Raw genomic sequence first — 72,089 nt, forward strand, 5'->3', positions numbered from 1 at the left:
GTACATGCAAATCTTAGCTTATTAAATATGTGTCTATATTTAATATTGTAGATAGATAATATTACTTCAAGGGTTATTATTGTATATTTTTTCCTAAGTTTATTTATTTTAAGTATAGGATATAATTCTGTTCTCTGTCAAATCCATAGTTACTTATTCACCTTGACAGTCTCTGACAAAAAACCTTTTCAAAGATTTTGAAAGCCATTAAATACCTTTCTCTTTTTTATTAACCTTTATGAAAAACTTGACAGGTAGGAGAGCATACAAGGTGAACTTAAGTTTCTAAAACTGATGAGAAAAAAATGTAAAAGGGCAAATTCTGCAATTCACAAGTGCAAGCTTTATAAAACATTCCAAAAATCAAATGGCTAAAATGACATTTTATGGTAGACTATAGACCATTATTTTTTTTTAATCTTTGATACTTGGTGCTGGAAAACGAGTCATATATCTTGATTTTTGAATGAAAGAACAGGTTACTAAAGGAATACTTCCACTCCTTCCCTTTAATCGTTCACAATTACTGAAAATTAAAATGATTGCAAAGATAAATAAAAAGCACACTTTTCACAAAAAAATATTCGAAACAAATCTGTGTATAAACCTATTCAGAGACCTGAATATATCACACATGTTTAAAAATGTTAGACTGAAGAGAAATTCCAATATTTCAATGATTCTTTTTAACAAAACATAATGAAATATTTATTTATTTGTTTCATTTTTATGGCCACCCATTTCAGTCAATTAGTCTGGCAGCTTGCAATTCAAAAATATATTTTACAGTAAAAAGTATTAAAAACATTAAAAACCAATAAAACCAATAAAAACCCTAAAGACATAGGGTCAAGATACTTGGCCAGTTAGAATATAGCTAGGAAATCTGGCCCTTGATACATTCAGTGCCCCAAACATTGTAAAGTTTTATAAGGTGAAATAATATACAAGATATGATATTGGAATATTTCACGCTATGCTACCAACAAAATTTTGTTGAAAGTCTCGCCATTTTTAACTATGATGTTTACCTCAATTTACAATGTAGAAAGAAATTATTAAATATTCTATAATCCTATATATTCATTGTTCTATTGAACTCCTTACAATCTTATTAGGTATAATTTCCAGACTAAGGACCATGCATGAACAGTTAATCATGTTGTTTCTGATTTTAAAACTTCATCAAGCATTCTCATAAAATATATTGAAATACATTGTAATGGTAATTAGGATCAACATTCAATAATTAATTTTAATTTTAATCTCTTCAGCCAGCTTCAATGGGAAATTGTCCATCAGAAGATGGAATTATCTGTGGTCTTTATTTTTGTATGTAACTCCCCTCCCCCCCACAACTCAAAAAATCATATATTTACCAGCAGTGTGGTTATTTTTTTGGAATAGCCTTGGATTATCAGGCTAGGCAGACAGCAGATCAGCAGTAGTGGTTGAACTAATTTTTTTTTTACTTTGACCTCTAAAAATAAACAGGAACAATACTCAAAGTGATCTTAGGACTCCAATTTATAAGGGACAGGAATACTAAATGTAACTGTAATTCTTTCCAGATGTTTTTATACTGGTTAACCAGGATGCCTATTCATAGATTTCTATAAAGCAGATACTAAATTCCCAATTCTTAACCAAAACTGTGTATTTTTTTCCTAGTTTTCATTCTGTAAAACAATTTTAATTCAAGAAGGAAAAATTAAAGGGGATTCCCACATAAACCAACATGAGCTCTAAAAGCAAAGTTAGGTTACAAGTGTGTGTATCTGTGTGTCTGTGCATCTGTTGTGTGTGTGTGTGTGTGTGTGAGAGAGAGAGAGAGAGAGAGAGAGAGAGAGAGGGAGGGAAGGGGGAGGGAGGGAGGAAGGGATGGGGGAGAGAGATGGTATATAACTAGATAAATGCCTGTCAGAAACAATTTACTTTCAGTGGATCTCCTACAGACCAGAAGATTGCACTTGATGACCTGGAAGCCTTTCATAGTGCTATTATTAGGATGCACAATATTGCGGTTAATAATTCTCTCTTTTTTCTGAAAATTCCTTTGGCCTCTGTTTGAATTGTTATGACTGAGGGTCAATAGCTAGCAAGAGCAAAATGGAAAAATGATAAAAATACAGGGAAAAAATACAGAAATGCTATTGAACGATATTGTGATTTCCAAATTATCATCAGAGGTTTTATATACAGCGCCACAGTAAGGAGCACTACTTCAGCCAAAACAATGTCAACAGATTTAAATTAAGTGCGGGGGGGGGGGGGAATCTTTCATCCATATTCCCCAATTTAACGTAAGACAATAAAAAGGAGAGAAACTGGAAAAGAAACACTGAAATGAAGATATTGACGGGCAGGCTTTAATTCATTTTGCTGTTAGTTTAGCTCTCATGAGGAGGCTGAATGGCACATAGCTTAATCTAATACCAGACTATGATGCCTGTCAGAAATTTCTTTCTGAGATTACTGCCTCATTTTGTTTAGTCTTACTGCCAGTCTTCTATATCCATATAATCTCTGGACAATTATTTATTGACATACATATTAATTACATTGAGAAGCAGTTTGGCGTAGTGTTGAAGATATCAGTCTAGAAATTGAGAAGTTCTTCCTCAGGCACAAAGCCAGCTATGTGACCTTGGACTAGTCAACTTCTCTGAACCCTACGAAGGAGACAACAGCAAACCACTTCTGAAAAGCCTTGCCAAGAAAACTTGCAAAGATTTACCCAGGCAGTCCAAGAACTGGACATGAATGAATGAAGGAAAAAAATTACAGTAAGTTTTATTTATCATAAAATAGAAAACAGGTTCATACCACACAAATATTAAGTGATCATTCATCAACATTAATCTTCTACTAAACTGTCAGAGTAACTTAAACTGCATCTTGCTGCTCAATTTTACAGCAAATTAGTTCCAAATCTCCTTTGAAAACATGTCTTAATATTCGTTTACAAATAATTTTAATTGTAATGGCCACTAACGGTTATTGGCGTTCAGATGCCTCTCCTCTCACCCTCTGTCTGTCTGTCTGCCTGCCTGCCTGCCTGCCTGCCTGCCTGCCTGCCTATCTATCTATCTATCTATCTATCTATCTATCTATCTATCTATCTATCTATCTATCTATCTATCTATCATCTATCTATCATCTATCTAACTATCATCTATCTATCTATCACTGTCTAGTTGTATGTATATTCTGTTACCATTCATTGTTGCCTACCAAAATTCTAGTACATTTGGACAAGAAGAAAAAGAACCACTCACTTAATATCTTTGTTTATGAGTACAGAGGACTATGAAGAAATATGAAATCACATCTTCTCAGGTCCATACTCTATTCACTATATAATATGGGTTGAATCCAATGTTCTTAATATTCGAGGAATGTTGTGCCCTATTGAATTTAGTAGGTTTATTGTAATCGCACCATGATGCTTCTGTAATTAGAAAATATATATAGGGCAGTACAGCTTTAATAAAAAGTATACTAAACATAATTTACAATTTCAGAATTGAACTCCTAGATTAAAATTCATATCTTAGAGGAAAATTGTTAATGAAATAGAATTCATTCTATTTATATACCAGTTGGTGTATATTTAACTAGAGGTATATAGTTTGTAAAACTCTGACTAATATATAAACATTCTATTCTTGGGCATTTAATTGGATGTTTTCACAAGGGAAGCACTCACATATACCTCTTTGACATACTTGCACACCTTCATGTAATGGTTTTTCTTCTCAAAGTCTTCAATAACTATTTCATATACAAAACTGGAGAGTATTCTACTCTGGTACTTGTCACCTTAATTTTTTTTTTTAAAAAAGATACAATACTAATTTTAATTTGGACTTGGGGTAATTTCTCCCAATTATTGGCTGGTACAGAAAAGTACAGAGATAGCCTTGAGGAAGGAATACAGTAAGTAAACAGTTCATCTCTGAGATAGAGCAGGGTGTGAGAAAGATTACTATCTTGGTATTAGAAGAGGTAGGACACTACTGTGTCAAACGTCAACATTCTTTTATTATATGCTACAGCAATAAAGCTCCATTAACCTTTATGCTGTCTGTTTCCTGACCTGGCCTAGCTGAAAGGCCTGACAGTTCTGACTATTAGACTAGTAGTTTACTATTAGATGTAATGAAGTACTATTATGTTAGTAAACTGATGGGAATGTAAAAATCCTAGTTAATAGACAAAGCATTACAAATCCATCTATATGAAGAGATATCTGACTTATAAGACATACATGCTACAATTAATGGTATTATATGATTCTACAGTCTCTTTGAACTAAAATGCTAAAATTCAGTTACCCAGAAATGTGAATAAGTTTTTGCAATTTTATTTTCTATTATTTTTAAATAGCTCCAGGCAATAGCATGGGACCTCATGTGGAACACAGGAAACCAGTTGTCTCCACTTCACTATAAATCTACATCAAGATTTGGGGTTATGTCTTAGAAAATGATGCATAGTAACAAAAAATAATTATTATTTTGTCAAATAATTTGTAGTTATTGGATTCTTTCTCTGGACACTTCAGGTGCGCATCCTCCCACATACATCCCTGCGGCCAATCCGCTCTCACAGAGAGGGCCTTCTCCAAGTGCCGTCCACTAGGCAATGCCAGCGGGCGGCGCCGAGGAGTAGAGCCTTCTCTGTGATGGGCCCAACCCTCTGGAATGACCTCCCCCCCCGACATTAGAACCACCTTGGACTTCCGCTCCTTCCGTCAAAAATTGAAGACTCACCTGTTCCGACTAGCTGGCCTGGCATGATTATAAATGTTACATCTATGAACTCCTGGTAGTAAATTCTCATCTGGTTATTTTAAGGGTAATGTTTTAGTTTTAATTGTTTTTAGGGCTTTTAGCCTCATATTTATTCTTCTGTACAGGACTCTTAATTTTAACCTCCTCCACATACATACATATATTTATAGCTCTATTTATATTTGTATTTTATCTGTGATTTATTGTGGACTGTACACTGCCCCGAGTCCCTTTTTGGGAGAGGGGGCGGTTTAGAAATGTGAATAAATAAATAAATAAATAAATAAATAAATAAATAAATAAATAAATAAATAAATAAATAAATAAATAAATAAATAAATAAATAAATAAATAAATAAATAAATAAATAAATAAATAAATAAATAAATAAATAAATAAATAAATAAATAAATAAATAAATAAATAAATAAATAAATAAATAAATAAATAAATAAATAAATAAATAAATAAATAAATAAGGTCCCTTCTCTAAAAACTTGCCATATATATATATATATATATATATATATATATATATATATATATATATGTATGTATGTATGTATGCATGTATATGTATATGCGTATACACACACATACATACACACACACACACACATATATATATATATATATATACATGCAAAGCACACAACACAAATGCACAAAAAGAGAGGGAAATGTGGTCTCTCATCAAAATATTGTTATGTTCAACCTGGGCTAACATTAAACCAAGATAAAGTATTTTAGAGTGTCTGTTACATGAGGGAGGAAGAGAAGAAGGAAAAAGAAAGAAAGAAAGAAAGAAAGAAAGAAAGAAAGAAAGAAAGAAAGAAAGAAAGAAAGAAAGAAGTACTGAGGACTAATAATAATCTGTCCCATATTTCAGGATCAATGGGAAGCATAATCTCACACATATTATATGAAATTCCTATTCTCAAACAACATTGAACTATTGAATTCATTGTTTCAATGTAAATAGATTCATAGCTGTTCAAGGACATTTTGAAACTACTTGATAGGTGTTCCTTTAAACATAAGCATTTACTTTTATGTCTGTGGACAGGTGTGCTTTTATTTTTCTAAAGCAGTTGGTGGTGTCTGGATGACTAGGTGCTATTTATTTATAAAAATGTTGCTGAATGATGTGCAATTGTGACTAGCTATAGTGTCTGAGATATTTTAAAATGTTTCTGATTCTCATGGAGCAAGTCTTTAAAATAAATTCTACATGTCTCTTTACTTTATTACACCAGTTCATAGTTTAGAATCTTGAAGAACAAGTTCCAAAAGCATTTCTCTGGCTCCCTGTGGTCTACCGGGTGCGCTTCAAGGTGTTAGTTACCATCTTCAAAGCGCTCCATGGCACAGGACCTAGCTATTTGCGGGATCGCATTCTGCCCCATACATCCCTGCGACCAATTCGCTCTCACAGAGAGAGACTCCTCCGGGTGCCGTCCACCAGGCAGTGTCAGAGGGCGGCGCCCAGGAATAGGGCCTTCTCTGTGATGGGCCCAGCCCTTTGGAATGACCTCCCCCCAGATATCAGGACAACGACCGATCTCCGCTCCTTCCGCACGAAACTCAAGACCCACCTGTTCTAACTAGCCGGCCTGGCCTAACTAGACATTTCTAACCTCCCTGGCAATTTTAATTATTTTAATATTTTATACGTAAATTTTGGGGTTTTTAACTGTTTTAATTGTTTTAATTTATTGTTATTTATTTGAACTTGACTGTTAAATATTGGTGTTACCTCCTCCATGCCACACTTGTATTTTGATTTAATTGTACGTCGCCCCGAGTCCCTTTGCGGAGAGGGGGCGACTGATAAATCGAAATAAATAAATAAATAAATAAATAAATAAATAAATAAATAAATAAATAAATAAATAAATAAATAAATAATAAATAAATAAATAAATAAATAAATAAATAAATAAATAAATAAATAAATAATATGCATCAGCTAACCCTTGTTTTAATGAAAACTCTGAAAAGGAAAAAAAATAACAACTCCAACTGCTCAGAGAATGCTGTGATTAACTAATATAAAGTTAAAATAAATGAACAAATACTGTGTGTGCATGTGTGTGTGTTAAGAGCCATGCTGGAATGTGAGATCTTTCTTCTATTTTAACTAATTTTATTCTAATTAAATAGATTTTGTTCTATCTATGACTGCCACAAACAGAAGGTGCTTAAATAATTTATATTATATGTGCTTTAGTTATTTATTCATATTTATATATGACAAAACTGACATATGGATGATGTCTTTGTTCTAATAATTAAATTCACACATCTTGCAAATTGACTATGCTAAAAGGATAATGGAAAGTCTTATTTGTAGTCTTAGTATGCATTTCAAATTACTGTATGTATTGTCACAGTGCTATTTATCAAACACCTGAATCTAGTAGAAGAGATAATTTGAGTTTTGATTGATTATATTTATTTCTCCATTTCATATAAATCCAAAAAGCTGTGCAAGCTCCAGATCAATGTCTACATAAAGATTAGAAAGCTGAAGTTTATTCCAGACAAGATGAGAGTTGGACAGCAGATAAAAGAAACAGTATGTGATAATAAAATTTTCCTCAAGTTTACCATTTGGATGGTTTAGCCAACATCTACCAGTTTTGGTCCTTGTCACTATGTTTAACTATATGTCAACCATAGCTATTCCTGGAAATAATGGGCACTAGTGACTTCTCATTAAGACTATTAGTGTCTATTTTGTATAGTGCTATTATTCAAAATAATATTTGGAAGCATTATGTTGCGATCAGGGTGGGATTCAAAAAGTTTTACTCCTGGTTCTGTGGGGGTGGCTTGGTGGGCACAGTAGGAGAAGGTTACTGCAAAATCCCCATTCCCTCCCAATCAGCTGGGACTCAGGAGGCAGAGAATAGATGAGGGAGGGACCAGTCAGAAGTGGTATTTACTGGTTCTCCAAACTACTCAAAATTTCCACTACCGGTTCTCCAAAACTTGTCAGAACCTGCTGAATATCACCTCTGGTTGCAATCAAACAATTGATCAGTACATTAGTGCATCAATTCAATTTTCAATTTTAATTTCACATAAACTCTTTGTCTTCATATCCTGTTCAAATGCTTCCCAATACATATACCAGTAACTAAAATTTCTTAGTGCTCCTGATGTCTGTTACCAATCTATGTTTGGAATGTGGATATGTGAAGAAAAAAAAAGGTGGGAGAGTTTCATATTACATTCACATCCTTTCATATTTATGTGAAATAGTCTAAAAAACAAATAGGTAAAGTTTTCAGGAAAGATAGAATGGCAAGCTGAGGCATCCCAGAGGATTCCACATCTCCAGGTCAGAGCTAAAGTAGCTATTATCATTAAAAACAAAGAATGTTAGAAACAAACAAATTGCATAATATACCTTTTCTAAGGAGTGACATGCTTCTCAGCATTTTGCTGTTTGAGAAGATGTCTGGAATATTAAGGAACAATGGCCTATGATAAACTGATATATTTTAAAGCCCTCATTCTACATTCAATATATCCTGTCTGATGATAATAATTACATGCAATTCTCTTACTACTCTATAATATTTATTCTGACATTGAGATTGCCCAAGGTAAGCTATTCTTCCACCAAATAGGAGACTGTTTTTTCTTGTTGGGGAATTATTGCACTTCAGTGAATAATTCTTCCTGCTCCCCTCCTCTCTCTTAAATATAGCTTTCTTTAGGATTAAAATATATTTGCTTATGAATGTGTGATAAAAAATATTCTTGAATATATATTCCAGAAAATTTTAAGATGGGTGTGTTTCACAGGTTTTTTTCTTGAAAGAGAAGATCCATGTCCTATATTAAAAGGATGCTTCTAAGAATTTCATTAAAAATAAAATAAAAATATAGTACTCTTCAGCTCAACCCAGTGTTTGAAGATAGCATAATTTAATAAGTTATTTTACTTCTGGGTAGTACAGAGTTTAGTATATTCTAGTAATAGAAATGTATGACTAAGATGCATAAGGAATAAATAATGAAACCAAATAATACAATAGAAGTATTTACATTTGACATGTTTTCAAAAAGTGCTAAACATGCTTACATGCTTAACTGAACATCTCAAACCAAAATGATTACGGTATACAATACAGCCTTCTTCTGTTCAAAGATGGCTTTTTCCCCACTTGCAATGGATATTTTTAATCCTTTGTTAAAAGCAATAAGTACATCAAATCAAAATATGTGAAATAAGTAAAATAAATTGCTACATATAGCACAATATTTTGGGACTACTGAATAATGCATATATAATGCAATACTACTTTACAAAGTAGAATCCCTTTAGAAATTAGAAATGCCATTATATAAGTTTTAAGTACTACTATGAAAAGTATTAGTGATCCCATCAATCTCTAAGAAAAACAAGACAATAACTTTTTAAAGTAAATGAAAGGAACCTAAATGTGCTTTCACATTTAATGCACTAGGCATCTAAAAATAATAATCATATTAATTAAATTTGGGTGGAATTTGCTAATTTCTACTTAAATGACAGTTGATGATTTCATTAAAAATGATGCTTATATGTAAAAATAATGCTTACATTAAAGAGTGAAATTATGCCTATTTTGTCATCACCCACATATTTTTGTATATGTGTTTTAGCATTTAGACTGATGTGCCTGTATGTAAGTTAGTGCACATAAATAAATAAAATAGAACATGCATCCTCAGAGAAGGCCATTTATGTTGCTTTGTTAGTAGAGCATTTATACTGATAATTTATGAGTGAAAGTTTTACAATCTCCAGTGCATTCATAGAGAAACAGAAAGGGAGATAGAAAAAGACAAAAATGGATATTCAATCCACCCCTTCTCCACAAGTCTTCCAAATGCACAAAAGACTGGTAATAATTCTCCTTTTCTGGAACTCTAAGATCACAGATCCCTTAGCTCAAGATAAAGTTGCCGCAACACAGGTTTTCTCCAGGCTTCCATAGCTAAACCTTTGATATAAACTTCAAGACAAATGATTCCCAGAGTGACCCATTTTTACATTAAGCATAGTAGGCATGCATATCAGTCCACGAAAACTGTAAAAAAAAAAAGCTATCTCTTTGGGAGGAGTTTTTGAGCCTTTCAGTAGTTCTGTCCTGTAGTTCTGTAGTTCTTTCCTCTCTTTTCTTTGCTAAAAGATATGCCTTTGAGGGGATCACAGTACCAATTTTGTCCCTGCCCCACCTCATTTTTGCATCCCGTTCTTTCCTGCTCTTTAGTAAAGCAACTCTTGCAAAGCCTCTGTCAGTCTGGGAGCTTCCTGGCTTTGGGATGGGTGGGGGGGAGTCCACTGCTTTGAATCTGTCTCCGCCTCCTTTCCTTTCTAGCCTTACTACTGCCAGTGTTCAGGAATGTGGCGAATTGGCTTCTGGATAGAGAAGGAAAGAAGGGACAGAGGAAAACCTCCAAGTAGGTGTACTTTGCTGCTGCTTGCCTTTTCCCGATGCTCTTCATTGGCTGCCTGGTCTTGCCCCCTGGGATTACCCTCTCTCTTTAGATGCACAATACAAACCTCGGCGAGCTGGTTGCCAACAACAACCCCAAAATGCACGACATCCCAAGCGCCGGCGAATAGATCACCCTGGGAAAAGACGTCCTCGGTTCGAACAGCTTCTGTCGATTGTCAGGGAGCTCTCCAGGGTCCTGAAAACTCGGCAGCTTTTCCTGCTCCGTAGCGATCTCATTCCGAACTCTCTGATCCCTCAGGAGCTTCCCCCTCCCCTTATGACTTGGACACGTTCTTTTGGGAGGAGGTTGTAAATACCTCGCCATACCATGGCCCACATTAAATACCTGCGTGCTGCTGTCTCAGGATTCTATCTGTGGGCAGCTGCGGTGCTGCTCAGGTAAGTCTTGGTAAATATCAGTAGATATGTTTTGGCTGATGTAAATGGATAAGAAAAAAAGTGCGATGACAGAGCTGTAAAAAGGATTCTGTAATCTAATATTCTATAGACATTGTTTAGGATGTACATTCTGGACAATATTACTTTCTCTTAATCTCTTGTCCTAATATTTAATTCTGTTTTATAAATACTTTTTTTAATCTCAATTTATTATTTTTGTAACTAATTCAAAGCAGCAAACATACCCAATACTCCTTCCTCTTCCTATTTTTCCCACAACAACAGCTCTGGGGGATGAATTGGACTGAGAGAGAGTGACCCCAAAATCACCCAGCTGGCTTTCATACCTCAGGCAGGACTAGAACTCAGAGTTTCTTGGTTTCTAGCCTGGTACCTTAACCATTAGACCAAACTGTTGGCAGTTCAAATGCTTCTTGCCTCCCTTTGCCCATGGTTCAGATACACTTCTGTTTCCTGCTTTAAACTCTGTCCATCATCTTAAGCATCATTGCTTCATAGTGTGAGTGGGGGGGAGGGAAGGGTGTTTCTCAATCAGCATTTAAAGTCTGCTTTTCAGCATCCATGTCTCAATATTATATATCTTTTAGTTTAAGATTACATGATATATTGTTTTCATAAATATATGAGCATTCTGGTGTCTCTTAATCTGCCTTCATAGAACAAATAAATAAAACATTATATGTTACCTAGGACAATAATAACAAAATGCAGTTTAAGTTTCTTCATAAATATTTCCCCTAAATATCTTCCCCACACTGAGACATGATGAAATAGAATACAAAAGCTTTCTTTTTCTATTTGACTATATTATTAATACTATCAGATATATTTATATTTCTTGTAACTGACATCACAAATACTTCCAAACTAAGGTGTTTGGATTGAAGACGGTGTAATTTTATTCAAATGAAATGGGAAGACAAAACTGGATTTTTAAAAAAGGTTGCATTAAATTATTTACAGAGGTATTACTGACTAGTAAAGCTCAAACATTACATTGTAAATATTCAGTGATATATAAGGTATACAAATCATATAGTATAAGAAATCTTTCCCCCCCAAAAATCATATGCCATGCTAAATTCTAAATATTATTAATAATTTTACCAAAATGCACATGAATTACAAGTCTGTTCTGATGTTTTGTTTTCAAGAATTGAATACATCTTGCATAACATATATGCCTAAGTTACTGAAAGGACATATCAACCCTCTACAGTAAATAGTCTCAAAAAATATGAATACCAATGGCAAGCCCTTTAAATGTCACTCTTAACATTGAAAATTATTAGATTTCATTTTTGAGAGAAAAGCTAACACAAACAATGTAAATTATATAAATAAATTCTCTCTAAAAACAGTATTGAGAAGTGTTTATTTAAATACTTTCAGTCAAGAAGTTAAAATATAATGATATCAAAAAAATGTTTCTGACAGCAAAAAATAAATAAATCTATGGTTGGGTAGATGATTCTATCCTTGAGTTATACAAAAAAATAAAAGTATATCCTAATGAGCAAGAGTCCTTCTATAGACTATGGAATTATTTTTAATTTTACACATCTGTTGTTATCAAAACACTTTTACAACCAATTATCTTGTGTTTTATGTAAAAAAGAGAACGAAAGAATATATTATAGTCTTGCTTATATAGTTTGTTAGCAAGATAAAATCATCTTGTGGATTCTTACCAAACATTACTAAATGTTACTGAAGCCTTTATATCCAGAAGTGATCATTCTATAAATTCCTGTATATAAGCAACAATTATGTAGAACAAGTAAAACAAAACATAGAGAGTGGAAAGGAGGAAAAACGGTTCTAAAAAAGAATTAGGCCTTAGGGATGGAACTGCTCCCTTCCTCTAATATTTTGGGAAGATAATTGAAATAAAGGTAGTTTTTAATGTCTTGCATAAATTGCATGGTATTATTTTTATTTTAGATATTACATATTTTTAATCTTATTTATCCAAATAGAATATGTAATGTGTTCAGAGTAAGTTTCATTTGGAGTTGCCTACAGCCCTGTAAGTAAACAAATATAGTAAAACAAATATTTTTCATAGAAACCTCAATTCATACTAACAATAAAAACAGTAGTAAGTGGTAATACGCACAATAAAAGATAAAGTATTTGACAAACCATATTAACATCATCAAACTATGCAGAAGTGAATATCATTGTACTGTGTTACAATGTTTTTGTAAGATCACTATAGTGAAAAATCATTAAGACACATAAGAAATTCCAATAAGATGCATGCATGTTGCTTCTTTCTCAGAAAATGCTATGGGGAAGGCATGAAAAGGTGTGCATGTAACTATATTTTAGTGCACTCAGAGTTTCTAAAGAAATTCAGCCAATCTGATAGAACATTACTCCACAGTGATCCACAGTGATCCACAGTGATCCATGGGATTTGATAGAACACTCCTCCAGTGATCAGATTCAGCCAATCCCATAGAACATTCCTCCACTGTGAGCTACAGTGATCCATGTTTGGAGTTTTCTGAATTTTCTGATTCTGATAACTCCTCCATATGTTGTTGAATTGTACTTATACAATTCCTCATCACTAGTCATGCTGGTTGAAATTGTTGTAGTTTGAGTTGTACTTCCACAATTTCTGTAGGGTCACAGGTTCCCTATCTCTATTTTATGAAAGAGAGCTTTCTTATATTTATACCTACAATCCTAGTCCCTCTCCCCATGATGTATAGGCTGTTTTGGACTTCAGGAATTCAGATTTTTCCTGTATAGCTGCCTTTAATATTTGAATAGCAAACAATTATGCATAAATGCCTGGTTTTCTTTACCTGGTCTGTTTTACTACTGGGATAAAATAGACAATGTATCAAACTAATTCATTGGATGAGATCCTAAAGTATGTTAGTCACACATTAGTCATCTTTAACTTGATTTCATTAGAATCAAAGGGTGAGTAACATTGTTTAAATACAATCTGTACTATGTATCTTAATAAGTTTTAATTAGTGATTTTTAGAATGAACAGGTTGGTACATCACAGTAAAAATGCTGGTATTGCCAATATTATTCATATAAATATAGTGTCCCTAATTTTTCCTGCAATATTTGTATGACTATTATAGAATACAATAATGTTGTCACGTAACATGCAATGCTACTTTTTTGTCATGATTTGACAATGCCTTTCCTGTGTTTTGCAGTAAATGATCATCATTTATTCTTTGCTTAAAACTGTCAGGCTAAAGCATTTTTTTTTAAACCCAGAAGCAAGGGTCAAGAATAATTTACAAAAGTTCTTTATTCATTTTATGTTGATATCTTTTTGATATTTAGATTGCACTCTTTTCTCTGATGGGTGGCATCCTTAAAATTATAGGTGATAGTATATCTTGTTCCCTGATAGAATGGGGCTGGTCTGCATTCAATCCATACAGAAATGCTAAGACCTTGTTCAGACAGAGAAACCTTTACATTTATCTTTATACATTAGAGAAGACTTACAGTATTCATGTTCATAGAGAGAACTGGCTGAGTTAAACTTTCATGTCAAACATTTGATGTTTTCATTTTCTATGCCACCCTAAGAGTCTTATGCCATTAATAGTCATATAGTGCTTGTTCATTTGGAGTGTGCACAAAACCTTTCTTTCTATATGATTACTTGTATGGATAAATGGATCTTTTAAAAATTGACGTGCCTGTATTGCATAGATTATAGGCTGATTTTGGCCCGTTATTATACATCCTGACTGATACACCTATATAGGAATTGGCAGAGCTACATTACAAATGTGGAAAGCATGTCATAGCATGCTTTCTCAAACTATATCAACTGGGGTGCATGGCCTATTATTATTTCTTTAATGCATGTTCTGGGTTTTTATATTCCTTTATTTTTTCTTTTAGTTTGTATTACATTTTATCTATATAGTTGTAATATTCAATGATTATTTAGAAAGAAAGTGAACCATTGTTTTATTAAATCCTAAGGAGAGCCTAGAGGTATTGAAAGATAATAACAGAAGATGATGACATTTTGCTTTTTGGCGTGCTATCTTTCGTCTAGGTACATTGGTACTCAGATATAATATTGATTGTATGTTGTTGAGAGCCACTCGGAGTTGCTTAAGATGGGGAGGGGGGAGCCATAGAAATCTTTTAAATAAATAATATTGCTACTCCTTTTCCAGCAGATCAAGATGAAGCCTTTTGCCTCTGTCTGTCCCATTTAGCAAGGGAAACTAAATCCAAAATATTTTTTTCAGAGAAAACCTTTGTTACAATTTCTTTCTCCCAGCATCCTTGATTTTTTTCCCCCCCTGTGGGTCATTTTTGAATCACAAAGAAAATGAATGTCCTCTAGATCAATATTGGCAGCTTTAAAATGTATCAATTTTATTTTACTTCGTATATTCATTTATGTACTGTGCATCTCACTAACTAAAGCAACTTTGGACCTGCTGGCTGGGGAATTCTGGAAGTTAAGTAGTTTACACATCTTAAAATTGCCATGTTTGAGAAATACCGTTCTAGATAATAAATGCACCTTTAAAATATATTAATTGAGAGAGAAAAAGAATAATGATTTGAAAGGGATGCCTCCCCCTCCCTCCCCCATCTCTTTCTTTTTACATGTATACATTTTATACTTAAAGAATCTAGCTTGTTTAACTATTAGAGAGGGCAGCCACATTTTTATAGATAAAAAAGTTATTTTCTGCCAATAATCAACATTATTACTGAAATTAAGAATCTGTATAAAATGAAGAACATGGTCTTCCATAATATACTATAGTTGTGCATGTTTGTAATTATAGTCAATATATGTAAATAGCCTTTTTGGAAGTCTCTTAGGTTCCTTGAATAACCCTGTTCAAAATTTTCAGGGATATAAAACTTGTTTGATGCAATTTGTTTTCCACTTTCTATGTTTTTTCATTAGCTTGTGGGAGAGACTCAGGATAGCAGTCAGTGGGAAGCTCCAGTGAACATGGGAAAGCTTACCGACTTTGATGTACATTATGTTCCAAGCATCCGTCCCAAAGCCCCAAAATTTGGCATTAAATAATGATACTGTTAATGAGAATAGATGTTTCTTACTAATCGGGTATTAAGATTTGTAGACAGCCCTTTTTTATGCCCTGCCATTATTTGACCTACATTAATAGCCTACCTGAGAAAAATGATATTTTTTAGAGTAGATTTATCCTTTGGAACTCTTTCTGCCTAGGGACCCATCTAAGCTCCTTAATCTTGATCTTTGTTCATAGGCAAAAAAAAAATTGCATCATTTCATTTCATTTCACCATTCATTTCATCTAGCAAACCTCCCACTTGGTCTTGTATTAGATATGAGAAATGACCAATACAGGCAGCATGAAACACAATTTCCAGATTTAAAATATACACATACAATTTGTCTTTACTGATAATAGCTTTAGATTAAACTTTTCTAATGAAAAATAAGCGACATATTTCATAATAAACGATAGTGAGTCCCATTAAGTTATTTCTAGAAAACAAATTAAAATTGGCTTTCTATTTATACTTCAGACCCCATGCTGTGTTAAGCTCATTTTCTCACTGCCAGCACACATAACATGCCAATCAAATTGAAGTGAACAACAAATAGAAGGAAATCATATTGACGTTACTAACATTATTCTATACAAACTCTTAAATGCAAGCTAATCCAAAATCCAAAAAATTAGAGGCGGAGAACTCCCAGCTTCTCCTGTTACTAGAATTTTGGATGTTACTTATCCTTAATCACACACCCCCCACCCACACACACACACACAAATGAAGGAATGCATTTAAGCACACATATCACTACAGCACTTGTGCTTTCATAAAAACACATATAACTGTGACACAGTGGTTAGAATGCAGTACTGCAGGCTACTTCTGTTGACTGCTAGCTGTCAGCAATTTGGTAGTTTGAGTCTCACTGTTTCAAGGTTGATTCAGCCTTCCTTCCATCCTTCTGAGGACAGTAAAATGAGGACAGATTGTTGTGGACCATATGCTGACTCTATAAACCACTTAGAGAGGGCTGTAAAGTGCTATGAAGTGGTACGTAAGTCTAAGTGCTAGTGCTAGTGGTATAACACTGACAGTGACATAATCATGTAGAAGGTTGTATCTGCCCACCTTACAATACAGGCATTTATAGCAGTCAAGCATGTCATTAATATAATCAAATCTATATTGTGATGTCATAATGCAAGCTCTTTATGTCCTAGTCTGGGTACAACATGTTGATGTCTTATTGTTTGCCTCCCTCCCCATTAATGTTCATTCTTAAGTCAGCAGAAAAGTTTGATGATATAAATCACCCTTTCTCCAGAGTCAAGCTTTACTGTAACAGCAATGGAGCCAAGAAGTTATACTGTCCTTACTGTTGTCCTTACTATTTTTAATGTAACTTCTGGTTGTGCAGTGATCGGTGGATTCTATGGCATCATTTCTCCTACAACCCAGCATCACCTATCAGCAGGATCAAACATCCATTGCTCTCCAGAATTTGTAATGGAATGGGGCTGGAAGGATTCTGAACATTATGCGGGATGGGTTTGCCACATAATTATTAGTAATTTGAGATAAAAAATATATATTACTATATCTATCCTACAACCAAGTAACAAAGTCTTTCTTGGACTCCTTAGTTTTAAGGGCATTTAACTTTGAGGTTAAACAAACAAATTTATGGTAAGCTACTCAGGAAATCACAGAACAATTTGCACGGAGTTTCCTATCTCAAACTGTTGGAAAAATGGCTTGAAAAACCATGGTACTCTTAGATTGTTTCCCTGCACTATAGAGAAATGTCTGTATTCAATATTTTTTTAAAAAGTAGCATAATTTTTTAATTGTTTTGTTATTGATTATGAAAATAATTCCAAAATTTAGGTACATAAAGACAAAAACAAGGAAACCAAATAAAAAGAATAGTAGCAGCACCAAAAGCATGCAAAAGATGCTTTACTTTAAACTGAAAAAATGTTCCTGGATAAACAAAAATTATTTGATGGTGCTGGATGAATCTGTTATATTCAGTGTTACCATAATTGAGCACATTGCTTCATAACAAATTCTTTCCAGATATGCTCCCATCATGATAGGCATTCAAGTAAATCTTGATGGGGAACCACCCATCTTATCCTACTTATTATTATTAAAATAGAGGGGGAAAATTTAGTCTTTTACACTTCACTATTTGTGTTAAGTTCAAATCAATTCCATTTCATCATGCTTTGGGGGAGTTTTTCAAGCAGTTTATTATCCCAAATCTCTAGATTTCCTTTAAAAATAACTGATATACTTGATCCTTAATACTGTACTTTGAAGCTATTACATCTGTCCTAGGTAAAAGTAAAGGTTTCTCTGTCCAGTCATGTCCAACTCTACGGGGCAGTGCTCATCTCCGTTTCTTAGCCAGTCATTGTTGTCCGAACAGGCTTCTGTGGTCAGGTGGCCAGCATGACTATATGCCAAGGTACACAGAGTGCTGTTACCCTATCACTGAAATTGTACCTATTTATTCTCATTTGCCTACTTTCAAACTGCTAGGGGGACAGGAGGTAGGGCAAGGATGGAAGCTCATCCTGTCATGAGGTGCTTGGGTCTTGAACCCAGGCTGACAAGCTCAGCGTCTTTAGCCACTGAGATATCGCACCCCCATATTTGTCTTGGCTTGTGTTAATAATAAAGTCTATAATACGTGGATTCATTTATTTAGAAATGTTCTTATATTACTATGGCTTCTACAGGCAGTCCTCAAATTACAACAGTTCATTTAGTTACCGATCAAAGTTACAACATCACTGAAAAAAGTGATGTATTACTGTTTTTCACACTTACAATCATTACAGTATCCCCATGGTCATGTGATCAAAATTCAGGTGCTTGGCAATTGACTCATTTTTATGATGGTTGCAGTGTTCCTGGGTCACGTGATCCCCTTTTGAAACCTGACAAGCAAAGTCAACGGGGAATCCATAATCATTTAACAACTTTTAATTACTAATGTAACAAGTGCAGTGATTCACTTAGAACTGCGGCAAGAAAGGTCATAAAATGGGGCCAAATTCTTGTTAGCAACAGAAATTTTAAGTTGTAAGTCGAAGAGTACCTGCATATCACTGATCCTGTATTGGTATTATTTCCAGTAAAAATAACATTGTATAATGACAAAGTGCTTATAAGGACACATATCCATCCTAAAAATGGATATTTATCTTAAGCTTATAAAAAATAATAAAGCTTTCTTGCTATGCCTGACTGTATGTAGCTTTATTCATGTATGTAAAAGTATTGGTAGTCTGCTTCCTCCTGGATAAGGCTTTGAAACAGTTTTTTTTTTTACATAAAACAATTACATTCTCTATATAAATCCTGTATACTGCACATTGCTTATTCTAATTGCTCTTGGCCATTACAAAGTAATATATTGCTGGATTTACAGGCCTTTGCTTTGATTCAACAGGCTTCATTTTAAAGCTACCAGCTCTTGGCTGCAAAACTCTAGATAGTCATTAACTCTCAGTTTTAAAAACTCTAGAGAATCATTAACTCAGTTTTAAAAAAAGCCATAGAAAACAGAAGTCTGGAGTTTTGTAGTACAGATTTGAAGGTACATTTTTATTACATTTTTAAATCACACTAAAGATCCAAGGTAGTAGCAGAATTGTATTAAATTTGATATTTAGTTTTTATTAGCTGTTCGTGCTTTAATGAAGAATATTTAACTTTGTTGGAAGGACTAATTAAGCACAAATTGTTCCAAGGTATTTAGGGAATATGAATCTAACATATACTTTAATAATGGGAAAAAATAAGAAAATATGCATAGCAATGTCACAATCCATGGCCATTTGTATTTGCATTCCATTGTTTCATGCACATACCTAAATCATATGTTTGTATCATGTCACATTTTCAAACATTTATTATTGTCCATGTCCTTGGATGCCTATTATGTATAATGAACAACTGGTTGAACCAGAATTAAATATGGTTACTTTTGTTACAGTGCTTCCTAGATGTTTTCTTCTGAATGGAGTTTGGTTTATTTGATTTTCTTTCATTGGACTTAGGGACTTTTTTGTTGAATCCCATATGTTTATTTGCTTTGTGTTCTAACTTTGCTAAATATCTTTAAATATTTCAATAAAGCTAATAAAACTTGGCAGCCTTTCGTATTCTCACTTAAGCACAAATATATTAAGTAAAGTGTTTTCTTCCTTGTTCTCATGATATTATCTTCTATGAACTGGCACAGTGGCTAAAATGCAATATTTCAGGCAAAACTCTGACCGCAGCCCGGAGTTTGATCCTGACAGGGGTCAAGATTAATTCAGCTTTCTATCCTTCCGAGAACAGTAAAATGAGCATCTGGATTATTGGGCACAATAAGCAAATAATGCTTCTACATCATAACTGCCCAGAGAGTGCTGTAAAGTGTTATGGGATGGCATATAAGCCTAAATGCTATTGCTATTATTTCATCTCCACTCATAAGTGAGGGAACACCTACCACTCAGATAAATAATGGTATGGGCAAAATCGTGCTGTCTCTGGAATTGTTTTACAGGATCTTCTCCTTTGGAGAGTGGGAAATAATCATTTCTTCCAGATCACTATGCCAATTCCAGGATCATATCAACCTGAATATCAACTGACTAGCAGTAACAATAAGAAACCTTCACAATAGAACTCTCCCTTTGTATGTCAAATGTTGTTTGCAGTGCTTCTGGAGACAGATTTGTCCTCTGGGATAGCACAAAACCTTTTCTAAAGAGTCTAACTATTTCAATAAATAGGAAACGATATTGCTTGATCTAAAAAGGGAACCAATGTATTAACTGCTTTGCTTAAGAACTTGCAAAATGAATAAAGACATCCAAGAAATTAAAAATACCAAAAATAAGCAAATCATGAAAAAGACAGAGGGACATGAAATAAGATTGTTAATCTACAATCAGACTTTAAGAAGATATATATCTTCTTTATTGATTATTACAAGATTTCAAAATAACAGGATAACAGAGTATGGAAGGGACTTCAAAGTCTTCTAGTCACACTTAGTTTAGAAGAACACCTGACGGCCATGACCAGGGGGGCCTTTTACCAGGTTCACCTGGTACGTCAGTTGCGCCCCTTCCTGGATTGGAATGCTCTGTGCACAGTCACTCATGCCCTCGTCCTTTCTCGCCTGGACTACTGCTATGCTCTCTACATGGGGCTGCCCTTGAAAAGCACCGGAGGCTTCAGCTGGTCCAGAATGCAGCCGCGCGGGTTGTCGTGGTGGTACCTAGGTACTCCCATGTTACACCCCTTTTAGGCGGCCTGCACTGGTTGCCGGTTGTTTTCCGGGTGCGATTCAAGGTATTAATTATGACCTTTAAAGCACTCCATGGCTTAAGCCCAGAGTACCTGCGAGACCACCTACTGCCACCAGTAGCCTCCCACCGTCCAGTACGATCCCACAGAGTTGGCCTCTTCAGGGTGCCGTCGGTCTGGCAGTGTCGGCTGGTGACCACCAGGGGGAGAGCCTTCTCTGTGGGAGCACCTTCCCTCTGGAATGAGCTGCCCCCGGAGCTTCACATAATCCCCGACCTCCGGTCCTTCTGACGCACCCTAAAAAGTTGGCTTTTCCAGCAAGCCGGCCTGGCCTGTTAATTTTAATTTTAACTTATTTTAAATGTATTGTTTTTTTAAAATTCGGTTTGGTTTTTTTGGATATGGATTTAATCTTTTTTAACTTTTGGGATGTGTGTTTTTTAATGTTGTACGCCGCCCTGAGTCCTTTTGGAGAAGGGCGGCATATAAATCCAAATAAACCAAACCAAACCAAACCAAACCAAACACTTCCTGTTCAGGCAGGAAACCTTCTACCATTTCAGACAAAATGGTTATCCAACATCTTCTTAAAAACTTCCAGTGTTGGAGCATTCACAACTTCTGGAGGCAAGTTGTTCCACTGATTAATTGTTCTGTCAGGAAATGTCTCCTTAGTGCTAGGTTGCTTCTCTCCTTGATTAGTTTCCATCCATGGCTTCTTGTCCTGTGCTCAGGTGCTTCAGAGAATAGATTGACCCCCCTCTTCTTTGTGGCAACCCCCTGAGATATTGGAACATTGCTATCATGTCACCCTGAGTCCTTATTTTCACTAAACTAGATATATTCAGTTCCTGTAACCATTCTTCATATGTTTTAGCCTCCAGTACCCTAATCATCCTTGTTACTCTTCTTTGTACTCTTTCTAGAGTCACAACATCTTTTTTACATCGTGGCAATCAAAACTGGATGCAATATTCCAAATGTGGCTTTACCAAAGCATTATAAAGTGTTATTAACGTTTCGCATGATCTTGATTCTATCCCTCTGTTAATGCAGTCTTGAACTGTATTTACATTTTTGGCAGCTGCAGCACACTGCTGGCTCATATTTAAATGGACTCCAAGGTCCCTCTCACAGTTACTGCTATTGAGCAAGGTACCACATATACTGTACCAATACATTTTGCTTTTTCTTGTAGAACCTTACTTTTTCACCATTGAATTACATTTTGTTAGTGCCCAATGTTCAAGTTTGTCAAGATCCTTCTGTATCTTAAGCCTATCTCGTGGAATGTTGGCTATTCCTGCTAGCTTGGTGTCATATGAAAATTTGATGAGTTCCCCATCTATCCCCTTGTCCAAATCATTGATGAAGATGGTGAAGAGTATTGAGCCTAAAACAGAATCTTGGGAGACCTCACTGCATACTTCCTTGTAGATGCAGTTCTATTGAGGACTACACATTGAGTACGCTTGGTCATCCAGTTACAAATCCATCTGGTGATGAAGCTGTCTAATCCATATTTTTCTATCTTATGAAGTAGTAGGTTGTGGTATATTTTATCAGATGGCTTTACTGCATAGATTTCTGTTTGGATCATAGCAAAATGTGGAATTTATAACAATCATGGTCATGCCAGAACTTTTTTTAAAAAAAAACTCTTACAATGAAGCTAAGTGAACTTGAATTTGGAAAAACAGTGATTCAAAATAGAGAAGAAAGTGAACCAGGGATGTGCGGTCAGGGGAGGCAGGGGAGGCAGAGCCTCACTTCTCATCATGAAATAATAATATATAATAATAATATCCACGAGGGAGTTTCATATATATAAGAGGAAGAGGAGGGAGGAGGAGGAGCGGGGCGGTGCCAGCTGGGCAACCGGCAGAGGCAGGAGGGTTCTCGGAAGCGCCAATAACCTTCCTGCCTCCGCTGTACTTTGCGTGCTCCTCGCGACTGTAATTGACGTCCAGAAGTGGCAGGGGCTTGATGACGTCACCGCAGCTGCCATGCGCGGACGGATGGAGGTAGCCAGAGTGGCGCGAAGCAGTCCAGCGGACGAGCGACCAAGAATCAGGTTGCCTGATCCTCCATCGCTCGCTCGCTTGCTCTTTCGTCCGCCCGGACCCCTCGGCGCCACTCTGGTTACCTCCATCCGGCCGCGGCCAGCAGCAACATCGGCGACGTCATCAAAACGAAGTGGCTTGGAGGCGAAGTGCTTTTCAGTGCTTTTCTGTACGTCTGGCGTTTAGGTAGATAGCCGGATGTCCTAAACGCCAGACGCATAGAAAAGCACTGAAAAGCAGCTGCTGTTGGGGATCGCGGAGCGCGAGCTCTCACAGGGAGGGACTCCTCCTGGTGCCATCCACTAAGCAATGCCAACGGGCGGCGCCGAGGAGTAGAGCCTTCTCTGTGATGGGCCCAACCCTCTGGAATGACCTCCCCCCCGATATCAGAACCACCACCGACTTCCGCTCCTTCCGACAAAAACTGAAGACTCACCTGTTCCATTTAGCCAGCTTAGTCTTATCTTACCTCCTGGCAGATATTTTTAATTTGGGTATTTTTAGGGGTTATTTTTTAACATTGTTTTAATTGCTTTACTTTAGGTACAGTTTTTACAGCCTCCTCTTTTAAGTATTTAGTATTTAACTATGTTTGTATTTCTTTCCATGTATTTATGTGTTTTAAACTGACTGTACACCGCCCCGAGTCCCTTTTGGGAGAGGGGGCGGTATAAAAGTTTGAAATAAAGTAAAGTAAAGTAAAGAGCTGGTGGAGCGCGCTCAGGAAGGCAGGGAATGGGATCACGTGTGCTGGAGACTGAGGCAGCCTCAGCCTCCAGCACATGTGGTCCCATTCCCCGCCTTCCTGATGACGTCACCAGCCTCACCAGCCATAAACCTCACCGCACGTCACTGAAGTGAACTATATTGTATCTTGTCTCCATATGCTAAATTAGTTTTTTTTATAATTAACAAGTAGAAATGTGCTTATGTAATGTGATTAGAAGGTAGACAAGAAGTTTGAGGGAGGTTTGAGGAAGGTACATGAAGAGAAAAACAATAGAAAGGATCAAGTCTTCTGTGCACATTCAGCAAAAATGGTGGATACTGAGGATTCCAAAATCCTTTGTCAGAGGCATAGATATTGATAGTTTTTGTGATGCATATTACTGATAGTTTTTTGTCTGGTATTTTTAAAATAATATATCATAATACTTTCCCTTTTGACTTTCTTACATGGGTACTGCAAAATGAACAAGATAAGGCTATTAGATGTGAGCTGTTAAAAAAACCCCATTATATAGTAGCTAAAATGATAACTTTCCTGTTAAGGTTAAAAGTATATAGTGGTTAATTACAAAATGTTATCTGTAACCTTTTCTAGTTCTCAGCAGCTTTATGTAAGATACAAAGTATTACATAATCAATTTTATAAAATATTGTCTTCCCTCACCAGAAGATTCATCCTTGGTACATTCATCTTTCAATGAAGATTAACAGGATATTTTAAACAATGCTAGTATTAGTTATTAATAGGTAATATTTCTACTATTTACAGCAGTTTATTTTTTTTAAAAAAATAGTCATAGTTATTAGCCCATGGTTATCCATTTTACTGGATCCTAAAACTGTATTCCTAGACTTAAAGAAAACCTTTTATTATATATTATATTTATTTGCTCAATATAATTATATACTGCTTTGTTTGTATAGATTCTAATTGATGTACAATTAATTAATCCATATAAAATTAATCAAATAATAATTAAGAACAAGAAACACATGCCTTATAGTTAACAGAAAAATCATCATTTCTCATGTTAAAAACTGAGATTAAACTATTGATTTTTATAATAGCTCCCAACTTTTAAAAGTAATTTTACTCTTGATTGTACTTCCATTTTATTGTATTAAGAAATATTTATGTTTTATGGTTTCATAAAACCATATTAGCTGCCCAGAGTTGTCTTGAATCGAGATGGGCAGTAAATACATTTAATAACTAAATAAAATAAATAATGTAAATTTCTTAAACCACTTAGCAATAGCAATAGTATTTAGACTTATATACTGCTTCACAGTGATTTATAGCCCTCTCTAAGTGGTTTTACAGAGTTGTCATATTGCTTCCAACAATCTGCCCTTATTTTATCGACCTTGGAAGGATGGAAGGCTGAGTCAACCTTGAGCCTGGTGAGAATCGAACTGCAAAATTGCAGGCAGCTGGCAGGCAACAGAAGTAGCCTGCAGTACTCATTCTCACCACTGTGCTTGGTGGAAGGGGATCATGTGACTAGGTGGGCATGGTCAACTTTTTTTCACTTTTTAAAGCATTTTTTGCTGCCAGTTCAGGCAAATAGGCAGGAAAAAATGCTTTAAAAAGTGGGGGGGAAAGTTTCTGATGATCATGCAACTCAGCTATGAGCCGTGCGATTGTTGGAAGATTTTTCTCCACTTTTTAAAGCATTTTTTCCCCTGCCTATTTGCCCGAACCAGCAGAGAAAAAATGCTTTAAAAAGTGAATTATTTAAAATTTATTTAATAATAAAGAGAACAAATATACATCATAAACTAACCCAACCTGGTTCAACCTAAATGAACATACCAAAACTAGCCATTTGAAGGGATAGCAGAGTCAAGGTGACAATCTACACTTGAATTGCAGCTGAAAGCTCATTGGTAAACTTGTGTAGTTTGTGTAATAAACATTTTTTTCAGAAAACGATAGTGAGACTTGTTAAAAAAAATATTGAAATAAAATCTAGCAAATTGTATGGTGCTTTGGGGAGGGTTGGCTTTGACTTGTGATGCTGAACTGAAATGATGAAACCTCATATTACAAGGACATAATTTTAAGACCTGAAAAAAATTGTATGGTTACACTGATGAGAATTTTTCTTGCTTTTAGTTTGGTGGCAACCAAGGAAATTGACAGTGCGAGATCCCGTAGTATGCCAATGTCTCCTTCAGATTTTCTGGATAAATTAATGGGAAGAATGTCTGGCTATGATGCAAGAATCAGACCAAATTTCAAAGGTAATTTAATCTTCTAGGTTATTTATTTAATTCCAATATTTTCATTTATGCTAAAAGTTGTTTCCAAATTACTTTCCTAAACAACACATTTGCCTAAAACTGTAATTTAGATTATGGCAGGGGTGTCCAAACTTGGGAACTTTAAGACTTGTGGACTTCAACTCCCAGAATTCCCCAGCTGGCTGGGGAATTCTGGGAGTTGAAGTCCACAAGTCTTAAAGTTCCCAAGTTTGGACACCCCTGGATTATGGCCTTGATTCTATACATTTTAATAAAAAATATTTCTATCTATATTGTAATTTGGAAAGAATTGGCAAGGGAAATGTTGAATCGAAGACGAAGCATTTTTTAAAAAGAATAGAATAGATACTGGATGAATTACAATGTAAAAAGGATAATTATGGAAATTTCATGTCGTAATCAATATGTGATTACAGTGAAATTTAGGGTCCTTGCAGCTATTAAAATCCTATTATTATTATGATTAAATTAACATGTTTTTGTAATTCTAGATAACATTAGTATTAGCGTTATCTAGATATTAGTAGTAAAATTACTAATACTAGTAATATTATATGACTAGATAACACAGACAAAAATCTATGAATAGGGATTCAGTGAAAAGAAATGTATCATCCTGAAATTTAGAAAGTAATTTCATTATTCGTTTATTACTTTATGGCCCCAGGTAAATTTCTTTTTATGTTTCCTATGAATTTTTATTGATTGATTGATAATCTTCTTGTGTTTTTAGAATTTCATATTCATTTGATTGTGAATTTATATTGTATTTAGTATTATTATTATTATTTTATGCATACTGTGCTGGATTTTGTGTTAGTTTATTTTTAAAAAATTATCATTAAGCACAATGAGAATAAAAAAATGGATTCAACTCTATAATGGTATCTTGTTACATGTTTGACTGCATTGTATACTATCCATTTTTAGTCAAAGCTAAAAGTAAAATCCATAGTAGAAAGTAAAGACTGCATGGCACAATAAAAAATGAAAGATTCCTTAGCAACTTTTATTCTATAATTTTTCAGCAGCAAATAAATTTAACAAACAAGCAAACAAATAAATAAATATTCTAAGCTGATATCAATGAGGATGGTCAAATGTCCGAAAGCAAAATAGTTGGGACTAAGCGTTGGTTGCTAAAGAATGGAAAGAAATCATGGCATTTAAAATTAATTGTGATGGAGGGAAATTTGGTGATTTCACCAAAAAAGGGAATACATTCTTTAATAATCTAATTTTTAACAACTACATAGCAGGTAGTTCAATCATGCTCTCCTTTACATTGGGAAGTTAATGCATATACAGTATGTGAGTGCTTCAGTTGCTTCAGTTATTTAAAATATGTAAGAGATGACGTGAGTTTTTAAAATGTTTTTCTTTCCACATACTTGCTTTTATTTGGCTGTTTTTAATGGATAAAGAGAAGGGATGACGTGGCTCAGTGGCTAAGACACTGAGCTTGTCGATCAGAAAGATAGGTAGTTTGGTGATTCGAATCCCTAGTACTGCATAATAGAGTGAACTCCCGTTACTTGTCCCAGCTTCTGCCAATCTAGCAGTTCGAAAGCACATAAAAATGCAAGTAGAAAAATAGGGACCACCTATGGTCGAAAGGTAACTGCGTTCCATGCACGCTTGGTGTTTAGTCATGTTGGCCACATGACCACGGAGACGTCTTCGGACAGCGCTGGCTCTTCAGCTTTGAAACGGAGATGAGCACTGCCCCCTAGAGTCAGGAATGACTAACACATACATCACCTTTATTAATGGATAAATAAAATAAAAAGGAATGCATAATCCAACAATGCAATGTGAGAAATTGTGTGAAGGTACAGAAAAGTATTAAATGAAAGCTCCAAATCTATTGGAATCCCGAAAAGACTTTGATAGAATCAAAATCAAATATGAGAAAGTTGAAATAGTTAAAATAAACATAAGACTATGCATTAGTAGGATGGATGATCTGCTTCAGTGTGCTTTCATAAATATAAATCCTGAATTATAGGAATAATATAACTTTCCAAATACATTAGAAGAGAAATCTAGAAAAGCAATATTGAAATCTTCACACAGAAGAAAGCAAAAATTAGAAATACTACTAGAGTTACTATATCATTTTATTATTTGTGTACAATTCATATAACAAATACTGTATTTTTGGAATATAAGATGCAGCGGAGTATAAGATGAACCAGGGTTTTGAAGAGGCAATTTTTTTTAAAAAAAGTAGGTAGGTAAGTAGAGTGATAGAGAGGGAGAGAAAGAGAGAAAAATACAGTAGATACGTAGGGAGAGAGAGAGTAGGTAAGTAGGTAGGTAGATGAAGGGATAGAGAGAGAGAGAGAGAGAAATAGACAGACACAGAGAGATAGAGAAATATAATAGATAGGTAGGGAGAGAGAGTGTAGGGAGAGGGACAGAGAGAGAGAAATAGAAAGAGAGAGAGAGAGAAATACAGTAGATAGGTAGGGAGAGAGAGAGTAGGAAGGTAAATAGAGGGATAAAGAGAGAGAGAGAGAGAGAGAGGGAGGGAGTGAGGGAGGGAGGGAGGGAGGGGGAGCAGGTAGGTAGGTAGATGTTTCCAGGTGTATTTATGTGCTGGAGAAGGAAATCGCTGACAATCTGCAGCACCTAAGACTTTCTGCTGGCACAGCACTTGATAAATGTAATTCTCATCAATCAGTTAAAGAGCTTTTCAAAAGGGAAAAAAAGTTTTTGCACTCTGTAAGCCTTCCAAAAATGGCCCGTTTTTTTGCAAAAATGGGCCCATTTCCCTCCAAAACAGGCATGAATAGCCTGGGGGAGGGGGGCTTGCAGAGTGCTCCTAGGGGATGGGGGCAAAAACGAGCAAAAAATGACCCATTTTTCACGAAAACGGGCCCGTTTCTTGTCAAAAAATTGCATGCATAGCCTTATGGAGGTTTATAGAGTGCTGCTGGGGGTTGGGGGGGGGGAAATGGTCCATTTTTTGCTCATTTCTGCCCTCCCCAGTCCCCAGGAGCTCTCTGAAAGCCTCCATAAGGGTATGCATGGCCATTTTGGTGAAGGGGGGGGGGGTTCAGGAGGCACAAAATGCTGTATTCGATGTATAAGATGCACCCAGATTTTCAGCCTCTTTTTCTTTCCCAACTTTTAAATCTGGAGGAAACATATTATTTTCAGGCCTGGGAGAACCCCTGCCATTCAGTATCTTCATTTTATGTGTAGACCTGCATATATGCATTAAGAGTGTTCTTAAACTTAAAAATAAATAAAAAGTTTCTATTCCTCCCACCTTCCCTCCTCCCCTAAACCTTTGTGGTGGCTCCTGCTTCCACTGGTGCCCAGGCCAGTCTCAGATCTCCTGAATCCACTTTGAGATGGAGTCCCCCAGGGCACTATACTTTCAGAAAAGCAGGCTAGTAAGCTGGCAAGCTGGCAAAGAGGCCTGGCATGGAGGTCCTGGTAGCATCTCTCTAGTGCATTCTCAACCATCTGCTATTCCTCTGCCCTTGCTCCCTCCTCACTCATCGGCTCAGGCTTTACTCATATTCCTGCTTGCACAGAGTCCATACACTCCAGTGGATCAACCTAGGATTGGATGTTGGAGAATTTTTGTTCAGTCACTGTTTTCTTACATATATAAATCATGATCTCCCCGGAAATCCCTAGTGGCCTTTTGAAGAATCCTAGGGTTCCCAGAACCATGGTTGAGGAAGCCTGGTTTAACATATATAAAATACTGCCAACATGAGTTTAAATTTATTTCAACAATTCCTTATGATTAGATCTATACAGTAAATGCTTTTTCACAATGCCCTTAGAACAAAGGATTAGAACCGATTTACCAAACTGCTTCATTTGCAGACACAGTCTGCAAATCACGCAAATATTGTAGACACAAAATACCTAACAATGATATGTAGCCATGCAATGCTACACTGATCCTCAGACCATTGGAGATAAATTGGATTGGGTATAAACTTATATAATTACTTAAGATGAAAGATATTTCTAATATTGCATTATAATTTCACTACTTTTCATTCCTACACAACTATTACCAGAACTTAAACGTTAATGTTTATTTATCACTGCTTAGCTTATCAGCACAACTTCCAGTTCAATTTAATGTAAAGTTATTCTGAACAAAAGATTATTTTAAACAAATAATTTCCCCTCCTTTAAAAAGATTTCAGAAAAAAAGATATAAATAAGTCTGCTTAAGTCTTAGTAATTCATTTAGTGATTGGATTCTGAAACTTAGACTATATACAGTACAACCATCCTGATCTACTATATTATAGTGTAGAATGGGACAGATGTAAACCCATTAGTAGATTTTGCAACTTTAAAATATTTATGATATTGTGTGATATTTTCTAAATACATTCTCCCTCTCTCCCCTGGTGATAATTTATGGTATTCTAGAGGTACTTGGGTTCCAGTTAAGCAGAAAATAAAATAAACAAAATATTATGTATCCACAGTGCTATATATCCAAAAATTAAAAAATATGTAGGAATTATATACAACTAATTTAATTAGCTCAACTAATTTTATTTAAATTTAATCAAAATTAAAAAGGAAGTTGCTGCAAAATAAAACATCAGCTTGGAAATTTTATATTATTTTTTAAAATAAATTTACAATATGTCTCATGGCCCTTTAAAAAAAGAATGGGTACAGCATTATTTATTAGTTTATAACTGCTTATATCCACAAAAGAAGGGGGAAAATGTAGATAGATAGCAGGTGTCCTATGAGAATGAAGAACGTGATAGCAAGTAAAGCTATTGTTTTTTTTTCTATTGAATTAGTGTTTGAGCATTATAAATTGGGCAATTATTTCCTCAATAGGGTTTGATCATTCACATATAAAACATGGAAGTGATATTAAGATAGGCAACTAAAAACATATGATCATCTTCATTTCACTAAGATACATTGAACAATTTAGGAAGATATAGTTATGAAAACAAAATTTAACTTTTCTCTTTAATTTAATGATAAGAAGGCATGTTTCAAATTATTTTTAAAAATGTTAACACTATAGTAATTGCCCAGAAATGGAACAAATTTCCTTTCACTAATATATTCCTGTCATTTGTTGGAAATAATTGACATTTTATTTGTATACTGACCTATGATGTAATCAGGTTTTGAATTGGAGGAATAGCTTTGTGAAATAAAGTCACTTTTAGTCATTGGGGTATAGAACTGTACTGTCTATTGCAGGGGTGTCAAACTTGATTTCATTGAGGTCCGCATCAGGGTTGTGTTTGGGGGTCTGGGTGGGTGTGGCCAGGATGTGTGCAGCCAGTGCAACATCACTCATGTTGGGACGTATGCAGAGGTGGGTTCCATCCGGTATGGATCAGTACGGGCATACCCATAGTGGAAATTGGCCGTATCTTTCTGTACCATTGGCAATGGCAGTCTGGCCATGCCTCCATACCAGTACGGTCCCTGGCCTGTCCCTGCTCGTCCTCCCGCCCACTCTCTCGCCCTGATTTCTCCCCACCCCACCCCATTGCAAGCGGTTGTCAAAGAGAACAAAGCACGGGGGCTTCTTCCAACAGCCAAGGAAGGAAGAGGAGCGGAGGCTTTGGCTGTTGGAAGCAGTCCCCGCACTTCGTTCTCTTTGAGAGCTGCCTGGCTTGCAGTGGGGGGGGGGAGAAATCAGGGGGAGAGAACGAAGCACAGGGGCTTCTTCTAACAGCCAAGGAAGGAAGAGGAGCAGAAGCTTTGGCTGTTGGAAGCCTCCACTTCCTCAGCTGTTGGAAGAAACCCACACACTTTGTTCTCTTTTTCAGCTGTGATGTTCTCCTGATAATCTCTGCCAGCAAAGACGAAGCTCAGGAAGGCCTCATGCAGCCCTCCTGGGCTCCATTTTTACAGGTAGAGGCACTGCGGGCTGGTCCGTAACTGTTTCCAGGGTGGCCCTGCAGGCCAGATCTAAGTACCTTGTGGGCCCGATCCAGCCCCCAGGCCTTGAGTTTGACATCCCTGGTTATTGTATCCGTCAAAGCAAAATCAACTATCTTTCAAAAGCATTCAAATATTTGATTCAACTATCATGAATTCTTTATTGTTTAAAAACAATAGTTCTAGAAGCTTGGCCAATTACTAATGGATTTCAAGAATTACCAGCATCAATCCAATATAGACACATGATTACCATGCCAGTATAATAGTCAAACCATATCCTTAAAAATATCTTTCTTTTCCACTGAAATTTAGCCATTTCATAAATTTTGAAAATAGTACAAATTTCATTTTCATAAAGACACTAATTTCTTCATGCCTTAATGTTTTATAGGGCCTCCAGTAAATGTTACATGCAACATCTTCATTAATAGTTTTGGATCCATTGCAGAAACAACAATGGTAAGATGCTCTTACGGAAAATTTTACATATTAACATATTAAAGTTTATTTATTTAGCATACGGCATCATTGATATACAACTGAAACACCTTATACATACAGACACAAACATAAGTTTAAATGAAACATCAGCAAATATATATATTCAATATACAAGATAAAATATTAAATAAGGTAAAATTATAATAAAAATACCATAATGTAGCACTATAAGTCACAATAGGGTAAATGTTATAATTCGCTAGGAAGCTAACCATCTAACTGCAACATATTAGAGTAACAGTTGTACCCAAATGACTTTGAAATAAGTGACTTAATATGTGTAAGAATGAGAGATGGATCAACTAAAATATTATGCATTTATTATATAATAAGTACATTATTCTATGTAATTCCAATGATCCTTAATTAATATACATTTCTATACATTTTTTAGAAAAGAAAAAGAAATGCCAAATTCTCCTTTCATCAACCCATTTCACATTGCATAACATGTCAACTGATTGCTCATGCATACAGCTTATTTTCTGATTATTTTTGTTACCTTACCTTAGATCAGTGCTTCTCAATTATTTTCTGTCATGCCCCCCCTAGGAAGAAGAAAACATTTCGCGTCCCCCCGCACGACTGTAAATAGTATCATTTGTCTATAAAATTGTTATAAGTACACCTCTGCATAACACTGTATCCTTATTAACGTATAAGAGAATAAAAAAAGAAAGAAATGTGGATCAATTTACAACAAAGAATAGCTTTATTAACTGTAGCAGAAAAGATTTAAAGGAGCACAGGATTTAAAGGAATACAATATTAAAAAAAACTTTAACCTGCAAAACAAAAATATATAAAATAATTTGAGCTGAGCCCCCCTTTATGGAGCCTCGCGCCCCCCCTGGGGGGCCCGCCCCACTATTTGAGAAGCACTGCCTTAGATCATTTTCAGAAGCACATCACTTTGTATAATACTAAAACAAAATTAACCTTCTTCTGTAGCTGCCTTCCATTTATTCTTAAACTTGAAATTATTAATTTAACTTTATTCTCTTTACATATTAGTTCTTATTGTTATACTAACACTTTCTGTGTACATCATGTTGAATTGCTTATTTATGTATGTATGTAATACTTCCCACTAAGGTTTGAAATAAGTCAATGGTTTAAAATAAATAAGTGCAGCAGTTAAATTAGATTCCTCCTCTAGTCAAAATAATGAATTTCTGACTGTATTCCATGTCATATTGATCTTTTTCCTTTCTCTCTTTGGGGCTTCTTACTGTCCCTTTGCATTTCTTTTATTTATTCAAAATTACCATCTCTCCTGACCAGAATTTTCTTCTATGTTTATTTGTTGTTTGCTATCATATTCATATAATTGTTAAGTCTCTGTGTTCATTGATATCTCTGTTTTTCCTATCCTTATTTGTTTGTGTGGTTAATTATTTATTTTGTAGGATGTCTCTGGATAGCTTAACAAAATTAAATTAACAATTCCATGCACAACTTGTCTGAAGGAACAAAACCACACTTCCATATACTCCCTTGGCTTAAAGTGACTTATCCAAACATCTTAACCCAAGGCCTAGCAGAAGAACTAGTATTTTAAAAACTCTCGAAGTTGGACAAAATGAGACCATGTGAATCTGCAGAGTGATTTTGTTTCAAACAGCGGGTTTAGCAACATTGACTAAACAACATGACAATTCTTAATGAGTTTTGAAACAAGTTGACCCTATTGGAATGCACAGACAGTTAAATACTATGGGAAAACAAATAAGGCCTATGATATTTATGGTTTTATAGGCAATAACTAGCCCAGCTCCATTGTGTTTCTCCCCGGGGGGGGGGGAGATGGAATAAGGGAGAGAGAGGGAGGGAGGAAGGAAGGGAAAGAGAGAGGGACAGAGAAGAAGAGAGAGAGAGGGAGGGAGAGAGGGAAAGAGAGAAAGAGGGAAGGAAAGAGAGAGGGGAAAGAGAGAGGGAAGAAAAGAGAAATGATATTACAAAAGGTTTTATTTTTTATTGTTGCTAAATGTAATATTTCAAAAGCAGGAAAAAAATGAAGGAGCGTAAAAGTGCCTTTATCACATTTTTCTTAGAACAATTGGCTGACCTCTGCCTTATATATCATTATTTTAGGTAGAAAAAAACCTCAATATTCAGGTTAAATTGCTGTGTTGGCACTTTGAGATAAATAAGTGGGGTTTGGGTTGCAGTTTGGGCTGCAAAAGATTCTCGGTCTCTACAAGGTTCACCATATCAGTGAACTAGCACTTTGAATTTCATCTAAAAACTAATTGGTAAAGAATATCTTTATATATATGAGTTTTTTATGGGCATAACAAGGTCTGCTCCTCCCATAGTGACTTAATGATTTGTAGCTAAATCCATAAATAAAAGTGCACTTCTGGTTCTTAAGAGTACCATACATTAATTCAGTTTAATGATGAAGAAGAGCAAATCTAATCATATTAATTTGCTTCTGTCACATAAAGAAATGGAAAAAATATTTAAGTGGAATCATATTTGAACTGAACATCCATTGGATCTGTCATTTTATGCAAACCATATGGTGAAAGTTCCTGATTGATGAAGAGGAATAAGTACATCTCTTCTGATCAGACTGACTGTGTTTTTTCAGCTTTGAATAGAACTTGTCCTTGTATCCAGAGACCTCATCATTTCATCTCTCATTTTAATCAAGAATGAAAACTGCAATTTTGGATACATGCTGAACATATAAATCTCTAAGGCCCTGAATACAAGCAGTTATAATTTTTCATTATACCAAGTACACTTTTCATCCACTAGTATTAAATTGTAGTTCTGATTTCAGAGATTTCCAGTATCTAATGGTTTCCTTTTAAATTATGCATCTTTGCAGCTAAAATGATTTTTTTGGGGGGCCAAATTTAGTTAGGATCAAAGCAGCCATTTTATAATATGAGCTTCAATATTCTTTAACTTTTTCATAATAAGACAAAATAAATATTTAACTACCCTGAGTCACCTGGTTGAGTTGGGCAGCCTTAGAAATTGAATAAATACGGTAAATAAATAAAATTAAACTATGCATTATGTATTACATATATGTAATACTTTAATGCTCTTTTAGTTCGTAGGATATCATTCTATAGATGCATGCTTACTTTTGACTTCCTTATGAACACTTTCCATTAGAGATTCAAGTCAGACAATTTTGCTGGGAACTAGTTGTCAAAGAAAACATTATAGTAGTAAAACTGTCCCCTTTACATTATATAATCTTTCAAATTTTTATATAAATGTGTCAACAGTACATTGCATATATGGAAATATTTGTCATTTAACTTGCATTCCTCTTTATTTGATGCATTTGATTCTTTCTGTTTTTGTTATGTTTTTAACTCTAATTATGTTTTTTTAAAATGATGTATATGCATTTTAATAATCAATTAATAATTATTATTTTTAAAAATATGTTAAATCTTTTTTGTTTCTATTATACAAATTAAAAATAGAAGAGAAATGGTACATAGTTACAATGCATCAGAACAATTGATTTTAGGCCGAGTTTACACAAAAGAAGGCTCCATGACTATCTATCATTATGGCAAAATGACAATCTATATATTTTGATACAATCATCATCATGAACTTGTATCATATCTCACATAAATATGTAATTTGAAGCCTTATACATGATGATCTGTGAATGAACAACAATTAATTCCCTTTTTATGAGCTGAGCTGAGCAGAGCAGAGGAGCAGAGAAGGTTTGAAAAGTTGGATTCTCAGGCTATTTATCAAAATGGACTACTGCAGCAAAGTGATTATTCAGAAGCATGAATATACAGAATATACATGAGATTGTGAAATTATTCTGAAATCATAGTAACATACAATGGATACCGTATACATGATATATATGTATATGTGTTCAAATCCCAGTAAGGGTATGGCTAGTTGATGAGAGCTAAACAGCTTGAAATAGATCTATACTAGTCTCCCTTTATTTATTTATCAGCACAAATACAACACACACACACACACACACACACACATGTACGTACGTACGTATGTGTATGTGTATGTGTATGTATGTATGTATGTATGTATGTATGTATGTATGTATGTAGATTTTCACGGGTGTAGGTATGCTGGTTTTGTTGTATTCGGGTCTTTTCCCGTGTAAGATTGAGATTGTCTTTGCAATGTTTCGGCAAGATCTCACTTGCCATCTTCAAGCTTGGGCTTTTATATATATACACACACACATATATGTATGTATATATATATATACACACACACATATATGTATACATACATACATACATACACACACACACACATATATATATATACACACACAGAATAAGCAATATCAAATGTTTCCTTTTCTTAATTTTTTTTAAAAAAATCCAATTGCTTGTTTGTATCAGGAAAATCTGGCAGAACCTATTCATTTTTACATTAATTATTGACAATATGAAAACATAAAGCACCATATTTGATTATAACCTTGCTGAGATTGCATTAAATACTATTTGTAAACCCTAATTGAATTTCTTTGGAAACATATTAACTGAAAACTAATTTAAAACTCCATTTTAATGTAAAAATTCCATTTAGCATAAATTTCCCATTCACTCCAGTGGAAGAAACTATTTTCAATCTGCATTCTTTTGTCTAGACTAGAGTAAACTTTAGTGAACTGAAGTGACATATTTCCCCCCAAAAAGCTTAATGAGAGAAACGCTCAGAATACTATTACAAAGTTAAAGTTAAAGCTGCAAGAAGAACTTGTAAAGAACATTTTAAATACAGTAGGTTGATAAAGGAATGTCTTGCTTATACGGGAAAGAAATTTCTTTTGAAATAGTTATAACAGTCCATTCAGAACGGTAGAGTATTAAACTGACAGAAAATAACCCTTGTGGTTGTATTCCATTATTTTTAAAGCCCTATACTATATTTCTTATGTCAACTACATGTGTTTTAGCAATGAGTCTGGAGAATAGGTTCATGTCCTTAGATTATCCTAATTGCAACTAAAATAAGAGAGATTATGAAAAGCAGAACTCCATTATTATTATGATGTTCAATTTCTCCTGTTGGAGGGTGAACATCAGCAAAGTTTACAAAAGTAAATGTAATGTAAATGACCATTGTATGTATTGAATATTTTTCCTATTTTATTAGCCTCAAGATGAAAATGAAATTTTCCTTTGGAGTTCTACTAACCTTAACAATTTATATATATAGCATTATTTAAATGCCAGTTATTCTTATTTCTTTTATTATACATAAATCCTCAATTTTCAGATAAGTATAATATAAACATCTTAAATAAATAAAGCATAGAACTAAAGTCTGATGTATGATACCCTGTTTCCCTGAAAATAAGACCTCCCTGGATAATAAGCCCAATCGGGCTTTTGAGTGCATGCGCTAAAATAATCCTTCCCCAAAAAATAAGCCCTCATGGCAGCAGCCATGAGGTGACCATGCCCACAACCTCCTAGACCTCAAAAATAATAGGACCTCCCCAAAAATAAGGCCAAGTGCTTATTTCAGGGGTCAAAAGAAAATAAGACAGGGGAAACACGGTATGTATGAAGAATTCTCCAGATATAAAGTGTTTCCAATCTCATCTGCCACTTAGTTACTTTTGTTGGAACGTCAAAAGCACAAGCAGGCTACCACTAAGAATTCCCAGGGCTGTATCTCAACCTTTAAACATATTTTAAAACATTTCCTAGAAAAATACAGTGATAAACCTCTATTACGGTACTTGTTTGCAAGAACACAGTCTGAACACAGCCATGCAATTACTGGAAATTGCACTCAACTGTCCTTATTTTCAAACAAACATGCCTCACGCGGTAATGAATTTGTTAGGTTTTTAATCATAGTGGCCAGTTCTATCAAATTCAGTTTAGTAGTTATTTTTCTAAAAAAGTAAAAAGTTAGTTGTTGCTTTAAATTGAGATCAATATTCATTCACTCAATTCTGGACATTAGTAATAAAATTTGAAATCCAGGGGTTGTTGATAGCTATTCTTAGGAAGCTAACAAAACTGTTTTGAAAGAAAAATCAAAGCCAGAATGAAATTTGTGATAATTGTGAGACAAAAGCAGGAAGAGAAAATAAGAGAGCAGAATAGAAAAAGTTCCGTTAAGAGTCAACAGTGAAGCTTATTGTTTAATGCAAGGGAATCAATTTCTCTCTGAAAATGAAATAAAGCAAGCACTTTTTTTATCTTGTAACTTTTGTCAAATTAACATAATTATTATGAATTACCTTCAATCCTCTTATGCCAGCTTTTGGCATGTTCACTAGGAATTTATTGAAATAAAAATATTCTTCAGGGAAATTCAAGTGAGCACAGAGGCAATTTTACGATAGAACTGAATATAAAAAATGAGCTATTATTTTCTGTTCTGTAATGCTGAATGGTTTAAAGGTGCATACATAATCTTGAATAGGTCACTGAACATATATTCTATCTCAAAGAACAGCAGGCGAGGTCATATCTAAACTCTTAAATGTTCAGCTGTCAATGAACATCATCAGAGACTTTATTTCAGAAAGTGCCAACATTGCCAGAAGTATTTTAATTCTGCCTTCATGACTCACTAAGCAGTTTCTGTGGTTGGAGAGGTTGTCAGAAGTTATCAAGTGAATACTTTATTTAATATAAAGAAAAAAATGAGGGATGGAGTAGAAAGGAGTTTTTTAAAAATCTTATATATTTTTAAATAAAATATCTAAAATACAACTACTATATTAGCAATGACTTTAAAACATATTCTTCATTTTTTTCAAATAGTAAAACCATTGAAATAGAAATAGCTCCATATATTATCCGGAGTCAAATAAGTTGTTCTTATGCTTCACCATTATTATTTCATTCTTTGATAAAGTTATTAAATTAGTAGACCAGTGAAATGCTGTGGAGATAGTATACTTAGATTTCAGTAAGGCATTTGAGAAAGTAGCCACAACCTACTTCCTGGTAAGCTAGAAAAATGTGGAATAGACAACATTAACACCAGATGGATTTGTAGTTGGCTAATAAACCGTACTTAGCAAATAGTCCTTAATGCTCCTTAATGATGCTACATCCACATGGAAAGAAGTAAACAGTTGGGTAACACAAGGCTCCATCTTAGGCCCAGTAGTCTTCAAATGATTTAGATGTAGGAATAGAAGGGGAACTCATCAAATCTGCAGATGACATTAAACTGGCAGGAATAGCCAACAGCCTGGAAGACAAGCTCAGAATTCAAAAATCTTGACAAATTTGAAAAATGGACAACAAAATGCAATAAAATGAATTTTAATGTGGAGAAAAGCAATTTACATTTAGGCGAGAAAAATCAAAGGTATAAGTATAGATAAGGTGGGACTTGGATCAAAAACAGTAACTGTGAGTGGGACCTTGAAGTCCACTTCAATATGAGCCAGCAATATGCAGCAAAAAAGGTAATACAATCCTTCATTGTATAAAGAGAAGCATAGAATCAAGATCACATGAAGTATTAGTACCACTTTATAAAACCCTAGTAAGACCACACTTGGAATACTGTAACCAATTCTGATCACCATAATACAAAAAAGATGTTGAGACTTTGGAAAAAGTTCAGAAGAGCAACTAAGGTGATCAAGGCCTGGAGACTAAAACATATGAAGAACGGCTGCAGGACTTGGGTTTGGCTAGTCTAAAGAAAAGAAGAATTAGGGGCGACATGATAACAGTATTCCAGCATTTTAGGGGCTGCCACAAAGAAGAGGGGGTCAAATCAGAGGTGGGATCCTACCGGTTTAATAACTGGTTCACTGAGCGCTCATTCTTGGGTAATCGGTTGGTCTTGTGACTGGTTGAATCACAAAACTGATACAGTCACAAGACTGATTGAATCACGAGGCTGATGACTTCTTGTGACTTCTGACTGGTTGTTGTGAGGCGCAAAATTCAATTGGTGAGAGAGTTGTCAGTTCTGTCATCAGTTGGTGGTTTGGTCTGCTTCCTTATTGGTTCATATGCTTGTTTTAAGTCAATGTGTTTGTTGATGGGCCCATTGATAGAATGCCACACTTCAATAAACTCATGTTCCTGACGGGTTTTGGTGTGGCTAATGACTTTGCCTTTATTCCAGTCAAACTGATGTTATTTGTTGTTGATGTGACTGGTGATCAAAGACTTTGGTTCACGCCATTTAACAGCCAGCTGGTGTTCATGGATTCTGGTTTTAGCTGTTATATTGTCTGACCAACGTAGAACTAGTTACAATTGTTGCAGCTGATTCTGTATATTACGTTGGTGCTGTCGTCCTTCCGTGTCCTGTCTTTGGTTTTTGTAAGTGTTTCTGTCTGAGTGTGAACGTAGATTTGTGGGCTATTGTTATTCCTAGGGGTTGCAGTAGCCTAGCAACCACTTTTGAAGTGCCTTTGTTCCTATGCTGTGTTTTTCTGTGTGGCTTTATGGATTTGGATGTTATGCATCTCAGTATGAAATTCCTAGGATAGCCATTGCAGAGAAAACATTGAAGAAGTATTTCTCCTATTCTCTTAGGGATTTGGTGTGTTGCAGTGTGTTTTGGCTCTCTTGACGAGAGTCTGGACACAGCTTCTTTTGTCTGCTGTGTTGTGGTTTTTGAAAAAGTTGAGGATTTGATTCGTGTGAATGGATTCATGGTGTACCATTTTAACCAGTTCTAGGTTGGTCAGACAGGACAACAGTTAAAACCCAGAATCCATGAACACCAGCTGGCTGTCAAATGGCATGACCCAAAGTCCTTGATCATCAGTAACACTGACAACAAACAACATTGCTTTGAATGGACCAAAGGCAAAGTCATTGGTCACACCAAAAACCCATCGGGCACTTTATTGAAGCCTGGCATTCTACAAATCAACAAACAAATTGAGTTACTACCAGATACAAATCTATAAGGAAGCAGACCATCGTAACCACCTATTGATGACAGATCCGACCACCTCCTCATCAGTTGAATTTCACACCTCACAGCAACCAGTCAGAGATCACAAGACCAGAATCAGCCTTGTGACACAATCAGCCTTGTGATTCAATTTAATTTGTTTTCATTAATTGGAAAAGTTAATTAAATGCTGTACGTATTGTTCAATTAAAGGTAAGAGTAAAAAGAACTTTCTTTTTTTATTTTTTTCCCTTAGGATTATCGAGTGAATATTTTTCTCCGCCAGAACTGGAATGATCCACGCCTTGCTTATAGTGAATATCCAGATGACTCTTTAGATTTAGATCCATCCATGCTCGATTCAATCTGGAAACCTGATTTATTTTTTGCCAATGAAAAGGGTGCCAACTTTCACGAAGTAACAACTGACAATAAATTGCTTCGCATTTTTAAAAATGGAAATGTTCTTTATTCTATCAGGTAAATTGTTGAATACAAAAATATTGTGGTTGCAGCACAATGTCAAAGTAATCTAAGTCCCATTTAAACATAACGATAAAATGCTTTTATGGATTGTACATTTTTCACACTGATGTATATAAGTATATAAATCGATCTTCAAGATAGAAAATAGCTTGTGCAATTATGGAATAGAGATTCAAATGTAATAAGTTATATAAAAACAATACTGATTCCCCCAAATATTGGAAATTTTAATTTTGGAAGTAAAGAGGCAGAACTTTGCTAAGTATAAAATATATTAATTTTTAGTGTAAAATTAAGTCAGACATAGGATATCTTGTGATAACAAAAGTCATAACTTCTATACTCTTGTTCTTATAGAATGGTTCAGTTTTCTTTCACTGGTTTATCATGCTGTAAACAAGAAGCGCACATGGGCACTTCACCATTTCGTTTACATTGCCAGAATACTTATACAAAGTACAGCCACAATATTAGGATTTTTTAAGGGAAGGGAGTAAAAAAAGAAGGGGGGGGGATAAATAATTATAAATAAACATTACTAAAAGCCTTAGTAGGATTTTTAATCTCAAATTTCCCCCAATGCTTAACGAGTTCCTTCTTTCCATATGCCTACAAAGCCAATTTGCATGCTCCTGCTGTAAGCCATATAGATTTGTTTCTATCAAAAGCCTGTGCTATAACTACATCCAATATTTAAAAAATCTACCTTTTCCTTAAATGTTCCATAACTTCATTGCATATTTGAGTTTTAAATTAGAGTTTATTAGCATACAAGATATTGCAGAATACACCTGGTGTAGATTGCATTGATTTTGAATAAGGGTTTAATACTCCTGTGCATGTTCAAAGATATTTACTTTTTTCAAAATGTATCTGGATTAGGCTTTCTAATCATTTGTTCTTTATACTATATATCATCTATTCTCTGTCAAAATTCTTCCATTGATTCTCCTAGATTTTTAAGTCTAACTGAACACAGGATAATGGTACTTTTATTTGAAATGAAGGATTAATATTGCTTTTAGCAGAAATGATTCATACGGCTTTTATTTGAAAGACTGAATATGTTGTTTTAATAATAATTTCACAAATTATAATGTACCATATTGCACAAATTGCATGAAGAGAATTCTGTAAAAATACAAAATTTGGAGGTGTTTATTCATAAATAGATTTTTCTGATTTTATGAGGTTTGCTTCTAAGAAAGGTTGATAAAATTGCAGTTTTAAAATCAGTTCTAATAATTTGGAGTCTAATAAAAAGACAGCTTTATAGTATTTAATCATTTAAATTAATTGTAGTTTATTATTTTGTATTAATTATACACGTGCTGGATTTGCCAACTTTCCTCCTTGTTTTGAAGGATGTAAGGAAATGTATGTGAAGAAAATATTCTTTTTGCTTCATTTGCTTCATTCAAATATTCTTTTTGCTTCTTTCAGGCTGACTTTAATACTTTCCTGTCCAATGGATCTCAAAAATTTCCCAATGGATGTCCAGACCTGTATAATGCAACTGGAAAGCTGTAAGTATAAATTAATCTATTCATAGAAAAAAAGTCATGAGATACAGTATCTACTATTATTTGTGATAATGTGAACTTTCATGTGCAGGAAACTTCTTTTTCCATGTTCAAATTATGCTCCTACACCTGCCAGGATTCCAAGCCAGTGAAGTAAGAAATTTGGTAAGTTGAAGTCCCAGTACATTAAGTGGTCACTCAATTGAGTAATAATGTTTGGAAAAAGCAAACATTAAAGATTACATAATCTTGGCAGAGAAGATTGTTTCCTGATACAGAATGTCTCCATTAATCACGGGGAACTCATTAGTTAGGGCAAATTATTCATAAACCCTTATAAGACAAGTGTCTGCTATACCAGCAATTTTATGTTTGAGGGAGAGATGGTAAGTTTGTTGGGAAATCTGTATTTTCAGCCAAAAATTAGCCATCAAAATCCATACTCATACCAGAATGTTAAGCATTCTTGTTTCCAAATGAACTTTGGTTAATGGCTAGGCCTAGGGTAACAAATAGGGCTACAGCTTTCAAGAATTTGTTTGCTCTGACTCCAGCTTACACCTGCATCCTATTTAGAATTTGGACCAAAAAGTTTGTCTCAAAATGTTTTCATGCAATTGAGATTAGTTCTTTAATAAAGAAGAAACACCAATAGCAGTTCTGGAAGCTAGCTGTGCTACATAATCATGATGTGGGTCAGTGACGTGCGGTGAGGGTTATGGCTGGTGAGGCTGGTGACATCATCAGGAAGGCGGGGAATGGGACCACATGTGCAGGAGGCTGAGGCAGCCTCAGCCTCCAGCACACGTGGTCCCATTCCCCACCTTCCTGAGTGAACATTAAGGGGACCGCGGAGTGCACTGATCCGCGTAGCGTTGCTTCCTCCACCGGCGCCAGTCCCTTTCCCCCCACCCACTCTTTCAAGGTCTCCCACCAACCCAAAGCCTAATCCCCAGAGGCCTCCCTCGGGCCTTCTGCATCCCCCTAACTCCTCCTGTACGGCTTCTTCAGCGTCATCACATCAGCGAAGCCCTGCCTTGGCAGCCAGCAAAAGACCCGCCGGCTCCCGGGAATGGCCCCACATCAAACGAGAGACTCATCTACAGGGCAGGCCTTTCCCGAGCCGCCGACTCCGAGAAAAAAATCGGGGTGAGGGAGGGAGATGCACAAAATGGGGGCAGGAGCTTCCCAGGGGTGTGGGAGAGGAGGCAGAAGAAGAAGAGCCCGTCCAAGGCTTGCAGCCACCGGTGCCCACAAACGCGGGCCCGTGGCAGTGGGTTGCTTTGCGTTTGCTTCCTAAAGACCCGAGAGGCGGCTGGCCGGCTGTGTGGTTGTCAAACGGTTTCACCAATCGCTGCCCAGGAAAAGCGGCTCCACGGGGCCCGGCAGCAAGGCTTGAGCGGGGTGAAAGCGCAGCCCCTTTCGTTGCTTTCCCATTCAGGCGGCTGCGCTTTCACCCCGCTCAAGCCTTGCCGCCTGCAGCCACCGCCTGCCCTCGCTGCCCCTTTCGTTGCTTTCCCATTCAGGTGGCTGCGCTTCCCATTCCCATTTCCCATTTAGGTGGCTTCCCATGCAGGCAGCAAGGCTTGAGCGGGGTGAAAGCGCAGCCGCCTGAATGGGAAAGCAACGAAAGGGGCAGCGAGGGCGGGCGGTGGCTGCAGGCGGCAAGGCTTGAGCGGGGTGAAAGCGCAGCCCCTTTCGTTGCTTTCCCATTCAGGTGGCTGCGCTTTCACCCTGCTCAAGCCTTGCCGCCTGCAGCCACCACCCGCCCTCGCTGCCCCTTTCGTTGCTTTCCCATTCAGGCGGCTGCGCTTCCCATTCCCATTTCCCATTCAGGCGGCTTCCCATGCAGGTGGCAAGGCTTGAGCGGGGTGAAAGCGCAGCCACCTGAATGGGAAAGCAACGAAAGGGGCAGCGAGGGCAGGCGGTGGCTGCAGGCGGCAAGGTTTGAGCGGGGTGAAAGCGCAGCCCCTTTCGTTGCTTTCCCATTCAGGCGGCTGCGCTCTCACCCTGCTCAAGCCTTGCCGCATGCAGTCACCGCCCGCCCTCGCTGTCCCTTTCGTTGCTTTCCCATTCAGGCGGCTGCACTTCCCATTCCCATTTCCCATTCAGGCGGCTTCCCATGCAGGCGGCAAGGCTTGAGTGGGGTGAAAGCGCAGCTGCCTGAATGGGAAAGCAATGAAAGGGGCAGCGAGGGCGGGCGGTGGCTGCATAGAGGAGCTCCAAGGAGCTGTTTTTCCCAGGCGTTGGTTGGTGGTAGCTGGACCGGAGCCCAAGTCAACATGAAGGGGACCTTTTTCCCCCATTTTTTTTCTTTTTATAATGAGAGCGGTGATGCTCTGCCTCCCCTGCCTCCCCTGACTGCACGTCACTGATGTGGGTCAAGGTCATTTTAGAAAACCAGTCAAAACTATTTCACTCTTTGATGAAAACCACTAAACCCAAACCCTATTTCAGCTTTGATGAAAAAAAAATCCAGACCCTGCACTTCTGGAAAAATGGTAGGGGGAAAAAAATGGTGCCAGAGTGAGCATTCATGGGAATTACATCTAACTAATAGAAAAGTAACGCATTTCGTCATTTATTGTATACCTTCATTGTATATACATCAGTACAAAACCCATTTTTTTCACATATTCTTTCAGAGGAATAAGGAAATTAATTGTTTATATATATATATCTGAGGAAAACGTGTAGTTCAGCAGTGGTCTTCATACGAAGTATGAATTTAAGAGGGATCCAAATGGCAGCTGTTGTCATTTGATTATTTCTGAGTCAATGGAATGAATAACCTCTACAGCGGTGGGTCTCAACCTTCCTAATGCCACGACCCTTTAATACAGTTCCTCATGTTGTGGTGACCCCCAACCATAAAATTATTTTATGTTTTCCATATTTTTTCAAAAATATGTGTTTTCAAATGGTCTTATGTGACCTCTGTGAAAGGGTCGTTCGACACCCCCTCCCAAAGGGATCCCGACCCACAGGTTGAGAACCACAGCTTTACAGGGTTGTCTGGCACTACCTGTTTCCCTCAGCACTTGTAAGCTTATATCTGTGAGAGATTGTGGTCACTTTGTCTTTTGTCAGCCTTTCTTTCAATCTCTTCTTATTTTCCAAGCAACAGGGTCTTTCCAATATCTCTTGACTTAACCTTATATGTACAAAATAGTTACCTTTAGTTTTGTATTAATTCATTTCCTGAGTTGTCTTGTTTTCTTTTATTTAGTACAGAGATTTTTGTTTTTCTTCTTGTTCAAGTTATTCTCAACTATTTTGTCACATCACAGTTCAAACACATCATTTTTGTTCAGATTTTCTAATCCAATTTTCAAAACTAAAAAAACCAAACTTCAAAAAATGGAGTTAATATGTAATTAATAAAATCATACCATAGTGTTGTCAGTAAGATTTCTTTGCATTTTAATATTTTGTTTAGAGCTATCATGGTATTTTTTTTATGTGTAGCAGATGACTCTGTTTCATGAGTACACTCACCCTATAATTTTTAAGTCTATCAAGAGAAAGCTTAGGAAAATTCTTCAATTTTATCTCCTATCATAGGTTGGAAGTTCTTGTTGACAAAATCTTAGCTATTTTTCATTGTTGGCAGCAGACCAGCTTCTGTACTTGCTTTGTTTACCTTTGACAAGGAATGCCTTGAGTCATCCCCACTCCCAGCTATCATTGTGTTACCATTAATATTTCTGAGGTTTTATTCTTTTGTGAAGCAATTTTAATTTCAAATTTCCCAATCCATCATTTTGAAATATTTTGCATGTGAATTAAATAAAGAAGGTTTAACATACAGGTGAAACTCAAAAAATTAGAATATTGTGCAAAAGTTCATTTATTTCAGTAATGCAACTTAAAAGGTGAAACTAATATATGAGATAGATTCATTACATGCAAAGCAAGATAGTTCAAGCTGTGCTAATTTCCATTCAACTTTTTTTTTGCTTCCTTTCCTAGTTGGCTATACAATGAATGACCTTGTATTTGAATGGCAAGAAAATGGTGCTGTTCAAGTAGCTGAAGGACTCACTTTGCCACAATTTTTGTTGAAAGAAGATAAAGATCTTTGTTACTGCACAAAACACTACAACACAGGTGGGAAAGCTACTCAGTGTTTTGACCCTTGAAAGAACATTGTAATTCTTTGTTCTTCAAGAATATATTCAATGTATAGTTCATCACAGAGCAGTAATGATTCTTGGGCCAAGAAATATTTATATCTAGGAGAAGAGTTTCATAACAAATATCTTAACTTCAATTTGGAACGGCAATTGAATAGGTAATAACATCAGCCACAAAATATCAGACAACAGACAATCCAGTACAGTGAAAGAAATAAAGTCAAAGTATTTTTTTTTCTGGGAAAATTATAGAATTTAGAGAATTTGCATGAGTGTAGACAAAATAAGGAAAAACATCGTACCTGAGAGTCGTATTTTAAAGTATTTTGAAGGTATTAGTCTTCAGTTTTAAATATATGATTACTTTTATTAGGCTAATTTTATTTTAATTTGCTACCTCCAATTACAGAACTTTAAAGTAGAACATAGATATTGTTATTGAGATTAAAAACCTGGAGATTGCTGATTCAGTGGAAAAAACTTCCCACATCATTATGATAAAATAAAGATTCTGCTGCTGCTATCCTATGTCTTTGGCTTATTTTTCACATATAAATGTTTTACATCTGGAATGCTGCTGGAGATTTTATCAAAACAGGAAATCAAGCATCTTTATAACCACTGGGAACAGCTGTGTTCTGCCACCATTGACTAAAGAAAATGATCATAGTGTAATAAGTAGGAATAGTAACATGTTGATTGCCTCCAATTTTAAAAGAAACAATTATTGTTGCATTTTGCACATATTTTTGCATTCCTTTTGTTTGTTGTTAGCATCAGCCCTACAAAGAAGCAGAGTAAAGTGAGTTTTAGACAGCCAATTATTATTAACATTATTACTTAAGTAACTCCATCTTTAATTATCTATTTAGGAGGCTATAATAAATCTCTTAAAATGAATTCTATTTGCTTTAAAGTTATTTCAATGGATATTTTCTGTAGATTATACTATAAAACTCTATGTAACATTTAACTAAACAAAACTGTACATAGTGAGACTTCTTTTGAACCAAAGTAGCTCAAATCAGGAGGTGTCCAAAATTCAGTACCTATGATTCCTGTGGAATTGAAATTCAATAGATTTTATAAAACATTTTATGATATTGAAATGAACATAAAACAGTTTCTGATACAATACAAAATGTTCAAAATGGGTTATTGGGTTCTCTAAAGTAAAATTAAATCTGGATTCAACCCTAACCCTAACCCTAAAGTAAAATTAAATCTGGATTCAACCCTAACCCTAACCCTAAAGTAAAATTAAATCTGGATTCATCCTGGAAACCCTTACAGGATTTTCTGCCTCATAACCTTGGGCATTGGGTAGAATTCAGCTGTACTCAAGTTGCTTACAAAGAATTTGACCATTATAAGCATGCAATTTGTTTGTACCCTAACCCTAACCCTAAAGTAAAATTAAATCTGGATTCATCCTGGAAACCCTTACAGGATTTTCTGCCTCATAACCTTGGGCGCTGGGTAGAATTCAGCTGTACTCAAGTTGCTCACAAAGAATTTGACTATCATAAGCATGCAATTTGTTTGTACTACTCCAGGCAAGATCAGTTTAATCATATTGACTGGAATTCACAAGCTGACCATTATATGCTCTTATTTCCAGGAACTTGAATGAGAACTATAGGAGTTGTAGAATACAGATACAATAAATAAATGAACAAGTATATAAACAATTAGCGAGGGATGTTGTAGTATAATACAAGCAAAAAGTAATCGACATTATTTTGTTATTGCATCAAGGGTAGTTGATAATGGAATATAACTATAGGTTCCTCTAACAGTTGTTCTCTGTTATAACCAGGAAAGTTCACCTGCATCGAAGTTCAATTCCATCTTGAAAGGCAGATGGGATATTATCTCATTCAAATGTATATTCCCAGTCTCCTGATTGTCATACTATCATGGGTGTCATTTTGGATCAACATGGATGCCGCTCCAGCTAGAGTGGCTCTAGGTATAACAACTGTACTCACAATGACAACCCAGAGTTCAGGATCACGGGCTTCACTCCCAAAGGTGAGCCTGAAGGTTTTAATCTTGATTGATTATAGGGAATTGTCTCTCATGTATACAGTAGCTCAGGGGTGTCCAAACTTGGGAACTTTAAGACTTGTGGACTTCATCTCTCAGAATTCCCCAGCCAGCATGGCTGGCTGGGGAATTCTGGGAGTTGAAGTCCACAAGTCTTAAAGTTCCCAAGTTTGGACACCCCTGCAGTAGCTATTAAAACTGTTCTTCTTATATCGTAAATATTAAAGTTAATCGGATATAGAAATAGAAATATGTCATTGCATCTTACAAGATATATACTGTATATTTCTAAGTAAGTCTGGCTTTACAATATGATATGGATTGCTACTTTACTTTTGTAATAGGCTCCTACATTTATTTCTGTAATCACGGTTATTATTGATAAGTAGCATTAGTCAAGCCATCACATATTCATGGACATAAGAAAAGTGAGCTATTATTTTAAAAAAGTGAAAACAAATTAAATTATTTCATTTCATTTTGCAGAAAACAAATTGTGGCAGCTCTGTCAATCTGATTTGTTTACCTGATAATTCTTGTAGAATGATGTGGGCCATAAAGCATCATAAATGGCATACCAAACATTCAGTAATTTGAGTCAAAGTTTTCTGCCTTTCACTATGAATAACCCCTGATGATTACTTCAGGTGATCTAGCATATTTTTGCCTAACATGGAATGTCATAAAGTCTTAAGTCTTAAGATACTGTTTTGACACTAGAACGCCTTTCTAATAACGTTGCTTGCAGGACATACATATTTTCCTCTTTTATCCTTTTGTTGTAGTTCACTCTTTACTATGATTTGAGGAGACACATTTTCTTCCTTTCACGTTTGGAGACATTACACTGTCCTATGTTTTTATACCAGCAATCTTCTACTCTGTACTACCTATAGGTATCATATGTCAAGGCTATTGACATCTGGATGGCCGTTTGCTTGCTATTTGTGTTCTCGGCACTTCTGGAATATGCAGCTGTAAATTTTGTTTCAAGACAACATAAAGAACTGTTAAGATTTCACCGAAAGAGAAAGAAGAATAAGGTAAATATGACAAGCACGGGTTTCAGAAATATAAACAGCAAGAAAATTCTGACAATTTTATAACAATGATAGATTGTTCTAAAGTGACTTATAAACAATGTATTGATCTAGAATGACATTTTGTATTTGGTTGACATAAAGCACATGTAATTCAAAAAATTTGCGATGTCTTCAAAGTAAGGTTTAAAAGAATTTAAAGAATCATATAGAGGTTTCTGCAAAGTTTAATGTCACCAAAATACTAAAAGGTTTATTTATTATGGAAACAGATGATTTGAGGTATCTTAACATTATTTTGTGCAACTATTCTATGGAAGAAAAATGATGAATATATTTAGCTTTTTAAATGAAGAGAAAAAGCAACTCATAATGCAGTTTTCTTTTTATGAAGGTGAGAGGCAAGATGAGTTTTTTCATGTGAAATAAATATTAAAAATGTAAGGCACATTACAAGGGTCAAAACTATTTATTTTTTATACCTGAGATTTAATTTTAAACAGTGATGCAATAAACGGAAGATTTTTCTATGTGTTTTTTGACAACATGCAATAGAATAGCAGAAGGCAAGGTATCCCAAGAGTATTATTATACCATGGAAATTATAAATGCATGGTTGATTTTAGAGCAAGTGGGGGCAAAATTTATGCAGCTGGAAATAAAGGGTGGATATAGAAGCTTCTCCATGTTAAAGATATTTTTTTCTGATTCTGTCATAAGCACCTTCATCTAAGGAAGTATATTAAATAACCCTGATGTATTAAATAACTATGAGATTTCTGCATACCTCTGTGATCTTTATACAATCTTATAATAGAAATGTCAGAAGAAACAAGGATTATATCTGGAGTAAGTATAAAGTGCCAGAGTGAAGCTGCACCAATGACTATGTGTGGATGTTGCTTCTTGAAATTCTGAGACATATTTTTCTTTCCCTCGGACTGAATCTTTACATGACATGGGTACAGATTATCTATGCTGCATATTGCATTACTTCATATTTGAGGTAACACAGTTGAGTCCATTTTCTTTTCACACACACGACTACTGGATGTGCAGTACATTAAATATTAAATCATAGCAATGAAAAGGCTCTTCAAAATTTATGGATTGTTGGCTTATTTAAACATCTGGTTTGAATGAATATCTGTAGTTTCCTAATGTTAAATTTTACTGTGCTACACTTACACAGCTACATTGACAGTTTTTTTAAAATACTTACATTCTGTCCAGACTCCAGCCCCAATAGTTCAGCTATTGCAGTGACTAAACCAGTTCCTCCAGACCCTTTTCTATGTAAAGTGCACAAACGTACTCAACACATTATATATATTAAATCATTTAATCATTTAAATCAGAACGATTTAATATGGCCTGACTCAATTATACTATTATTCATCTTTACAACATGTACCTCCCTTAATTGTGAATGTGGTTGTGATTTAACATTTTCACCAATTCTATCCTATCCCAGAAAAAAGATAAAAGAGTCCCTATGGATTTTACTCCACTAGTCATTGCCAGCTACAGGAGTCATTGCTCTTCTCTGTTTCATGGCCACTGAGCCAATGCTGTCCCAAAGTGCTGTTACCTTCCCACCAAAGTGATACCTGTTTATCTACTCACATTTTCCTGCTTTCTAACTGCTATGTTGGCAGGAGCTGGGGTGAGGATGGAAGCTGACCACGTTTTGTGGTATTCACGTCTTGTACCTGAAGTACCACTTTCCAGCCAACAAGCCCACCATTTTAACTGCCACTGCATTGCCTCCCTATCCCTGATAACCCTACCTTAAATATTACTCAAGCAGATACTTCAGGATGCTCCCAATTTTTTAAAAAAAGTGTTTTACTATCATCTTTTTTTGGCAAAGGTATTTCAGTGTCCAGAATGTATTGTTTTTTTTCCATTCCATTCCACAAGCCTGACATGCTTAGCAATTACATCTAGATAAGTCTAACCATATACTGCCAATGGTAGAAATGACAATGGAATCATTATTGTGATAACTATACTTAAGAGACTATTATGAATAATAAAATGGATAATGCTAAGTAATGACTTCAGATTTGATACAGAATCCCTAAGTCCTTTGGGAATGATGCTTATTTACATAATACAGCAGTATACTATATTACTGTATACCAGTGCTGGGTTCTGGATCCCATTGCAACTGGTACACTGTGACAGGGCCGGGAGTCCACCACATGCATGCATGCGAACCCCCACCCTGCGATGCTCCAGCTGCTTGGCGGAGCATTGCTCAGGCGCCGTACACTGCATGCACGTGCGCAAATGGCTCGGTTGACTCAAATACAGCAAGGAACGCGGGTGGGCTGGTGGGCTCTCCAAAGCACCATTCCGGTATGGTGCCTACTCCTCCCAGCAGCCACTGGTATTCCCGTACCAGGACGTAAGACCCGGAACCACCACTGCTGTATACCAAGAGTGCCATTCCTGTTTGTTTGGGCAGCCAATTGCAGATGGTGATAATATTAATATTCTTTTCAGACTAAGCATTTATTGTCCACATTTAGCCAAGACTATTCTATTATTTTAAATTATTGCCTTTAACATTCTATGATGTACAATAAAAGGCAATCCTTCACCATGTTTTAAAAGAAACACAACTTTCAGTTGCATAATAAGCATTCCATTTCTCATTTTATATGTCTGATTCATATCTATTTGTTAGTAACCCATACAAAATTATCTGTTGGTTTGCCTGTCCATCTGTCTATTGATCCATCCATTTAAAAGATTTATATTTCAGCCCAACTCAAACAACATAACTCTAGGTAGTATAAAAAATTACTAAACAAAAAATATAAAATAAAGTAACACATACAATTATTAGCAATAGCAAAGCACTTAGACTTATATACCACTTTACAGGGCTTTACAGCCCTCTCTAAGCAGTTTACAGAGTCAGCATATTGCCCCAACAAGCTGGGTCCTCATTTTATCCTCCTCAGAAGGATGGAAGGCTGAGTCAACCTTGAGCTTGGTAAAATTTGAACTGCCAAATTGCAGGCAGCTGGCAGGCAGTAGAAATAGCCTGCAGTACTGCACTCTAACTATTAGGGTTATGCTCACTTTAAATTTCCTTCTCTTGATTTTGTGGACTTCAGAAGTTGCAGCAGATCCATAGAAACATTTTGTTTGCTTGTTGCCATGAGCCACAAATGTGAGTTGCTATTTTAAGTTTAAGTAGTTTTTATGAATTGGTTTGGCTCCATCTGCAGGTTTTCAAAGCAATTTTCTACATGGCTGTATTCATTTGACTGTTTGATGTAAAACATTTTTAATCAAGCTCACTTGTGGATAATTCATTGATATACATACTGTATATGCAAAAATCTTCTGAAAATAGTGGGTTTTTAAGAGTATGACATATGTCACGAAGAAATGGCATGACAAATTCTCTGATGTGATGACTTGCCAAATTAAAATGTAAATTGGCCCATCATTAACTAGAATCACAATCATAAAGTTTGAAGTGGGCATTTAGTTTATCATGTCCAGTGCAGGAATCTAAATTAAAATGTCTCCAACAGATGATTATTTTAACTTTTTTTAACACATTCAGTGAAAGGAAGCCTACCACCTCCCTGGTTAATTAGTTCCATTGACAAATACCTTTTACTATATTAATGTTTTTTCTAATACCCAATAGAATCTGGCTTCCTGTTGTTTAATTATAAACTATCACACATCTTGCATTCTGGAACAAAGAAGAGAGCATGTTTCCTATGGCATCATTTACCCAAGAATTTAAAGAGTCTTCTTGTATTCTCCAGGCATACAGTACAATAGTATTTACCTTTTTCTTTATAGCTACACTGAGAGGTCACATTCATGTTTCAAGATATTTTCCCCACATTTAATGTTCAAATAACATATCAGTCCTTCAAGGCCGGCCAGTTTAGAGTTACTTTCAAATATCTTTCTAATGTTTTCTTCTTTTCTCAGCCTCAGGAAGCGTGAACATTAAAAAATAAGCATAAAATTATAGAAAGTCTTGGGCAATGTCCAATAGTTATCTAATGGGCTCTAACACCAACTCTTGAGATTCTTTTTTTTTAATGTGTCCATTTGACACACATATTTTATTTTTAATTGCTTTAATACACAAAAAGAAACTGGAAAAGAATATAACAAAAAGAGAAAATTTTGTATTAAAATATATTTAGAATAGAATAGAGTTGAAAGGGACCTTGGAAGTCTTCTAGTCAAACCTCCTGCCTAAGCAGGAAACCCTACACCACTTCATACAAATGGTTATCCAACATCTTCTTAAAAGCTTCCAGTATTGGAACATTCACAACTTCTGGAGGCAAGTAGTTCCACTGATTAATTGTTCTGTCAGGAAATTTCTCCTTAGTTCTAGGTTGCTTCTCTCCACCCATTGCTTATTGTCCTGCCCTCAGGTGCTTTGGAGAATAGTTTGACTCCCTCTTCTTTGTGGTGTTCCCCTGAGATATTGGAACACTGTTATCATGTCTCCCCTAGTCCTTCTTTTCATTAAACTAGACATACCCAGTTCCTGCAACTATTCTTCATATGTTTTAGTCTCCAGTCCCCTAATCATCTTTGTTGCTTTTCTTTGCACTCTTTCTAGAGTCTCCACATCTTTTTTACATCATGGTGACCAAAACTGAATGCAGTATTGCAAGTGTGGCATTACCAAGCCATTATAAAGTGGTATTAACACTTCACGTGATCTTGATACTATCCCTCTGTTTACGCAGTCTAGAACTGTGTTGGCTTTTTTGGCAGCTGCTGCACACTGCTGGCTCATATTTAAATGGTTGTCCACTAGGACTCCAAGATCCCTCTAACAGTAACTACTATTGAGCAAGACACCACATATACTGTACCTGTGCATATTACTAATGGAGAAAATAATTCAGTGTAATTTTAAATACATCATAAAATTTTGACCACACATTCCATGTCATTAATAAAGGGCCAGTTTTTAATCAGAAAGCAAATACTTATTTTTGATCCAAGGTTGCACATATATATCCCACCCTTTTCTGATGTTGTCATCCTTTCTTCTATGACCCATGCTGAGTAAACCTGTACTTGTTTAGAGAGCTATAAATTTTACACTGTGGCACATAATTTCAAAAGTATAGTCATGTTCTAAACCAGGATGTCCAATCCTGGTAACTCTTAGAGTTGTAGACTTCAACTCCCAGAATTCCCCAGTCAGCTGGTGAATTCTGGGAATTGATGTCCACAAGTGTTAAAGTTGCTAAGGTTGGCCATTACTGTTATAAACAGTATGAATTTTCTTCAATACCATATTAACAATCTTGAAAAGAGAAGCTTATGTCATATGAGTACCGTACTCATTTTTATATGTGATAAACTTGTATACTAATTTACTATACATATAGTATAGTATGACTTTACATTCCAGAAATTAACTTTCTGCTGATAGTAAACATTCTTTTTCAAAAGCAAAATCACTCGCATATGTTTACAGACAGATGTATGTTTTTCTTCCAGAATAAAAAGGAGAAGAACCTTTTTCTCATTTGAGAAGCAGGTTGATGATAGAGTAAGGGAAAGGATTAACTGCACATGAAAGGAAGCAAAAGAGAAATAGGGGAAATGATAAAAGCAAGACGATAAGAGTAAGAGATAACAGGACAGAGAATGGGAAAAAAGACAGAAGAACCCTATTTAAAAATTAAAGAGTCAAGCAGCAACAAATCTTCAAGCTAATATTTAAAAACATTTCCTACACTTTGCAGCAGCAATGTTTTTTTTTCAGTAGCTTCTTTATTTTTACAAGGGATACCATCTTTCCCCATTTATATTATTTAGAAAAAGATTTTTTTTTTAATAAACACAGAATTTGTTTTAAATGAAGATGTAAATTTGACAAAAAATATTTAGGTTCAAGAATTCTAATTCATTCATTCTTTCTTTCTTTCTTTCTTTCTTTCTTTCTTTCTTTCTTTCTTTCTTTGTTTCTTTCTTTCTACAGGATGATGATATAAGGGACAATCGGTTCAATTTCTCAGGCTATGGAATGAGCCCACCATGTATACAAGCAAAGGATGGAGTGGTTCCAAAAGGGTCCAATAATCCAGTTCAGTCTGCATCCCTTACTATTGAAGAAATGAGGAAGGTATTCATTGATCGGGCCAAGAAAATTGATACCTTATCCAGAGCCTGTTTTCCTTTAGCCTTTCTTATATTCAACATTTTCTACTGGGTTATCTATAAAATTGTTAGGCATGAGGACATTCACCAAAAACAAAATTAAGGTTTTCCCTTTTCAACAGTTCTCATTTTGATTACAGTGGTAAAAATCAGTATGGAAATACTTTTTAATGAACAGGAGCTCAATGGGAAAAAAATACCCCAAGAAACAAAATACTTATGTGACTTGCTATGCAAAGTCATAATGACATATGGGGGCGGGGGGGGGGAGAGATCCAGTGAAGATGCAGCAAAATCTACCACAGTATTTCTACTTGTTATTAACTTTAGTTTTTCAAAGTAAATGACAATGCTGTTAGGTAAAATTTTACTGCCAATCTTTCTACATATTGTTACATAATAATATAGTATTCTTTGAAGTCCTTGTTATAATTTTTAATTCAGCTATATTTTTTTAATCTATGAAAACGAAGTCCACAAAGTCCTTAGATAAGTGCCATACAATCAAGCCTCCTTTAAATTTTATAAGTGAACACTGTTTTGAGTCTTGAGTCTAAAAATGTTAACTATTTTAAATAATGAAGCTTGTTTTCTAGATTTAAAGACACTGCCAATGGCCTTTGTATTAAACACACAATGCGTTTTAGATAACACACTGAAAAAAGAAGCTGCATGCAAATACAAATATGTGCAATCACAAATCACTTGTTCTATGAAATCATACTGATGTTTTCTTTAACATGTCAATTCTATTCTGGAAAAAGATACACTGGTAATTGCCAGCCATGTCACAAATATGATTGACAATTGAATTCAAATTCAAGGTTTTTGACATACAAAAAGGCAGGTTAGGTCATTTCATATTATTCAGCACAATATTAAAAATTTTGATCTTCTATTAATGCTGGGTGGGGGGAAAAGACAGTAGCCCAAAAGATGGGCAGGTGTTAACCTTTTATATTATCCTTATAAAATAACAATGTCATAAAATTTAAAAATGTATTATTTATTTATTTGTTTGTTTTATTTATTTATGAAATTTATACAGCTCACAGTGACTCTATGCAGCTTACAAACAATAAAAACACAGTATTGGGGGTGGGGGAGGATAATATTCTCCTATCCATCCACCCTTGGTGAAAACACAGTCAAATAAGCCATTTGATGGGCTCCATTCCATTCTGGGTCCCACAGGCCCACTGTCAAGTCTTCAGGGCCTTATGAAACAGTGTCAAAGTAGGAGCCAGTCTAATTTCCCAAGAGATGATATTCCAAAAGGAGGGAGCCACAGAGAAGACCCTTCTTCTGGATCCCGCCTCTTCCTCCACTGGGGACAGGACCCACAACATTTCTTGCCTGCCTACCCATTGGGTAGATGTGACTGGCAAGATATGTTCCATCAGATAACCACCTCAGATATTACGATAGATAATAATGCAGTATTTCCAACTCAGTAACATATTTTTCAACAAAAATTTTATTATTGCAATTTGCGGCATAGCTTTGAAAAATAAACTGGCCCTAGTGCAATGATTTGGCTCTATCTATTATTAGATAGGAGGTGATTTACCAATCCATGTATGTAAGTATTATATAAATAATACTGGCCTGAGAAAGTTAACCATGCTTAAAACTATTCAATTTATAGATAACATATACTCAATTAATTAATTAAAACCCTTGGAATCAAATAAACTTCTGAGGTAAATATATTTAAAATCAGCCTGATCCAGCATTCATTGACAAGTCTAATAATAAATGCTTAAATAATTTTGAACCACTTTTCCCAAGAAAACAGCGTGTAATAATGGCAGCATCTCTCAGACAAATATAGGTTCCTTTGGCTGAGAATCGAAGATGCGCACCTCCTTCTTGAGTCTGTCATGGCTGAATAGGGGAAACCTTTCACCTTTTAATGATGATAATTATGCTTTCATTTGTATCCTTTCAAATGATAGCTTGAAATGAAGCTGTGTATTAATTTAGTGCAAAATATAGATAACATGCAAACAGATTTTGTGACCTGGAAGTTGCTTTTTCACTGAAAAATTAGTGCAGCAGCCAAAGTATGTGTTGTATAAAGACCTATATACTGTTATTGCCTTGGGTGGTTTCTGAAAGAAATAAGAGACTGAAGGAAGCATTTGGATGAAAGCTGTAAAATGATGCTCATGCTGATCTCGTTATGCTTCAATGTTATTGCTTTTTTTCTTTTTTTGCTATTTCCATAAACTATACATACATAAGACTTGGGCCCCAGGTTTGCAATTATCAGAAAAGAAAACCATCTTACATATTACAGTTTTGGGTGTTTACTTGTAAGCTGCTTACAGTATATAGTTGTGCCATATGCTTTTCATACGAAGATTAAACAATAAATACAGTAGCTTGTGTGACGGGGAACTTCACTAGCAGCTTCCTCAAAATGTGCTAACCAAACCAAACCAATCAATCAAACCAACCAACGAACAAATTGAATATAATAGTGTATTTATTATGTCAGTAAGTTTTAAGACAAGAACAAATATCAGTTTATGTCTAGAAGTGTTTCCTTTTAGTAAAATCCAATGAAAATGTTGTGCATGATTAATTTTTCTTTCTTATATTATTTCTATATTCTGCACTATTGTGAACATATTCTGCTGAGATGTATGCAGCCATAATGTTCATCTAATTGTAAATATTTTGTCCTAAAACAAGAATAAAAACCACATTTTTTCATGAATTACTCAGTCTGTCACCATTGTTTTAGGCACTGGCTACAAAATGACAAAAGCATAATATCTAAAACAGAAAACTGTGTTCCCTGTGGATGGTAATACCCAATCCAATGTGGAAGCAAATTTATCATGAATTTTTGAGGAAAATAAATGCTAAGAAAATAAAGAACATTTTAAGAGATGGATTCTTATGTCTTGGATGAACAGTTAGGGAATCCTCTTGGATTCCCTACTATTGGGTAATGAAAGATTTGCAAGCAATCAACCTCAGAGAGCACCAGACTGTGGTTAGGGGATAAAATTATTATGAATGCACCATTCCAGATACAAAATATGATCTGGGTCATCTAAACAATGAAAGATTCAAAATATTTTATTTATTTTTTTATTTTGTTTATATGGCATTGCATTTATTAACACCATGATTCATCACCTATCATTACAATAGAAGCATTTCTACCATTTTTTTAAAATTAGGATTGTCTAGCCAAACATTAACCTAATTCTATTTCAAAAAATTGGAAAATGTAACTGATACTAGAAAATTAAAGTTCACATCCAAAGTAGCATAAAACACAGGAACTGATGAATTATTAATCAATCACTGTGACACTGACAACTGGACATTCTGCAATATGAAACAATTGATTTGCAAGGGTGTTAAAACAGTACTAATTATTAATCCCACATTTACTTGTTAAGAAATAGAGATTCTTAACAAATAAATGTGGGATTAATAATTAGTACTGTTACCCTATTTCATTTTTTATTAGATAATTTCCTACATAGATGGTGGAAAGACTATTGACATAATATATGTGACTTCAGCCCATAATATTCTGTGCAGCAAGCTTAGTACATAAGGATGGTGATGCGTATCTATAGCCACAGGTCGCTCAAAAACTATGGTAAAAAAATGCTTGCATTTCGATTCATCATCAAATCTATTATTTTAATCTTTACTTGCAGAAAATTCATAAGTAACAGTATGAAGAACAGATTGACATTTAGGTTGAAAAATAGCCAAGGCAGACAATTCACTGAAATACTTGATAGAAAGCTCTTCAGTGGTTTTGATGGAAAATGGCAATAGTGCACAAAATTCTTTAAAAAGCAGTAAACTTGTCTTCTATACCCTACATGCAGATATGTGTATGTATAGAGGTCATTACTGTAAGTTTACAATATTCATAATTTTTGTACAAGATCTTAACATTAAAACCAACAAAATTACAGAATAATAATTAAAGATATTGAAGTGTAGGTGAAACCAGAAGATGGAGAAGCAAGCATTATTATGGGATTGGGATGATTACCATCATTAAATTTTTATTTTTCATTTTTCAGCCTATCCTTTTTAAAAAGATGGTTTCAACTTTTGCATACAAGATATTATTTTTTAAAGACTTTGCCTACATGATATGATATTTTTAAACTTTTAGCTTCTTTATCTTTTTGCAGAGTGCTTCTTTCAGTGAGCTGAAAATATTAATAAATATTGGTAGAGCTTCATACATCTTGGTTTTTTTCAGATTTACTGTTAATATAATTATACATGTATCTTACAAGCATACTTTATTATATGAATGAAACAAAGCTCAGAAGTCTTAGTTTTTTTGACACTATTAGTTCTTACATTGTTATATTGTTATATTTATTCTTCTATAAAAACTTCAAGAGCAATGTTCAGTATCAGACTTTTAAATACATAATGGGGTACTGATATATTACTTTTAATAATATAACTTTTTTGTATATTTACCTTGAAATTAACAGCCAATTATGACAATGTATTAAGTGCTTTGCTGACCACATCATCTATGAATAAAATGACAAAGAATCACAATCCCACAGATGCAAATAGTCCATTTTTTGATATTGACATCTTGGTGGAATTGTTTTTCTTTACAAATGGGTGAATGCTTTCATTTATGCTGCTCCTAAACTATACCATGAACACTTCCTCATCTATTCAGTCATGACTAAAACGTTGATTTTGGTTTTGTATCTTCTTTGCTAAAACATGTAAAATATATTTATTGACTTTTATTTATGTTTTATACTTTTCTTTTATATTTGTCACTTAAAGGCATTTTGTAAATTGAAAGCTGACAGAGTTTGTTTATTTATATATATAAATGTATGTAGCTGCACATCTCATCAATATAACCCTTTGTGACTTTAGTTTGTTGTTATTGTAAAAAACCAGCTAACGAAGAACAGATATGAAGTTATTATGATTCACTACTACTTTTCAGCAAGAGCAACTGGGGATTTTTTTTCCTGAAACCCTCTTAATAATAGATCACATATATCTTAGAGCAGGGTTGGGTTCTGGCTTCTGTTACTGCCAGTTCGCTCAGGGACACACTTCAGGAGCGCGCGCGCACTTGATGCAGGCTACAGATGCATGTGCAGTAGTTTAAAAAATTGCTTCTGTGCATGCGCAGAAGCAAAAAAACAAAATGGCGGTGCCTATAGAACCAGTCAAGTTACTATCTTCTTGGTCGAACCGGTCCGAACCGGTAGGAATCCACCTTTGTCTTAGAGGCATTTTAGGAATGTAACAAATAATATTTAAAACAATAGATAGTTTTGATGAAAAATTTGATCCACAATTAGAAGACACAGAATAACAGAAAAACAGAATTGGGAGGGACCTTGGAAGTCTTCTAGACCAACTCCCTACTCAAGTAGGAGACCCTATACCATTTCAGACAAATGGCTGTCCAGTCTCTTCTTAAAAACCTCCAATGATGGAGCTCACACAATTGACAAATGGCTGTCCAGTCTCTTCTTAAAAACCTCCAATGATGGAGCTCACACAATTTCTGAAAGTAAGTATCCCACTGGTTAATTGTTCACACTGTTAGGAAATCTCTCTTTAGTTGTAGGTTGCTTCTCTCTTTAATTAGTTTTCATTCATTGTTTCCTTCTGGTCAGGGGTGAAATCAACTTACCTTCGCTACCAGTTCGCAAATGTGAGCATGTGTGCATGTGCAGCACCTTCCACCCATGTGTAAAGCATCAAAAATGGGACGTGATGCCATATGGTGTGGGTGGGCAGAGCCTCCTGCCGCCACCGCTACCAGTTCGCCTGAACTGGATAGAACCGGCTGAATTGCACCACTGTTTCTGGTGCTTTGGAAAATAGGTGGACCTATTTACAGTTCTGTTTTTGGTAGGATGGGCTATATTTTCTTTTTGTGTGAAGACAGATGCAAAGAATAAATTAAACAGATCTGCTTTCTCTCTACAGCCCATTGTTTCCTTGTCAACCCATTCGTGAACCAATTATTTCCTTGACTTTATTCTTATTTTTTATATGTGGTATCTTTATTTATTACTTTTGACATTTGTTACAAGTCTTACTTCATTTTGAACTTTGGTTTATATACCATCTTTGCAGATTCAGGCTATTTGCTGGTATTTCCTCTTTCCATTTTTGTATTTATCCTTTTTTTTTCTTTCAATTTATTAGAAAGTTCTTTGTGTAACAATGCTGGTTTCTTCTTAGATTTCTTGTTTTTACCCCAGTATTGAGTTGGACTGGGCTTTTATAATCATGTTTTTCAGAGTCTCCCAAATTTCTTAACTTGATTTCTTCTTTAAGATTTTCATCCATGGTATCCTTCCTAAGCTCTCTCTAAGTTTATTAAAATCAACTCTTTTAAAGTCTATGACACTGGTTTGATTATCTTCTATTGCTTGTGCCTGCATTATACTGAATTCCAGTATGACATGGCCATTCATTGTCTTCCAAAGTTCCTGCAAATTCAACCTCCTCAATCACTTATCTGTTAGTAAGAATTAATTATAGTTCCATTTAGTTCTCTCCTCTATCTTTTGAATGACAAAGTTGTCAGGCAGGTTGGTCAGGAACCTGTTCAATCTTCCACTCGATTCAGAGTTTGTCTCCCAATTGATGTCAGGATAGTTAAAGTCCCCTATTACTACTGTGCTGTTTCTTACGTACAATTGTAACTGATCAGCAAAAAGTTCTATTTATTTATTTTTTTGCTTTGTTGGATGGTAAGTTATGGTTCCAGCTATTTTTTGTTTCATTAAACTTATTTAAATTGTTAATTATATTTGTTAGACTATATCTGTGAAGTGTTAATACCACTTTATAATGCCTTGGTAAGGCCACACTTGGAATACTGCATCCATCAGTTCTGGTCGCCACGATGTAAAAAAGATGTGGAGACTCTAGAAAGAGTGCAGAGAAGAGCAACAAAGATGATTAGGGGACTGGAGACTAAAGCATATGAAGAACGGTTGCAGGAACTGGGTATGTCTTGTTTAATTGAAAGAAGGATCAGGGGAGACATGATAGCAGTGTTCCAATATCTCAGGGGTTGCCACAAAGAAGAGGGAGTCAAACTATTCTCCAAGGCACCTGAGGGTAGAACAAGAAGCAATGGGTGGAAACTAATCAAGGAGAGAAGCAACTTAGAACTTAGAAGAAATTTCCTGACAGTTAGAACAATTAATCAGTGGAACAGCCTGCCTCCAGAAGTTGTGAATGCCCCAACACTGGAAGTCTTTAAGAAGATGTTGGATAGCCATTTGTCTGAAACGGTATAGGGTTTCCTGCCTAGGCAGGGGGTTGGCCTAGAAGACCTCCAAAGTCCCTTCCAACTCTACTATTGCATTGTATTATTGTATCTTTTTCACAATAATGTGTTCCTTTGACAGCTATTGTAAACAAAGACGTAATAAGACAATACTTGGATAATTCCATCAGTGCTTTCCCTCCTAATCTTCTGAAAACACTTTGAGTGCCCCATTACATTTATATCTGTAGACTTTAGAAAAAATCAACATTTTTCAGCAGATGGCAGCATTAATTGGTCTTAACTGATCTCAAAAAAGCTAAATGGGTAAACAGATATTATGCAAGATTGTAGGAAAAACTGTGCGGTTACAAACAAAGTAGACAATGATAAACTCCGTCCATATTGCTGTGAAGAAAATTATGTGAACATGCTCATGTTGTCATCAGGAGTATTCAATCTTATCACAATGTATAATGGAGATTGAACTAGCTGTGAAGTGATTTTTTTAATGTACGTGTTTGCTTTAAGCACACAAAAATATTCCAATAATTTCATACTTTCAGATATCACACAAAACTTTTGCTAAACCAATTCTTGAATGCAACTCATCTGTCTGGAACCCACACTGCATATCAGACATTAATACAATCAAATGAGTCCAGAGATATTTCGCAACAGAATACCTTATGCCACTAGACTTGAAATATTGGGCTTAGACAACTTAGAACTTCTCCACCTTGGATCCGACCTAAGTGTAGCACAATTATCTGCTACAGTGCCCCACCTGTCAATGAATAATTCAGCTTCAACCACAACAACACAAGCTGACAATAGATACAAACTTACGGTAAACCACTCCAAACTTGATTGCAGAAAATACAACTTCAGGAACACAGTTGTCAATGCCTGGAATGCACTACCTGACACTGTGGTTTCTTCCCCAAACTTTAACCTTAGACTGTCTACTGTTGACCTTACCCCTTACCTAAGAGGTCTTCAAGGAGCATGCATAAGCGCACCAGCATACCAATTGTCCTTGTTCTAATATTTCCTTGTATTTATATTCATTTCATTTATACATAACATGTTTATACTTATATCTTTTATCTAATTCATGCTTGACAACATAAATAAAATAAAATAAATCATATGTATATTGCTGAGCCATTTTGTTCAAGATTATTATCTGTAGTTCATACGTAGACATAACATGATTCAGGTTTATTTGATTCTTCCTTGCCTTCTTCAAGTAATCCCTTTCCAAAAATGTCAGTTTAACATGTTTTTAATAGGCAGTAGAGATCTAAATTCGCCACAAGATGTCTCCCTTCCATTATCTTTAGAGGATAGTTTTATTCAACAGGTTTTTTTTTTCCAAGAATCTTACTATACTCATGATGAAAATGTCTGGCTGAAAAGGTGAATCAGCATGCCAGAGCAAATTGTGGTTTTAATTTGAGGCAAGTAAATTTTGCCTTCTTGCAAGCATATCTGTTCTGACATTCTAGGCTTAGTAAATTTATCTGACACACTTGCCTAATGACGCAATCAGAGAAGTTTAGTACGAATGCCTCTTTAATTATGCAATGTTGTCTTAGAGTGAGCTCATGTGACTCACTAAAAATGGTGTGGTATCAAGGGCAAACACACTGACTTAATCAAAAGTTCTTAGAAATCAGAAAACAAAAAAAGAACATTTCAGTGAATTAACAGCTTAATCTGGCGCATGTCAGCTCAAAACTATGTCAGTTTGGTTTCGATTGCTTCAACTGCCAAATTTTGTGTTTATAGAACTGCAGCCTTAGAGTATAAGTGCATAACTAGCTTTTGTTTATGTTATTAATAATAAGTTAGACCTTGCCATAGCCATACTCAAAAAAGATTCATTAAAATTAATGGAACTTGCTGATCATGTATAACTAAAACACATTTGATTTCAATTAGTGTTGTCTAAATAGGAGTAAGAAACATGGTTTATTATCTTCTTCAAGCTAACTTGTATTATTGACTAAATAAATAAGGAGATGCACTTTTATTTTCATTCTAAACATGTGTACCTGATGTAGCCCATAGTTCTACTTGAACTTAAACATAGTCCAAAAATTGCTTGATATTAGTAATTTCCTCCTCTGTCTCCGTTGCACTGTTTTCATCTCATCTCCTGCCCATGACTGATGCAGACTTCAGCTGTCCTTAGTTATAATGGTATTAAAATAGTATCTTCTCTCTCTTGTTCTGATATTCAAGATGCCTCAAGACATACAAAATTTTATAGGCTTTGTGGCACAGTCTTTTTAAAGATATCTGTGTCAACCCTGAAGCTGTCTTGACCAAAGTCATCTTGGAGCTTCAGGAGCTGAGGGATGGGGGGGGGGGAGAGATTAGAGATAGCTGAGGTTTTGTAGCCAGAAAAAAATATTTTCTCTTGGGAACCAAAGACATTTTCACACCTGGCCAGAGGAAGGAGGAGTAATATCACCAGGCAACCAGACAGTTGATTGGACCATGTGACTGATTGTTTGGGTTGAGGGAAAACTTTTACTTTTAACTAGGTGAAAACCGTGGGAATCTTCAGAGCCGGTTTTCACCAGATCTGTGCCAATATGATATATACAATAAAGATATTCTTTGAGGAATCCATCTGCCTCGGAGCTTTACTTGCTACGGGTTATTACTTGGAAAGCTGACAATCAGATGATTGGCAACTGAGGTAAAATAAGGATTTGAAATGTCATATTGGATTAATATTCTGCCAACTCAAAGACGGTGGATAACACTTTAGATCAGTAGTAAGGAAAGTTCCACAAAGTAGGCATTTTAAACAGAACTAATGTGGCATAGAGGTTAAGGAGAGATCAGCAATGGGAAATCCAGTTCCTAATCCATTCTCAGTCATGAAAACTCAGATTAACTTTGAGCCAGTTGCTGTCTCTTAGCCCACCCTATCTCATAGTATTATTTTTACTGCATTAATGTAAGTACATACACGCATGCTAATTTGCAATAACATTGTTTTAAAAGCTTTTCTAAACTATATTACAGAAGATAATAGCTAAAACCTAGAAAAGCAAAGTATAAGGAATTTCAATACAACCCATATATAAAAATATTATTTAGACGTGTATTTTTATATTTATGTGTGAATTAGAGGTTTTAGAACAGAGTAGTCAAGAGATACCTCTGTAAAAAAAGGCTCTCCTTATTTTTTATTAATTTTATGTTACTTAGTTTCTCTAACAATGCAACAGGTAAGAAGAATATAACTGCATAGTGGCCCAGTGGTTAGAATGCAGCATTGCAGGCAAATTCTGCTGACTGATGACTGCAGATTGCCAATGGTTCAGCAGTTCGATCTTGACCAGCTCAAGTTTGACTCAGCCTTCCATCCTTCCAAGGTGGGTAAAATGAGGAGCCAGATTGTTGGGGGAGCAATATTTTGACTCTGTAAATAGTGTGGACAGAACTATTTTCCTACTTTTAGCCAGGGAACAGAACAGCATCTCTTTAAGTCAGCCTAGCTTTCTACCAGCAAGCACACTGGAAAATCACATGTTAATGCTCATACACAGTGTCATAAAAAAATTGAATATGTCAAGAAGATTTATATTTCCAAAATAGAAGCTTTCCAGTGCCCCGTCTATGCTAAGGACTAATTAATCATTCACAAAGGTGGTTTTTTAAACTGTTGACTATCAACTGTTATTAATGGAAATTAAGGTCTAATTTCAACAGTATGTAATTAGGTTGGTAAAAAGGCTTTGTTATAACATGCTCAAAGAAAAGAACTGTAGCAAAAGAATGTTAAGGTCACAGAGATATATACAGAAATGCATACATTGTGCTCTGTAGGTGAAAAGGAGACTATAATCAACAGAAAAATCATTACTCATGCAAAGCTTTCTACATAATAGACTTGATTAAAAACACACTGCCTTGCTTAACTAGATGTTGGTTGGGATTCACCTAACACCGAAGGACAAATATTATTCTATTTACATAATAAAAACATTTAAACGTGTTTTCCATGTTAACTTAAGGAATGTTGCAGTGATATCTGCAAATCAGTTTACCGAGATTTTCTAAGGCTGCTTTACACATGAAGAATTTCTAAGGATGTCTAGCTGCTAAACCATAAGTGGGTTTACACATTATATCTCTATGACTCAGTGGAGGAGGCGTAGTTATACCTGAAAAAGTGATAGATAAAACTGATTTCCTTTTATTTAATGTGAAATATAATGAATGTGATTATACGCTAATTGGCTAATATACTTCTTCATTCCGCGCATTAAAAACCAGGTAAGTGGCAGCTCCCACTCGACCTTGTCTGAATTTGGAAAGCTAAACAAGATTTCACCAGGTTCACACTTTAAACAAGTCACTATTTGGGACTGTAGGTTAGATTAAAAACTCAAAAAAGCATCTCAGAAACTCAGGTTCTACTGGGCTACTTCTGCGACTATAAAATCCCATTGTTAGCCTCATGTGTGAATCAGTACATTAGTGGAAGGCAGCAAAAATAGGCCCAGGCACCCAAGACTAACAGAATTAACCAATGTTTTTCTTAATGTGTATTATGTCAGCAGCATCTAAGACTGAACAGCATATGCTGATAAGAAAAATGCTGCTGTCCTAGTTTCTGTAAATGACTCAGCTTGGATGATTCACTCGCCCTTTGCTTGCGAAATCATAACATGGTAAAACATATTAACTGCCTTCTTCTATTTAATGTATCAGCAGAAATTTAATCAACATCAACATTTGCTGTGCTTTTTAGCTGCACTCAAGGAAAACTTTCAGTTTCATCTCCCTGACAATTTGAACAGCCCAACAGAGTTCTTCTGCTTCTCAACTCTTTCTCTGTTTGAATTGCACTTGGGGAAGAGTACTTCAGATGCATAACAATTTGAACTTTGGGAGTTTATGCTGCGGTAGACTGAGTAGTTAAGTTGCAGCTGCTTATCTGTAAAATTAACTGATAATTGATAAGCACAAATGTTTGTCCAAAGGTTTCTTTAATTTGTAGGCAAGAAAACTGGAGAAACATTTAAAAAAAAATCTCTAGGGTAAGGAGAAATCTTCAACATCTTTTCAAGAGCAGGACTCCTTGTTAGCAGAGATGTACTACAACAGCAACTGGAAAAAAGAAAACACTTATTATTACACTGCATTCTAGTACTTGTCTTAAAGAGTACTTCACATAAACTGTGAATAAAAGTTTAAAAGGCAAAAAGTACAAAGAAATGTAATGTTTTTCCCCTCTTGATTTTTAGTTGAAAATTGAGTCCATGATACTGTTTTATCAAAACCTTTGCTCCAATTGAAATGAGATATTTATACATAGTAATGTACTGAAAGATAAGAAACGAAAGGTGGAACAGGCACTCCAAAAAAAGTACAAATAAATAGTAAAAAATTACTATGCTCTTAGCACTAAAGGGAACATGAGAGCGTGTTAAGATAAGCAGGACACAGTAATCAACCCAACTGAATTGTCCACTATGACAAGAACTGAAGAATCATAAATTCCACATTTATGCTATATTGCAGCGGTAAGAAGCGGAAAGTGTCTCCCACTTTTCTGTTCAGCAGTCAGATATGCAGCAGGAAAATCTTGTTTCTCATTTCCTCAGGCTCTGACATGCATTATAGAAGCTCCTATCACATTTTGGAGCAAGAGGTGGGAACTAATAAACCATAAATTAAACAGGAGAACTTTGAGCACCTCTGACCAAGTAGCTATAGCAAGAGCCTTTGTGAGCCTTTGAAAATCTTGTGTGACTCAAAGCAAGTTATGGATGACTGCCAATGTAGGGAGGAATGCCTGTAGTTATAAACACATTCAATCTGCAAGCCACTTCACTTTTTAAGTCTATCATATTTAAAGTTGGGACACCGTCCAACAAATAGCTTGGCACAAAAATCACTGGGTTTAACTGTGCTTTAGCCTTGGTATTTATCTTCAAGGTGTAAAATGGCCTTTGCTCAAGTCACATTTGCAGTACAAATAATTGTTTACATTTTGTACATGTCTCTATTGTGTGACCATCACTGAGATTTTAATTTTAATTTATATTTCAGAGGCAGTAAGATTGTGTGTTGAAAGCAGCTACAGGAAAAGGGCAAAAACGGGATATTTGAAATATAACACTGGCAGAAATGTTGATTATTCTTCCCCCAGCATTTTTGTATTGTTTTTTCTCCTCTCTTTACAATCTTAGAATGTTTAGCTTTAAATGAAAAAAAGGTGGCTATTGGACTAGCGCCCCTTTTCCTTTGCTCCTAATAATATCAATTTTAGAGACAGGTTTGAGGGACAGTATGTAACATCTAAACCTGGATCTAACTTATGGTAGTTAACAGTTTAGATAATGACCATGTTGCATTCAGCTTGTTTCTTGAAAACAGAAACAAACATGGTCCTTCCTCCATTTTACAATATAAAGGACTTTTTAAAAAAAAATAAGGGCAACAATTTGTTTTTTGTATCACATGAAGTCTCACACCACAGATATTAACTTAATCAAAGGAAGAAAATCTTTTATTTCCTAATGTAACACACATGCACATTTACTTTTAAATAATCACAGTATATATATATATATATACTATTTATCAGTACAAATACAACATATATATATATATATATATATATATATATATATATATATATATATATATATATATATATATATATATATATATATATATATATATATATATATATATATATGTACACACACATACATACATACATACATTCATACATACATACATACATACATACATACATATATATATATATATATATATATATATATATATATATATATCCGTGTGTGTGTGCGTGTGTTCCAGCAGAACTCTGGAATGCCTCTAGCAATTTCAAAGAAAGTTGGTACAGAGATGACTTATTCTCTGCAAACAAATACTGTGGGGGGTAAGACACACCTAACACACCTCAGAGGGAGCGTTCTGTTAAGATACAGTCTTTTGTGCCTTAAAATGGCTGCTACCGCAGTGCTGTAAAATGCCTTCTACTGTACAGCGTAGGGGAGTTGCCATGGTAATGGCTTCACAGTACTCCACAAGGGGGTCCACTCTGGTAAGGGGGAAAATCCAACATTAAAAATTACGTTTGGTCCGGACATTTTCAATAACATCAGGACTTTTCCTGTCTAATACAGGATTAGGGTAAATAAATAATCGGGCAATGCCGGGTTATCAGCTAGTTATAGATAAAAACCTAGTTTGATGAAAGAGAGGGAGGGGAGAGACTTATGGAAAGTTTCTGCTTACTAGATGTTAATACCACTAGCACCCTTAAGTAATAAGTTTGGGATATTGACCTCCTATTTATCAACTCTTCCAATTTTGAAGTTTTTAAAGGATCTTTACTTTAGCCAGGTTGGCTACTTTACCTTTCATGCTTTCTGGGTGTTTTAAAGGTACTCCTCTGCAATTTTGGCTATGTCCATATGGTGATAGTTCAATAGAAACATTAAACCATTTACTATTATGCTGCTTCCTAAATAAAGGGAACATTATAAGCAGACCTTTATACATCCTGCCTAGAAGAAATTTGCAGATAGAGAGTGGGATTTCTATTTAATGTTCCTTGTTTTGGACAAGGACTCAAAAATAACCTTTCAAGTCATCCAGTTTTAGGCTAACATTTGTATGATATGCCACATCATTAATTAGGGTTGAAACTTCTTTTAATAGTATTTTATTTGGATTTATTTTAGTATCTTTGTCCTTAATTATTTTAGATCCTATTACACTTACATTTTTGTTATATATGTATAGAAATGTAATACTGGTTTTATTAGATATTTTTGTTTTCACCTGGTCCACATGCATCTATTTGATTTTGTTGTCCATTATTTTCTGCTATGAGGATGGACATTTAGAGAAGCCACAAACATTGGTATGCAAACTGAGTCTCCTGTTTCACCTTTCAGAAACATAATTGGCAGTTTCTCAGTAACAT

General features: G+C 35.3%; 1 protein-coding gene across 1 annotated transcript; it reads left to right on the plus strand.

Annotated features, from left to right (window-relative positions):
* Window positions 1–10,622: 10,622 nt before the first annotated feature.
* Window positions 10,623–59,520, plus strand: GLRA3 (glycine receptor alpha 3; the record flags this gene model as incomplete). The annotated part of the gene is made up of 9 exons (XM_081958881.1): window positions 10,623–10,693; window positions 25,961–26,088; window positions 32,414–32,481; window positions 41,660–41,883; window positions 43,333–43,415; window positions 47,385–47,522; window positions 49,368–49,582; window positions 50,494–50,640; window positions 56,639–59,520. The coding sequence occupies 9 exons, from the start codon at window positions 10,623–10,625 to the stop codon at window positions 56,918–56,920; spliced, it is 1,356 nt and encodes a 451-aa protein (XP_081815007.1). The 3' UTR covers window positions 56,921–59,520.
* Between the last annotated feature and the right edge of the window lie 12,569 nt (window positions 59,521–72,089).

Source organism: Natrix helvetica (assembly GCF_964273705.1).
Source record: "Natrix helvetica genome assembly, chromosome: 7".
In the NCBI taxonomy this organism is placed as follows: Eukaryota; Metazoa; Chordata; class Lepidosauria; order Squamata; family Natricidae; genus Natrix; species Natrix helvetica.